The following is a 72,089-nucleotide window of genomic DNA, read 5'->3' on the forward strand; positions in this document are numbered from 1 at the left end:
TAGATCAACAATAAGACAACCATGGCTCATTTACCTCAATGACTTCAAAGAGAGCAGGCCATCTTGCCATGAAGTCCTCTACCATGGGTCTTCACTGTCTCTTTGTTGTTCCTTTTCTTCACATTGGACAGTAGATCTTTCCACATGTCCTCGAGGCTCTCTTCTGTTTCTCCTGAGGGATATAAAAGCTCTCTTTGGCTTTTTAACAATGTAGGCTGTACTTGACTTCCCTGCAGGTTTGTGCTTCAAGGAGTTTATCGTCACCTCTGGACATCCCAGTCTTCTCAGGCGAGTGAGGTAGTTTGCCAGTTTGTATTTCAAACTGGTTTTCCATCCGCCACATCCAGTGAGGAACACTTCTCAGTTAAATATGGATGCTTCTTGACTGTGTGAAACATATTCTCTCTCCATCAGTGGCATAAACGTTAAACTGGACAATTTCTTGCAATAAGCCATCGATTATGTCTGATTTCAACTTAGGCTCTGGAACAAGTAGAGTGCCACTTTCAAGGTACGCTGAATTGGCCTGCTGAAGTTTTAGCTCAGCATCACAGGAGAATTGAGGCACACAGAACAAAGAGAGAACCGTGAGCTAGTAGACTCTGGAGTGTCAACTGAGCCACTGGATAGTGTTGATGAGTCATCGATGTGGTGATGATTGAAGGCGGAGGTTTTCGGGAGTGGAGTGTTGATACTGCTGGAGGTTTCAGCACAGTGAATTGTGAGGGTCTCTGACATGCAAAGGCTCTATAATGTTCTCTGTACCAACCACACAATTCCTTGACAATGAAAAACACACTCATGGAAAATGCAAATTTGAACAATTTCACCAAAATCTGCTAATCCACCTGCTAATTTATGGGCAACTATCATTCCCTTCCTGTAGGTTATGCCCTTACTTGTCACACACGGGGAAAGATAAACCTCAGGTGTGTCAAGGTACTTCTGTCTAATGGCTTCCGCTATTTCATTTTTGAGTAAATCCACTGGGAGAGTGCAGACAGTTGAGACCTCAAGTTCAGACTTGCTAATATATGGAGAGCTCAACTGGTAAGCAATCATCTGATGTGTGGAGGCTAATGAAAGAGGCACATTTTTGAAGCACCTTGAAGCACTGCTTTTTTTAAGCAAGTTATGTTTGGCCTCAAACCGCATTGTCCAATCTGTCCTATGAAGCAAAAAGGCAGTAAATGCTCATTTGGTCAAAAATGTGTTAATGTCATTTTTGCTACATTAAATACATGCTTAATCATGTGGACAAGTATCCTGCCTATATTGTATTGTGTTTTGGAAAAAATGGGGGGTCATGTTAGCAGTAACTGCATAAAGTTACTGTTTAACCAAGGTAAATAAAAGCCATTTTTCTCAGTTCCACGCTATGAGCAGTTACTGCCTTTTTGCTTGGTAGGACACCCTAGCCTTACAAGAGGACCAAAAAAACAAATCATCTGGGGGTAGTGTTCCAGATAATGATGCTTCGGTAGAAAGGGGGATGCCTAGTCAGTTGTCCAACTGAATGTATTCAACTGAAATGTGTCTTCCGTATTTAACCCAACGCTTCTGAATGAGAGATGCGGGGGGCTGCCTTAATTAACATCCACGTATTCAGCGCCCCTGGAACAGTGGGTTAACTGCCTTTCTCAGGGAAAGAACAACAGATTTTTACCTTGTCAGCTTGGGGATTCGACCCAGCAACCTTCCGGTTACAGAAGTCTAACACCAGGGAACAACTCTTTGTATCTATGCCTGTGCTCAATTATTTTGCTTTCTAGATAAGAAATACAGTCATCACTATGCACAGGGGCAACAACAAGCTCAATTATGTCTTTCAGGTCCATTAGTACAAGCCATGCTGGCTCATCTTCAGGTACAAGGGGACGATCAAAAATGGTAACCTTAGCAAGCACCAGTTTTCATGAGCGTTTCCACCCACTGTTTTTCTACTGGACAATCTGTGTGGTAACACGTGAGGTCTGTTTGTCTTGTCTGACCTCTTCTAGGGGAAATTCAGAACAACTGTATTCAGGTAATCCAATGTAAAAAGTTGTCTTGATACAGGTAATGCTAAGCAGTGAGACAGCTCGTTTGGGACAATACCCCCAAAAATATTGTGACCAAGATGTGGAGTATAGCCAGAGATGGCGTGAAAATAAGTTAAGTTGCTTGTGAAAACACAGTCTTTCTTCACCCCAAAAATGTTTGTTTAAGTGTCTCCAGCTTGTTTTACATGAATCATTAAGTTATTTTGTTCTCAAGCTGAAAGCACCAGATGCAACTTCATGTAACTGAATATCACAACTTTTTCCTGTGCAAAACATGCAATAGTACTCCCCTGAGAAACACTCAATGAAACCAGATATGCTGTGAGCTCCCAGATTGTCAACCACTACACTCTATACTGTACCTTTGACATATACACCTAGTAAAGGGGCATAAACACCAAGGTGCTCCAGAGTTCATAGATCTCGTAGAAAAGGTTCTAAAACCTTACCATAACCATAGGTTTTAACATCATTGCTCTTGCACAGAACTGCTAAATAAATGGATGATAAAGCGGAATGAGGCAAGTTAGCCAACACCCAATAAACAGCACATAGCTTGTGTTTCTTCCTCGAAGTGTCAAGGGGATTACACATTTCGAAGTCATCCACATAAAGACCTAAGAGTATCCTTAGCTCTTCTCCAGAGAGAAAACTGTTCTCCTTAAAATGTGAACCATCTTTGTAGTACTTGTATTGATATGATGGTCCAATATTAATGTCCTGCTGTCCCCAATGACTCTCAACTACTTTATCAACAATGTCCCTTCTACTTAAAAGCTTCTGTAATTACTTCAGTATTGGAACATACTGGAAAGTGTGTCTCTTTTTAGTGTTTAGAATGTATTCAATTGGCTCCACAACACTGAAGTGCTCCTTGTAATACTGCTTACGCTGATAAGCAGTGCTTTTTCAATAGACTTTTGCACAGGATTACCAGAACAAACTGCAACAGCAATTTCTTAACTTCAATTTCTTTGTAAGCAGTAACGTAATTAGTGATTGCTCCATGTAATCATTTTGTGCTCTTTTTTTATTTTGTATTTTTTTAACACCTCTTAAGATCCGCCCCTTTTTTCAATTTTTGCCTAAAATGACATACCCAAATCTAACTGCCTGTAGCTCAGGCCATGAAGCAAGGATATGCATATTCTTGGTACCATTTGAAAGGAAACACTTTGAAGTTTGTGGAAATGTGAAAGGAATGTAGGAGAATATAACACAATAGATCAGGTAAAAGATAATACAAAGAAAAAACCAACCATTCTTTTGTATTTTTTTAACCATCATCTTTGAAATGTAAGAGAAAGGCCATAATGTATTTTTCCTGCCCATGTGCAATTTAGATTTTGGCCACTAGAAGGCAGCAGCGTATGTGCAAAGTTTTAGACTGATCCAATGAACCATTGTATTTCTGTTCAAAATGTTGTATCAAGACTGACCAAATATGCCTAATTTGTTTATTAATAAGTTGTCATGTTCAAAATGGTGCGCTCTCCTCAAACAATAGCATGATATTCTTTCACTGTAATAGCAACTGTAAATTGGACAGTGCAGTTAGATTAACAAGAATTTAAGCTTTCTGCCAATATCAGATATGTCTGTCCTGGGAAATGTTCTTGTTACTTACAACCTCATGCTAATCTCGTTAGCCTACGTTAGCTCAACCGTCCCGTGGAAGGGACACCGATCTCGAAGTAGTTTTAATGGTCGATTCATCCACTTGGAGGTTATGTTGACGAAAACTGCTAATAACAAAGTCACTAGATAAAGGGACAGGTGCGGAACAAATCAAATGATGGAGCTCCCTTTATAAACTCATCAATAGCTGAGCTTGGCACATGGACCAAATGCTCTAATTTCAGTAGAGAAGATGCACATCTTTCCTCAATAATAGTTGCTAAGCCTTTAGCTGTACAATACAAATCAGAAGACACATTGGCATCATCAACAAACTCTTCTTCCTGACTATTTGCAAGTGATTCATCCGCCGATGGTGAAGATACTCTAGTAGTTGTGAATACTCCAGGATTTAAATCCAACCATGTGTGAGAGCAATGTTTGTGAGATTTAGAAGGTACCATTAATTTTGTCTGAAAATTACAGCCTACTACATACAAGTGATAGTTTCATTACTTTTGTGTTGGCTGTTGATGTGTACAAAATAATACTTTTCTGATGCTAAATTATTACAAGCTGTCACGCTGTATAATGATAGGAGACAAGTGCAGGAATACGTAAGAGGGGGATTTATTTTCTCCACCCAAACAAAAGAGCGAGGTGTAAACCTCTAAATAATACACCGGACGAGCCCCAGAAAACAAGTGTACAGTAACACGTAGCATGGAAGCCGATACAACAGCACAGGTGCTCACAAGACCAACAGACATGGTAACAATATCCGACAAAGACAATGGGGAACAGAGGCCACATATATACACATACTAATCAGGGGGAATGGGAACCAGGTGTGCGCAATGAGACAAGACAGTCCGGGGTTGGTAGTAATGAATCCAGTTCAGTGAAGCATAGAAGGCCGGTGACGTAGACTTCTGGAGCTGGTGAATGGAATGAGCAGCAGCAGGATCCGTGACAGAACCCCCCCTGATGCACTGCACCAGCAGCGGGACAACACCAGCCTCGAGGACGACCACTGGGACGCGGTGCCGACGGTGAAAATCCCTGGTCAGCAAAGCATCCAGGATGTCCACCGCAGGAACCCAGCACTGCTCCTCTGGGCCGTACCCCTCCCAGTCGATGAGGTACTGGAGACACCCATGCCCGACGTCTCGAATCCAGGACTTCACGGACCGACTACGCCAGATCTCCCTTGATGTCCAGAGGATGGGCGTCCTCTGGACGTCCAGGGCGTCACTGGGTCCAGCCTCAGCGAGGGGACCAGGCACCACTGGCCTTAGGAGAGACTCAGTCATGACAAGTCGGGTTAATGCGTAAATCAGCAGGGAGTTGCAAATGGTACGTTACCTCATTAACCCTCCTCCTCAGGACTTTAACCTCTCTGGGCTAGGTGGGATGTTTGCGTCCCACCCTAGTCAACAGCCAGTGGAATCCCGTGGCGCGATATTCAAATACCTTAGAAATGCTATTACTTCAATTTCTCAAACATATGACTATTTTACACCATTTTAAAGACAAGACTCTCGTTAATCTAACCACACTGTCTGATTTCAAAAAGGCTTTACAACGAAAGCAAAACATTAGATTATGTCAGCAGAGTACCCAGCCAGAAATAATCAGACACCCATTTTTCAAGCTAGCATATAATGTCACAAAAACCAAAACCACAGCTAAATGCAACACTAACCTTTGATGATCTTCATCAGATGACACTCCTAGGACATTATGTTATACAATACATGCATGTTTTGTGCAATCAAGTTCATATTTATATCAAAAACCAGCTTTTTACATTAGCATGTGACTAGCATGTGACTAGCATTCCCACCGAACACTTCCGGTGAATTTACAAAATTACTCACGATAAACGTTCACGAAAAACATAACAATTATTTGAAGAATTATAGATACAGAACTCCTTTATGCAATCGCGGTGTCCGATTTAAAATAGCTTTTCGGTGAAAGCACATTTTGCAATATTCTGAGTAGATAGCCCGGCCATCACAGGCTAGCTATTTTGACACCCATCAAGTTTGGTACTCACCAAACTCAGATTTACTATAAGAAAAATTGGATTACCTTTGCTGTTCTTCGTCAGAATGCACTCCCAGGACTTCTACTTAAACAACAAATGTTGGTTTGGTTCCAAATAATCCATAGTTATATCCAAATAGCGGCGTTTTGTTCGTGCGTTCAAGACACTATCCGAAGGGTGACGCGCCGGCGCATATCGTGACAGAAAAATTCAAAATATTCCATTACCGTACTTCGAAGCATGTCAAACGCTGTTTAAAATCAATTTTTATGCGATTTTTCTCGTAAAATAGCGATAATATTCAGACCGGGAGAAGTTGTTTTCGTTCAAAGACTCAAAGAAGAAAATGGACTCATCACGTGCAAGCGCGCGACCGTCTCATTGTTCTCAGATCGTCCATTTACCAAAAGCGCTACTGTTTTTCAGCCAGTAACTGCAGAGTCCTCATTCAACGTTCTGGCGCCTTCTGAGAGCCTATGGGAGCCTTAGAAAGTGTCACGTTACAGCAGAGATCCTTTGTTTTGGATAGAGATGACAAAGAAGGCCAAGAAATGGTCAGAGAGGAGGCTTCCTGTTTGGAATCTTCTCAGGTTTTGGCCTGCCCTATGAGTTCTGTTATACTCACAGACACCATTCAAACAGTTTTAGAAACTTTAGGGTGTTTTCTATCCAAATCAAACAATTATATGCATATTCTAGTTACTGGGCAGGAGTAGTAACTAGATTAAATCGGGTACATTTTTTATCCAGCCGTGCAAATACTGCCCCCTATCCCCAACAGGTTAAACAGCCCCACAAACCGCGGGCTCAGCTTCCGACAGAGGGGCAGGTTCTGGGTGGAGAGCCAGACCCAGTTGCCTGGAGAGAAGACAGGAGCTCGGCCTGCTGGAGACAAGTGTGCCCAGCATTCCAGATCTCCTCAGCGCGCCGAAACCACAGGGGCCTCGGTCTGGCTTGGAGGCCAAGGTGCCAGAGCCGACTGATACCCCAACACGCACTGGAAAGGAGTGAGGCTAGTGGAAGAGTGGTGGAGGGAATTCTGCGCATACTCAGCCCAAGGTAGAAAATCTTCCCACTCCCCCGGCCGGTCCTGACAGTAACACCTCAGGAACCTGCCCACTTCCTGATTGACCATATCCACCTGCCCATTTGCTTGAGGACGGTACCCGGAGGTGAGACTGACCGTGACTCCCAGGCGTTCCATGAACGCTTTCCATACGCGTGAGGTGAACTGAAGGCCACAATCTGACACAATGTCCTCCGGGATCCCGTAGTGTCAGAAGACGTGAGTAAAAAGAGCCTCTGCGGTTTGCATGGCCGACAGGAGACCAGCCAGAGGAAGGAGGCGACAAGCATGGGAAAACTGGTCCACAATGATGAGAACGGTGGTGTTCCCCTGTGAGGTGGGAAGGTCAGTCACAAAGTCCACCGAGGGGTGAGACCAGGGTCATTGTGGGACTGGCAGGGGAAGGAGCTTTCCATAAGGGAGGTGTCTGGGTTTCTTTGACTGGGCACAGATGGAGCAGGAAGAGATGTAAACCCAGGCGTCCCTAGCCAAGGTGGGCCACCAGTACTTCTCAGTCAGGCAGGTGATGGTACGGATTATCCCAGAATGACCCGACACAGGCACCGTGTGCACCCAGGTAAGGAGGCGGTCCCACACACCCGTGGGCACGTAGGTGCAGTTCTCCGGGCACTGTGCAGGTGCGGGTTCTGTACGCATGGCCTGCCGTATGTCGGCGTCCATGTCCCACACCACTGGCGTGATGATACGGGACGGAGGGATGATGGGGGTCTCCTCTCCCTCTCTCCTCTGCATCATAGAGGCGAGACAAGGTGTCCACCTTCACGTTCTTCGAGTCTGTCTCGGGTTTAGCCTCTTCACTGCCCAGGTTGCGGTGATCCGTCCACACCATGAAAGGATGTTTTGACCCCTCCAGCCAGTGCCTCCATGCCTTCAGAGCCTTCTTGACCGACCAAGAGTTCCTGGTCCCCTATGCTGTAGTTCCTCCGGGTGGGGCTCAGCTGCTTGGAGTAAAAGGCGCAGGGCCGCAGCTTTGGAGGGGTTCCGGTTCACTGGGACAGCACTACCCCGACTCATACTTTGGAGGCATCCACCTCGACGATGAAGGGAAGTGAGTGGTTGGGATGTGCCAGCACGGGACCAGCGGTGAAGCGTGCCTTCAGTGTCTCAAACGCCCTCTCCACCTTTGCCATCCAACGAAGCCGCTGGGGACCTCCTCTCAGCAGGGAGGTGAGAGGTGCGACCACCGTGCTGCAGCCCCGGATGAACCTCCGGAAATAGTTGGCGAACCCCAGGAATCGCTGGTCTGCTTTCACAGAGTTGGGGATGGGCCATGACCTGACTGCGCTGACGCGTTTCTCCTCCATCTCCACTCCCTCCGTGGATATGAGGTATCCCAAAAAGGACATGGACCGCTGGAAAAACAAACACTTCTCTTGTTTAACATATAGATCATGCTCCAACAGTCTACCCAGCACAGAGCTGACTAACAAGCCATGCTGGGCACGGTCAGCAGAATAGACCAAAATGTTGTATATATAAACCACTACGCCCCGTCCCAGCATGTCCCGAAACCCTTCGTTAATAAAGGCCTGGAAGACTGAAGGAGCTTTATACAGTCCAAAAGGTATTACGAGATACTCGTAAAAGCCTGTGGTCGTGGGAAAAGGCCGCTTTTCCATTCGACGGCTGCACGAATGCGCACCAGATTGTAGGCTCTCCTCAAGTTCAGTTTGTGAAGTACTGCACACCATGCATTTGTTTGATGATGGTTGAGATGAGGGGTAAAGGATAGCTGAACTTAAGTGGCTTTTTTCAGAGTTCAAAATTCAAAGCAGGGGCGCAGTCCCCCATCTTTCTTTTTAACAAAAAAGAAGCTCGAGCAGGCTGGTGACGTAGAGGGGTGGATAAAACCCTGCTGGATGCTCTCCTGTACGTAGGTCTCCATGGCCTCGGTCTCCGCATAGGAGAGGAGATAGACGTGTCCTCCCGGGAGGGCTGCGTCAGACAGCAGATCAATAGCACAGTCGACCAGGGGCGATGAGGAGGCAGGAGTGTAGCCTGGGTCTTAGAGAAAACCCAATGCAGATCCTGGTATTCCTCTGGTAACTCCACTTGAGGTGTGTGGTCCAGACTTCCACCGTAGTGGTGTTGACAGACACCACGAGACACCTCCCCTGACACTCCTGCAACCAACCCAGCAGCCTCCCCTCGGACCAGGAAATAACAGGGTTATGCCAGCTCAACCAGGGGAGACCTAACACAACGGGGTGCGTGGGGGTGTCTATAATCAAAAAGGTGATCTGTTCTAAATAAGTGTCATGGTTCAGCAGAGAAACGGGAACAGTGATGTGATGTACGAGCCCTGTCCCTATTGGATGATTATCCAGGGCTCGAACCAGAATGGGTGACTAATCTAAAAGATTCCCGGCAGCTCCGGAAATCAGAGCTAACAATCAGAGCTAACGGGAGTGTGGGGCTAGGGTATTCAGGGAATTTAATGGGAAAACACTGGTTGAGCTGACAGAAAAGGAGGGGAGAACTTGCATACCACCTGGGTTGGAGCAGGAGAATTCCCTAACTTGTCACCTCCTCGCCTATTAGTGGATAGAGGGCAGGTTGGGGAGAAATGACCCCTTACTCCACAATAGGAGCAGAGGCCCAGATTGCTCCTGCTCCTACGCTTTGCCTTAGGCAAACGTGCAGAGCCCACCTCCATCAGCTCCGGCCACAGAGCAGGTGTAGCCGTGGGCTCCGGATTCCGTGCAGGTCTTTGGTCGGGACCGCAGGAGGTTGTCCAAATGAATCGCCATGCTGATGAGCTGGTCGAGTGACAGGTTGTCATCACGGCAACTCCACCTGTACCTCCTCCCGCAGTCCGCTGCTGAACACGGTGACCAGAGCCGACTCATTCCATCCGGTGGAGGCTGTGATATTCCAGAACTCCAGAGCGAACTTCGAGGCGGTCCTAGATCCCTGGCGTAGTCGGAGTAGGTGCTCACCTTCCTCTCGGCCCTGCACAGGATGACCAATCACCGAGTGGAAGAAGGTGAAGCGCTCGTAGGACTCAACCTCAGGTCCGCCATTTCACAGACCGCGGCACCCCAGTCAAGGGCCCGTTCGGTCAGTGCCGAGATGACAGTGGCAACCCTGTCTCTCCCAGAGACAGCCTCGTTGTAGCGAGCGAGGTACAGGTCGCATTGCAGAAGGAATCCCTTGCATCTTGCTGGCGCGCCGTCAAAGCACTCCAGAAGGGACAGGGGTATTCCGGCTCAGATGGGATGGAGGCTGGCTCAGATGGGACAGAGGCAGGGAGTGGTGTGGTGGCTGGTGCTGGAGACTGGAGGGACTGCACATTCCCCTCCAAATGCAGGATGGTTTCCAGCACCCTGTCCATGGCGCTGCCGAGTCTGGAGAGACAGTCATTGATGCTGGACTGTCTCTATGATGGTTGACAGCTAGTCTCCATTTAGTAGGTTGGTTATTCTGTCACGCTGTATAAGGATAGGAGACAAGCGCAGGAATACGTAATAGGGGGATTTATTTTATCCACCCAAAAGAGCGAGGTGTAAACCTCCAAATAATACATGGGACGAGACCCATAAAACAAGTGCACAATAACACGTAGCATGGAAGCCGATACAACAGCACAGGTGCTCACAAGACCAACGGACATGGTAACAATAACCAACAAGGACAATGGGGAACAAAGGGGGGACATACACTACCGGTCTAAAGTTCTAGAACACCAACTCATTCAAGGTTTTTTTTTTTCTTTTTACTATTTTCTATAATAATGTGTTTCTATAATAATAGTGAAGGCATCAAAACTATGAAATAACACATATGGAATCATGTAGTAACTAAAAACATCTTAACAAATCAAAATTTATATTTGAGATTCTTCAAATAGCCACCCTTTGCCTTGATGACAGCTTTGCACCCTCTTCGCATTCTCTCAACCAGCTTCACCTGGAATCCTTTTACAACAGTCTTGAAGGAGTTCCCATATATGCTGAGCACTTGTTGGCTGCTTTTCCTTCACTCTGCAGTCTGACTCATCCCAAACCATCTCAATTTGTTTGAGGTTGGGGGATTATGGAGGCCAGGTCTTCTGATGCAGCAGTCCATCACTCTCCTTCTTGGTAAAATAGTCATTACGCAGCCTGGAGGTGTGATGGGTCATTGTCCTGTTGAAAAACCAATGTATACGTCCATTGATTTGTCTGCTATTTTTTTACCCATCTACCAATAGGTGCCCTTCTTTGCGAGGCATTGGAAAACCTCCCTAGTCTTTGTGGTTGAATCTGTGCTTGCAATTCACTGCTCGACTGAGGGACATTACAGATAATTGTATGTGTGGGGTACAGAGATGAGGTAGTCATTCAGAAATCATGTTAACCTCTCTAGGGGGTGTGGGACGCTACCGTCCCACCAGGCCAACATCCAGTGAAATTGCAGAGCGCGAAATTCAAAAATACTCAATTCAAATATTTAACATTCTTGAAAATATATGTGTTATATATCAAAATAAATCTTAATTTCTTGTTAATCCGGCCGCCGTGTCAGATTTCAAAAAGGCTTTACGGCGAAAGCAAACCATGCGATTATCTGAGGACAGCACACAAAACAAGTAGATTAGTCACGAAAGTCAGAAATAGCAATAAAATTAATCACTTACCTTTGATGATCTTCGTATGGTTGCACTCACAAGACTCCATGTTACACAATAAATGTTTGTTTTGTTCGATAAAGTCCCTCTTTATATCCAAAAACCTCCATTTTGTTTGTGCGATTTGTTCAGTAATCCACTGGCTCAAATGCGATCGCAAGAGGCAGACGAAAATTCCAAATAGTATCCGTAAAGTTCGTATAAACATGTCAAACGATGTTAATAATCAATCCTCATGTTGTTTTTAGCCTAAATAATCGATATTATTTCACACGGACAAAAGCTTCGTCAATATAAAAGGAAAACAAGAAAGGCGTGCTCTCAGTCGTGCGCAGTAACTAGCTCTGAGGACATCCCAGGGTCCACTCACTCAATGTTGTCATTCTCCCTCATTTTTCAGAATAAAAGCCTGAAACAATGTCTAAAGACTGTTCACAACTAGTGTAAGCCATAGGGAACATAATCTGGGTCCTATCCCTTTAAATGGTGGATAGGCTTTCATTGGAAAAACAGCCATTTCAAGGTAATGGCACTTCCTGGATGGATTTTCCTCAGGTTTTCGCCTGCCATTTCAGTTCTGTTATACTCACAGACATTATTTTAACAGTGTTAGAAACTTTGGAGTATTTTCTATCCAAATCTACTAATATATGCATATCCTAGCTTCTGGGCCTGAGTAGCAGGCAGTTTACTTTGGGCACGCTTTTCATTCGGAGGTGAAAATAATCCCCCCTACCCTAGTGAGGTTAAACACTATTATTGCACACAGAGTCAGTCCATGCAACTTACTATATGACTTGTTAAGCAAATCTTTACTTCTGAACTTATTTAGGCTTGCCATAACTTATTGACTCAAGACATTTCAACTTTTCATATTTAATTAATTTGTAAACATTTAAAAAAAAACATAATTACACTTTGACATTATGGGGTATTGTGTGTAGTCCAGTGACAAAAATCTCAATGTAATCAATTTTAAATTCGCAGGAATGTCCACCAGAGCTGTTGCCAGATAATTTAATGTTAATTTCTCTACCATAAGCCGCCTCCAATGTTGTTTTTAGATAATTTGGCAGTACGTCCAACCGGCCTCACAACCACAAACTACGTGTATGGCATCGTGTGGGCGAGATTGTGAACGTTGTGAACAAAGTGCCCCATGGTGGCGGTGGGGTTATGATATGGGCAGGCATAAGCTATGGACAACAAACACAAACTTTTTATCGTTGGCAATTTGAATGCCCAGAGATACTGTGACGAGATCCTGAGGCCCATCCATTGTCATGCCATTCATCCGCCGCCTTCACCTCATGTTCCAGCATGATAATGCATGGCCCCATGTCGCAAGGATCTGTACACAATTCCTGGAAGCAGAAAATGTCCCAGTTCTTCCATGGCCTGCATACTTACCAGACATGTCACCCACTGAGCATGTTTGGAATGCTCCGGATCAGTGTGTATGACTGCGTGTTCTAGTTCCCGCCAATATCCAGCAACTCCGCACAGCCATTCAAAAGGAGTGGGACAACATTCCACAGTCAACAGCCTGATCAACCCTGTCACACCAGACACTGACTGATTTTCTGATCCACGCCCCTACTTTTTTTTAAAGGTATTTGTGAACAACAGATGCATATCTGTATTCCCAGTCATGTGAAATCCATAGATTAGGGCCTAATTTATTTATTTCAATTGATTGATTTCCTTATATGAACTGTAACTCAGTGAAATCTTTGTTATTGTTGCATGATTCATTTTATAGTAAGTTAATAAAGCTGTTCTCCATCATGCTCCTTCCATCTAGAGCTGATGGAATGTTCAGCAGCTGTAAATGTTGTTTGTTAGGTCAGATTTCACAATTATAAAAACTGTATTTTCTTTTCCCCCCTAGGGGTGGTTGACCTGACAGGTAAATTGCCTCGCTTGTTTTTGTGAACTACTATGAAAAACATTATTAACAAAATTATTTCAAGTTTTACCATTTGAAGAGATAACTCAACTTACATACACAAAATGTGTTAATATAGCAATTTTGATATATATTGACCTTTTAACTTATCTTTTTATTTTTTTTCAAAAAGGTCCTACATTATATATTTGTATTAATGTGTAAATTGAACTAACAAATATTATGGATAGGTAGTAACAAGTGCCTCAGAGTATTTCACTTTGTCATCTGTATACAAACATTTATTTTCTCACTTTGTAGCTTCTACTGATATTTATCTGGTTAATCTGCAGAAAATGAAATCAGATTGTTTTCCTGCAGTAACATGTACAGGTTGCCAGTGATTTAATGAAGATGTGAGTATTGTAACAGACTGCAGAAAACGTTGGACAATAATGGAGACGAAAAATTTAAAATCTCATCTGCCCCTCTAGAATTAAATTGAAATACATGTACTGAAACAAATATTCTACAATTAAAAAGGTATATGAGCAAACCTATTAATGACCAGATCCACTTGTCTTTTTCAGCGTGTTAATGTTTGAAGGGAAGGAGTTCCTCTTGGTGTAATAAAACAACTGAAGATTGGGAGACTGATTTTGAGTGATTTTTGTACACATTCATACGATGTTGGTATATTATTTGAATTGTTCGGTTGTTAGATTGTATTTTTTTTTAATCCCTATTTCAGATCATTCATTTGTTACAATTCAAAAGAATACAATAATTTTTTCCTTATAATATTCCTTGACACTCCCTCCCAAAGTAGCCTCGACCAATTAGTGAACAATGTCTGACGTCTCTACAGTGAGTGACTGACTGAAGGTGTTCTTTGTCATGATCCTTCCATCTAGAGCTGATGGAATGTTCAGCAGGTATAAATGCAGATCTTAGACAAAGCAGTAGACTAGAAGGACCTGGCAGAGAGAGAGATAAGAAGCTTTTCACACACATCTCAAGATAGCACTGTGGGTAACTACACAACTAGCTAAATAGAAAATGTGTATTCAATGCATGATACTGGTGTGGGAAATGTTATGAAGTTAAAACTCAAAATCTCTTGGTATTTGGGGACAAACATTTTTGCCCTTTTGCCTCTAAATTTAAATTCAATGATCTGACATTATTTTTAATGTGACAGTAGCTTAGCACTGCAAGAGTGATTGTAGTAAACAAGAGTAGGTTCAACTTTTTAGAGCTGTTTTATAACATTTCACATTCAAGAATGGTTTGTTGTTTGTTACGTCACAATTCAAAAGGTTATTTTCTTTTCCCTCCTAGGAAACACTGGTTGACCTGACAGGTAAAAGGACTTTGTTGTTTTGACAAACTACTATGAAAAACAATATTAACTACATTATTTCAAGTTTTACCATTTAAAGTGAAACGGAGTGAGAGTAAAATTGACTTAAATTTAAGGTCTTGTCACGCCCTGGGCATTCTATGTGGTGGGCATTCTATGCATTCTATTTCTTTGTTTTGGCCGAGTATGGTTTCCAATCAGAGGCAGCTGTCTATCGTTGTCTCTGATTGGGAATCATACTTAGGCAGACTTTTTCCCACCTGTGTTTGTGGGTAGTTGTTTTCTGTTTTGTTAGTGTACCTGACGGAACTGTTTGGCTTCTCGGTTTGTTTGAGTGTTTATGTAAATAAAATATCATGAACACGTGCTGCGCTTTGGTCCACTCCTTCCGAAAAAAGCTGTTACAGGTCTTAAGTATTGATGCCTTCCTTTTGCAGAATGTTCTCAATCCTGGTTGTCACAGTGTTCTTGGCTAGCTGCTTGGCAATGCGTGAGTAATAAAAATACAATTCTGAATTATAATTATTAAGTAATAGCTTTTGTGCTTTCACCAACTTGTCTTTTTCAGTTAGACTGAGGAGTTCTTCTTTGAGACAAAAGCTGATGGATTAAATCATTGCAGAATGTACTTTAGTTAATTCATCTGCACTTTATTCATAATGTAAAGATCTTTCAGATATGTGTTGGTAAAATATGTATTATTAATATAGTAAACATATTGCCCATGTTATTTTAGCCATCAAAGACCCGTACTCGTATTCCTCTGCGGTGGGTCAGGGAGGTGGGACCCCATTTGCTTCCTACGGTGAGGGACGCATCACAGCAGTCAGAGTGTGGGAGACCAACAACAACAACTACTACTACTACTACTACAACAGCAACAGCAACGCCTACATCAGCGGGTGAGCAGACCCTGACCCATGAACAGACACCACTGACTCAGCCCAACTGCACTACCCAACATGCATTCTTTCTGTATTTATTAATTGTGTTTATTACATATTCAGTACATGACCAAACAATAGTGTAATCTTATCTAACCCAGAGTACAATGTAAAATGTAATTCCTTGATATTCTCTGACGCTACCTGCTCTCTCGGTCTGAATGTGCCTTATCAAAACACAACCAACGTGAAAAGCTTCCTCTGTTTTAGGTTCCAGCTGAGATACGGCTCCACCTGGTCTCCTGTGTTCGGTGGTGAATGGGGTGAAAAGCAGGAGATGGAGCTGTTTAATGATGAGGCCATCGTCGAGGTGTCTGGGAAGTACAACCCAGCAGACTACATCTGCTACCTGGTGTTAACCACCAACATGGGGCGCACTCTGTCAGCCGGCCAGCCTAGCCAAGTCTCCTTCAACTTCTACTCAGCCAACATGGGCAATGAGCTGAGGCTGCTCAGCGGTCGCTTCAACGGTGCCGGGATCACCTCCATCGGAGCCCACTGGGGATTGGTGTACATGGAAGGGGCTGGAAACAGTACTCTGGAAACAGCACTGGAAACAGTAACTCCTATTATTTGAAGAAAATAAAAAAGTATGTCTTGCTCTTTGGGATGGTATCCCAGATACAGATTAAGCCTAGTCCTGGACTAGTTACTTTCAATGGAGATTCTCCATTCAACATGCTTTTTAGTCCAGGAGTAACTTAATCTGGGTCCAGGAAACTGACCCTATATGTTTTAGACGGATGTTTGACATAGACGCTGACAGAACTATTTGGTGATCCCTCACTTGAAGCAATACAATAAAATATTCAAAACATTCAAATTCATTCAGTTTAAATTCTCATGAAGCACCCATCAGATAGGAATATTAAAACTGTCTTGTCAGCGTGGGTCACAGACCACATGCGTTGTTACACATCATTTGATGTTGTATTTATCACATTAAATGAAAGAATCATATGGGACTTAAATGATTAATTTTATCTTTGATTAATTGAACAATAAAATATTATGGGGAGATAATAGCCTCTCAGGGTACTTCACCTTCACTATTTTATACATGCTGCATTGTGATAACATCATATCGTGAGGTCCCTGGCAATTCCCAGAGCTACTATCCAACACAACAATAATGTCTGGAACGTATATCTGCCATACCCATTCATATCATCAAACATTTTGTCTATGAAGTCTGCTCTCCTTCTAGCCTGACATTGCATGTCAAGCGGCATCATGTTTTAGTTAAAGCTACAGTCTGAGATTTGGGAAGCTGTTCAATATTCAGCTGTATACCAAAACAAGTGGTGGGGAGGGACACCACTTTGTTGCTAATCACAGAATGTAGCTTTAACTGTGTGGATGGTCTAGATTAGACAGTTTGATAGATGGGGTTTATACAGTATTTGCATGGTTCAACAGTCAAAGCTGCTTAACTAGTTTTGGTGAGATATAATGAAATTAGGAAATGCTTTTTATTGTCTTTGTTTTACAGAATAAGTCTGTGGTTCATTGAAACATTGTCTAAGTCCCAGTAAGTCCGAGCTAATTTGAGGAACAGACATCGATTTCAATGGGGCAAAAATTATATGGATTGTTTTCTATTTGCATTTAGTGTAATGTGGATGATACTGCAATGGGATGGTTGCAAATCTTAAAGAAATTGTGTGATTTAAAAAAAAAAAATGTATTAAACCATGAACAATTCTACATTATAGCTTAATCATTTAGCCTAAAATATTAGCTTGACTACGGCTTCACTACTGTATATTCAGACCAGAATCACTAAACAATCTGAGTATCCCCCTGTATTGCATCACAAAGCAAAACGTCGGCAGCATTTCAAATGATATACAGTAGGTGTTTTTGAAGTTTTCATTGTATATACACTGAACAACAAAAAAAACACAACATGTAAAGTGTTGGTCCCATGTTTCCCAGACATTTTCCACACACACAAAAAGCTTATTTCTCAAATGTTTTTTTTCAACGGTTAGTGAGCATTTCTCCAAGACAGGTGTGGCATATCAAGAATCTGATTAAACAGCATGATCATTACACAGGTGCACCTTGCACTGGGGACAATAAAAGGCCACTCTAAAATGTGCAGTTTTGTCACACAACACAATGCAACAGATGTCTGTTTTGAGGGAGAGTGCAATTGGCATGCTGACTGCATGAATGTCCATGAGCGCTGTTGCCAGAGAAGTTAATTTCTCTACCATAACCGCCTCCAATGCCATTTTAGAGAATTTGGCAGTACTTCCAACCGGCCTCATAACCGCAGACCACATGTAACCACGCCAGCCCAGGACCTCCACATCTGGCTTCTTCCCCTGCGCGATCGTCTGAGACCAGCCACCCGGAAAGTTGATGAATCTGTGGGTCTGCACAAGCAAAGAATTTCTGCACAAACTGTCAGAAACCTTGTCAGGAAAGCCACCTCCAAAGTTGTTTTTAGATAATTTGGCAGTACGTCCAACCAGCCTCACAACCACAGACCACGTGTATGGCGTTGTGTGGGCGAGATTGTGAACGTTGTGGACAGAGTGCCCCATAATGGCCGTGGGGTTATGGTATGGGCAGGCATAAGTTATGGAGAACGAACACAATTGCATTTTTATCGCTGGCAATTTGAATGCACAGTGATACCGTGATGAGATCCTGAGGCCCATTGTTGTGCCATTCATCCACCGCCTTCACCTCATGTTTCAGCATGATAATGCACAGCCCCATGTCGCAAGGATCTGTACACAATTCTTGGAAGCAGAAAATGTCCTAGTTCTTCCATGGCTTGCATACTCACCAGACATGTCACCCATTGAGCATGTTTGGAATGTTCTGGGCCAGGGTGTACGAAAGCGTGTTCCAGTTCCCGCCAATATCCAGAAACTTCGCACAGCCATTGAAGAGGAGTGGGACAACATTCCACTTGAGGGAAATGGTGGTCACACCAAATACTGACTGGTTTTCGGATACCCACCCCTACTTTTTTTAAGGTATCTGTGACCAACAGATGCATATCTGTATTCCCAGTCATGTGAAATCCATTGATTAGGGCCAATTTTTTTTATTGACTGATTTCCTTATATGAACTGTAACTCAGTAACATCTTAGAAATTGTTGCATTTATATTTTTGTTCCGTGTAGCAGACTCATAGCTAGCTAAACAATGAACCATAATCCCAACTCATGACGTTATCAACTTGGCTCAATGTTACCTAGCCAAGCAAATGGCTCTGAGATACGAATAACAAGATCATACACGTAATGTTAGCTAGCGAGCCTGCCAGCTAACGTCAGTTAGCTAACAGTACACTTTGGCATGAAACGAAACCACTTTCTTTCTGTCCAATCCATTTTAATATTGGAGTAAAGCTTTGATCTCCAGCTTCAGAGAAATAGAATAGGCACTTTGTTAGCTTCAGTCATTTTCATCCAAATGTATAAAAACAAATGAATGAGTTCATAAGAAGTAAAACATCACTTAGGATCAGGCTCTGTCATTGCAACAGATGAAACACACCATTACTCCAAAATAACAGAAATATAAAAGAAATAAAATAATAGAGAAATGCATTCCAAAGGGAAGGAGTGGTTGTTATATTCTTCATGTGTTCCATAACGGATATACTTTAGCTGTCCTTTATGATTGGCTATTATTCCTCATCCCTTGATCTCCACAACTGAATACTTAATATGTACTTCCTGCATAGCAGAGTGTGACCAGGAAGGCAAAGAACTGAAAAACAGACGGATGAAAATATTCAAATTCAGTACAATACTGGGTCTGAGTAGAGTAGGCTTAAATGGACCAAATAGATATCATTCTGGATGGTACACAGTGGCATCATACCTCTCTTATCTGACTTGTAGGCATATATTTAGCATTTTAATATTGTATATTTTAATATTGCTGTAATCATAAATCATATTTGTGGTATATTTTAAAAGTTGGCGTGATTTAAATGTCTGTCTGGGAGGTCTGAGGTGGTTTTCTTACTGTGGATGCGACGCAGCAGGTGTAGTTATGGCGCCCCTTAACAGCATGGCTGATTGAGTCCACTGCTGCTGCCACCACATACATCACTGTAGCACTACTGTTGAAAAACAGGCCCTGTACAACACCACATACATCACTGTAGCACTACTGTTGAAGAACAGGCCCTGTTGAACACCACATACATCACTGTATCACTCGACCCTGTTGAAGAACAGGCCCTGTACAACACCACATACATCACTGTAGCACTACTGTTGAAGAACAGGCCCTGTACAACACCACATACATCACTGTAGCACTACTGTTGAAGAACAGGCCCTGTAGAACACCACATACATCACTGTAGCACTACTGTTGAAGAACAGGCCCTGTAGAACACCACATACATCACTGTAGCACTACTGTTGAAGAACAGGCCCTGTACAACACCACATACATCACTGTAGCACTACTGTTGAAGAACAGGCCCTGTACAACACCACATACATCACTGTAGCACTACTGTTGAAGAACAGGCCCTGTACAACACCACATACATCACTGTAGCACTACTGTTGAAAAACAGGCCCTGTAGAACAACACATACATCACTGTAGCACTACTGTTGAAGAACAGGCCCTGTACAACACCACATACATCACTGTAGCACTACTGTTGAAAAACAGGCCCTGTAGAACAACACATACATCACTGTAGCACTACTGTTGAAGAACAGACCCTGTACAACACCACATACATCACTGTAGCACTACTGTTGAAGAACAGGCGCTGTACAACACCACATACATCACTGTAGCACTACTGTTGAAGAACAGACCCTGTAGAATGACAACAGGATTACTGGCTGGCTGGCTCAGATACTGTAGGGTAGTACACATTATAGAATGGCTTCATTTGATCACATTCATAAAGACTTGGTTAATCTATTTGCTCTCTCCCCCAAAACCATCAAGGCAGTTAACTCCATTGGTTTTCTGTTACATAAATAGTCCACAATTATTCAATTACTAAATATATAATAAACAACCTCAATCCCTCATGTTTCAAATAATGTGCTGTTGTATTATGTGTCGTAGTGTGTGTCGTACCACAGTTGTCCAGGGGACCTGAGGGATCCTGTTGTAAGCCATGGTCAGGTAGATGATGAGGAAGATGACCGTCAGGACCCAGTACAAGATGGCCACAAACATGACCCACCCAAAGGCAGACACACGGAAGTACTCCGTCCCTGCTATCAGCATCCATACCAGCAGACCAAACACCTGAGGGGACAGGGAAGCATATAGCCAGCATTCCAAATGGTATCCTATTCCATTTATAGTGCACTACTTTTGAACGGGGCCCATAGGGCTCAAGTTAAATGTAGTGCACTATACAGGGAATAGGATACCATTTGGGACACATCCATAGTCAGTGATGGCTGTGCTCTGGTGGTGCCTACTTTATCGTGTATTTAAATGCATTTGCTGTGCTTATCTTGATGGCATACTGTAGAAACACATTACAAAGAAAGGAATTAATGTAGCCTAAATCAAATCAAAGTTTATTGGCATATGCACAGGATCCAGTGCAGTGTAGAGTGAAAACAGTATAACAGCTATATGATTTTTCATAGTTTTTTTTCTGGAACAGAAATTGACCCCGCCGCTGACTGACACATATCTTATCTGACAGCATTCTGAAAGAATGTCGTAACACATTGATCATGATAAATCTATAGATGCAGATTGTTATACTGCGTGCTACTGTAAATAATGGGACGTTTTGTCCTCTGTTGCACTGCAAACCTCCCTTCCTGTTATTAAAAGAAAATAATGTTTCATTGGTTGCTTCGTATCACAGGAAAAAATAATGTCTGGCCTAAGTGGAAGAGGAGACTCTTATGGTCACATTCTCCTCTGATGCTGGAAGGAAAAGGGACAATAAAACTGACCTTGTTTTTAAGCAACTTCCCTTTCCAGAGAAAAATAAAACACTGTACTGAGAACCAATATCTGTCCAAACAGAAAGTATTCTATATTACAGAAAGTAGTATATATTACAGAAGGTAGTCTACATTACAGAAAGTTGTATATATTACAGAAAGTATCCTATATTTCAGAAAGTAGCCTATTTTTCAGAAAGTAGCCTATATTACAGGAAGTAACCTATATTAAAGGAAGTAGCCTATATTACAGGAAGTAGGTTGACATTATGGTCAATTTCTCCAGTTATATTTCCTTGAAAAATTTGAAATAATTGAATCTTCAGTTCAGTGCAGTGTTCAATACAATGTCACGTCACCATCTGTGAAAAAACGTAGCCTATGCAAAATGTGTATAAAATGCACATAAAATAAACAGGTCGAACAGAATTCAAATCTGTATAAAAGTAATGGAATTCAGCAAATGGCTAACTCTTCCCTTTATCAGAACTAATTGTGCCCCTATGATAAGGGTACAATTAGCCATGTGATACAAGGTATGAACAATATAAAATGTCTGATCATCATAATGTGTTTAATTTGTTTAATCAACAAAGCGGTATTGATTCCCTCCATGAATTCTGATGGCAGTTATTGTGAGAAAGATGGTAAAAGCCACTGCCATAGTGATTTCAGTAGAGAGCGTCACTAGTTTTAAGTTCCTCGGTGTCCACATCACCTAGGACATGTCATGGACCAACACCACCTCCACTGTTGTCAAGAGGGCACAGCAGCATGCCGCCCCGGGGTCCTCTCCAAATACAAGCCCTGCATCATCAAGAATGTCCTGACCGGTTGCATCACGGCCTGGTAGGGGAATTGTTCCGTATACGACCGCAAGGCCCTCCAGCGGGTGGTGAAGACGGCCCAGTACATCATGGGACCTTGCTCCCACCCATCCAGTACATCTACTCGAAACAGTGGCTGAGGAAGTCCCGCAGCATCATCCAGGACCCCACACACCCCAGTCACAAGCTGTTCTCTACCTCCCTTAACATCTGGCAGACGGTTAGAGCATGAGGTCTGATACCAACAGGCTCAGAGACAGTTTCTATCTACAAGCCATCAGACTGCTGAACAATTGAACTGGACTGACCACCTGCTCTGATTCTCCTCACCTTAGCACACATGCACTCACTCATGCACACACCCATATAGACGTACACACATTTACATTCATGCTACACACTGACATCACAACTCAGAGCATGCGCAGACCAGCTGGCTGGTGTGTTTACGGACATATTCAATCGCTCCCTATCCCAGTCTGCTGTCCCCACATGTTTCAAGATGGCCACCATTGTTCCTGTACCCAAGAATGCAAAGGTAACTGAATTAAATGACCTCTGTCATCATGAAGTGCCTTGAGAGACTAGTCAAGGATCATATCACCTCCAGCTTACCTGTCACCCTAGACCCACTTCAATTTGCTTACCGCCCCAATAGGTCCAAAGACGATGCAATCGCCATCACACTGCACACTGCACTATCCCATCTGGACAAGAGGAATACCTATGTAAGAATGCTGTTCATTGACTAAAGCTCAGCATTCAACACCATAGTACCCTCCAAGCTCATCCTTAAGCTCGAGGCCCTGGGTCTGAACCCTGCCCTGTGCAATTGGGTCCTGGACTTCCTGACGGGCCACCCCCAGGTGGTGAACGTAGGAAACAACACCTCCACTTCGCTGATCCTCAACACTGGGGCCCCTCAAGGTTGCGTACTCAGCCCCCTCCTGTACTCCCTGTTCACCCATGACTGCGTGGCCAAGCACGCCTCCAACTCAATCATCAAGTTTGCAGACGACACAACAGTACTAGATTTGATTACCAACAACGACGAGACAGCCTACAGGGAGGAGGTGAGGGCTCTGGGAGTGTGGTGCCAGGGAAATAACATCTCACTCAACGTCAACAAAACAAAGGAGATGATCATGGACTTCAGGAAACAGCAGAGGGAGCACCCCCCTATCCACATCGACGGGACAGCAGTGGAGAAGGTGGAAAGTTTTACGTTTCTCTGCGTACACATCACTGACAAACTGAAACGGTCCACCCACACAAACAGTGTGGTGAAGAAGGCGCAATAGCGCCTCTTCAACCTCAGCAGGCAGAAAAAAATTGGCTTGTCACCTAAAACCCTTACAAACTTTTACAGATGCACAATTGAGAGCATCCTGTCAGGATGTATCACCCCCTGGTATGGTAACTGCACTGCCCACAACCGCAGGGCTCTCCAGAGGATGGTGCGGTCTGCACAACGCATCACCTGGGGCAAACTACCTGCCTTCAGGACACCTACAGTACCCAATGTCACAGGAAGGCCAAAAAGACCTTCAAGGACAACAACCACTGCCTGTTCATCTCTCTATTATCCAGAATGTGAAGTCAGTACAGGTGCATCAAAGCTGGGACCGAGAGACTGAAAAACAGCTTCTATCTCAAGGCCATCAGACTGTTAAATAGCCATCACTAGCACAGAGAGGCTGCTGCCTATGTACAAAGACTTGAAATCATTGGCAACTTTAATAAATGGAACAATAGCCACTTTAATAATGTCACTTTAATAATGTTTACATATCTTGCATTACTCATCTCATATGTACAGTGCCTTGCAAAAGTATTCATCCCCTTGGCGTTTTTCCTATTTTGTTGCATTACAACCTGCAATTTAAATACTTTTTTATTTGGATTTCATGTAATGAACATACACAAAATAGTCCAAATTGGTGAAGTGAAATGAAAACAATTATTTATAAAAAAAATAAAAAACGGAAAAGTGGTGCATGCATATGTATTCACTCCCTTTACTATAAAACCCCTAAATTAGATCTGGTACAACCAATTACAGTTGAAGTTGGAAATGTACATACACTTAGGTTGGAGTCATTAAAACTCGTTTTTCAACCACTCCACAAATTTCTTGTTAAGAAACTATAGTTTTGGCAAGTCGGTTAGGACATCTACTTTGTGCATGACACAAGTAATTTTTCCCCAAAAAATTACAGACAGATTATTTCACTTATAATTCACTGTATCACAATTCCAGTGGGTCAGAAGTTTACATACACTAAATTGACTGTTCCTTTAAACAGCTTGGAAAATTCCAGAAAATTATGTCATGGCTTTAGAAGCTTCTGATATGCTAATTGACAGGATATGTGTCAATTGGAGGTGTACCAACCTTCAAACTCAGTGCCTCTTTGATTGACATCATCGGAAAATGAAAAGAAATCAGCCAAGAGTTCAGAAAAAAAATTGGAGACCTCCACAAGTCTGGTTCATACTTGGGAGTAATTTCCAAATGCCTGAAGGTACCACATTCATCTGTACAAACAATGGTACGCAAGTATAAACACCATGGGACCACGCAGCCGTCATACCGCTCAGGAAGGAGATGTGTTCTGTCTCCTAGAGATGAACGTACTTTGGTGCGAAAAGTGCAAATCAAGCCCAGAACAACAGAAAAGGACCTTGTGAAGATGCTGGAGGAAACAGGTACAAAAGTATCTATATCCACAGTAAAACGAGTCCTATATCGACATAACCTGAAAGGCCGCTCAGCAAGGAAGAAGCCACTGCTCCAAAACCTCCATAAAAAAGCCAGACTACAGTTTGCAACTGCACAGGGGGACAAAGACCGTACTTTTTGGAGAAATGTCCTCTGGTCCGATGAAACAAAAATAGAACTGTTTGGCCATAATGACCATCGTTATGTTTGGAGGAAAAAGGGGGAGGCTTGCAAGCCAAAGAACACCATCCCAACCATGAAGCACGGGAGTGGCAGCATCATGTTGTGGGGGTGCTTTGCTGCAGGAGGGACTGGTGCACTTCACAAAATAGATGGCATCATGAGGAAAATAAATCATGTGGATATATTGAAGCAACATCTCAAGACATCAGTCAGGAAGTTAAAGCTTGGTCAAATATGGGTTTTCCAAATGGACAATGACCCCAAGCATACTTCCAAAGTTGTGGCAAAATTGCTTGAAAGCCCTGACCTCAATCCTATGGAAAATTTGTGGGCAGAACTGAACAAGCGTGTGTGAGCAAGGAGGCCTACAAACCTGACTCAGTTACATCATCTCTGTTAGGAGGAATGGGCTAAAGTTCACCCAACTTATTGTGGGAAGCTTGTGGAAGGCTACCTGAAACGTTTGACCCAAGTTAAACAATTTAAAGGCAATGCTACCAAATACTAATTGAGTGTATGTAAACGTCTGACCCACTGGGAATGTGATGAAAGAAATAAAAGCTGAAATAAATCATTCTCTCTGCTATTATTTTGACATTTCACATTCTTAAAATAAAGTGGTGATCCTAACTGACCTAAGACAGGGAATGTTTACTAGGATTAAATGTCAGGAATTGTGAAAAACTGAGTTTAAATGTATTTTGGCTGAGGTGTATGTAAACTTCCGACTTCAACTGTACCTTCAGAAGTCACATAATTTGTTAAATAAGTGTCACATGATCTGTCACATAATCTCAGTATATATACACCTGTTCTGAAAGGCCCCAGAGTCTGCAACACCACTAAGCAAGGAACACCACCAAGCAAGCAGCATCATGAAGACCAAGGAGCTCTCCAAACAGGTCAGAGACAAAGTTGTGGAGAAGTACAGATCAGTGTTGGGTTATAAAAATATATCCAAAACTTTGAACATCCCACGGAGCACCATTAAATCCATGATTAAAAAATGGAAAGAATAGGGCACCACAACAAACCTGCCAAGAGAGGGCCGCCCACCAAAACTCACGGACCAGGCAAGGAGGGCATTAATCAGAGGCAACAAAGAGACCAAAGATAACCCTGAAAGAGCTGCAAACCTCCACAGCGGAGATTGGAGTATCTGTCCATAGGACCACTTTAAGGCGTACACTCCACAGAGCTGGGCTTTAAGGAATATTGGCCAGAAAAAAAGCCATTGCTTAAAGAAAAAAATAAGCAAACACTTTTGGTGTTCACCAAAAGGCATGTGGGAGACTCTCCAAAAATATGGAATAAGGTACTCTGCTCAGATAAGACTAAAATTGAGCTTTTTGGCCATCAAGGAAAATGCTATGTCTGACGTAAACCCTACACCTCTCATCACCCCGAGAACCTCATCCCCACTGTGAAGCATTGTGGTGGCAGCATCATACTGTGGGGATGTTTTTCATCGGCAAGGACTGGGAAACTGGTCAGAATTGATGGAATGATGGATAGTGCTAAATACAGGGAAATTCTTGAGGGAAACCTGTTTCAGTCTTCCAGAGATTTGAGACTGGGACGGAGGTTCACCTTCCAGCAGGACAATGACCCTAAGCATATTGCTAAAGCAACACTCGAGTGGTTTATTAAGGGGAAACATTTAAATGTCTTGGAATGGCCTAGTCAAAGCCCAGACCTCAATCCAATTGAGAATCTGTGGTATGACTTAAAGATTGCTGTACACCAGCATAACCCATCCAACTTAAAGGAGCTGGAGCAGTTTCGCCTTGAAGAATGGGCAAAAATCAGCCGTATGTGATACAGCCTGGATTCAAATCAGGGACTGTAGTAATGCCTCTTGTACTGAGATGCAGTGCCTTAGACCGCGTCGCCACTCGGGAGCCCAATTTCCTACACCCGCAATAACATCAGCTAAACACATGTATGTGACCAAACAATTTGATTTGATTTTGATTTGCTACCAGACTCTTGCATACTGCCCAGTTTAAACACTGCCCCCATCCCAACCTTCTCCAGTACAAGTGTAAATATTGGACTATAAAATGTGCTTTCTTGAATTATACTTATGCTACTAGAAAATGTTTATTCTGTCCTATTGAGCCATTTAATTTATGTTCGTATTCTTATCTTTATTATGTCTTATTGTTATTGCATTGTCGATAAGGAACCTGCAAGTAAGCATGTCTTTGGACGATGTACCATGCGTATCCCTTAGCCTACAGCTTGAACCTTGAAACTTGACTACTTACTATTTCTGCGAAAACGAGGAGCCCCGAAGCAGTGCGAAAAAAGTGCCTATCACAAGCCAGAGTAGAGGTGGAAAAGTTATCCGTGCTGCTGCTGGTAGACGTTATCACAGTGCGCGTCGCTGCTCCTTCCATCTTCAATATCAATCTACCGCGTTTGGATCCTGCCCCCCTGAATTAAGAAAAGAAAATCGTGCTACTCTAATAAAAGGAAGGTGGGAAAGATGGCCATGACGAGTCTTTCCTGAGTCGACGACAAGACTTCCGTGGAACTCTACATTTGTTGTGAATCAACTCGTTTTTGTTTATTTTAGATAATAATATCTATGACCTGTCTGAATGTCATTCTGTCGTCGTATAACAAAGCCTACTGTATGTTCAACATAATTTGGTCAGTTAGGTCTACACCATTCCCTAAATGTCACTGAGTTGAGAGTGGTTGCATAAAGAGGAACTTTTTTTGATGATAGGTAAATCAGGCTGCCAGAAAGTATTGCCTTTGGCTGGTAATGTTTTGCATAGTGTGCTGTATTTCAGAGGACCCGAGCAGGAACAATCTACAGCCAAAGACAGAAGAGAGACCTAGCCAGTAGAATGCTGATTGTAGTTTTGAAACTGAGGTACAAGTGCAGTAACTGCAGCCGGCTGTGTTATTTTGGACGCAATAATTGCTGCATATTGCAGTTATACTGCACTCTGACTGCAATCTTTTTCTGTAAGGGCTATCACAGCAGGCAGAGTCTCACTTCTAAAGGAGTGCATAATGCAGGTTAGCTGTGGATTATTAATTTACTAAACTGTAGTTGCACCCTTGCTCAAACAGATACAGTATAGTGTGCCTTTTGGTCAAACAGAACAGTGTGTGTTCAGTTAACCACTTTCTGGACCTGCTGGGGCATGTCCTATAAGGACCATAGTCCTGGCCTAATGTACCTTCGCTAAATCAGACAGTTGTTGATGTAGTTTTCAATCATTGATTAGTTACTACTCTCTCCAGTTAGAAACGCGATATCCATCACCATGTCCTCAGTGTGACAGCAATAAATGTGTTCTGTGGTGGTGTCTAAACTGTACCAGCAGATGGCAGCATATAGACAGACAAAGATCATGGGGAAAGGCAAAGGAAAATGTGAAAACAGCTTGAGGCTTAAAACTACAACTTGTGTATAGTTTTAACAACCAACGTAACAGGCGATGTAATTACATCAAAACTAAATATTATACACGGGTTAATACTGCTAAGAAATGTAGGTATGGACACTTAAGTTCACCCTGTAACAAACTGAACGGGATTGCACGGACAGGGACAGGTTGAGAGAGCAGTGGGGAGAGGCATTGTGTGTTAATACTAGGCTCCTATCTGGGAACCCTCCTCATCACGAATAAATAAATGCAACACAGGACTTAATCAATTAATTCATAAGTGACTTGTGTTTAACTCTGCTACATCTTGTGATGTCATTTTAGAATGTTCATAATTATATATTTTTTGTTTTAAGTCCACTATACACCCACATGGTATGGAGGCCAAAAGATCACTGGGACACTCCATTCATCAAACACACATCCACTTTGTTGTTTGCATTGTTTATTTATGATTATAAACTGGGTGGTTTGAGCCCTGAATGCTGATTGGCAGACAGCCGTGGTATATCAGACCCTATACCACGGTATGACAAAACATGTATTTTTACTGCTCAAATTACGTTGGTTACTAGTTTATAGAGGCAATAAGGCCCCTCGGGGGTTTGTGGTGTATGGCCAATATACCACGGCTAAGGACTGTGTCCAGGCACCCCGCGATGCGTTGTGAATAATTTTAAATGTATATTTTTTGTACCTTTATTTAACTAGGCAAGTCAGTTAAGAACAAATTCTTATTTAGAATGACGGCCTACCGGGGAACAGCCCTTAGCCGTGGTATATTGGCCATATACCAAACCCCCTCGTGCCTTATTACTTAATTATACAACAGGTGGGTCTAATCCTGAATGCTGATTGGTTAAAACCGCATTCCAGCCGGTGTCTATTCCACAAGTTACCACTGGCTAAATCTATAACGTTAAAATGCCTATTTACTCTGTTCCGTCTGTGTAGACAATCAATGTAAATAAGAATTCGTTTTTAACTGACCTTGCCTAGTTAAATAAAGGTTAAATAAAAAATGTTTAAAAGAAAGCTTGTGTGTCTAGTTCTGACAGTGCAGCAATATCTAACAATTTCACAACATATACCCAATACACACAAATCTAAGTAAGGAATGGAATTAAGAATATATAAATATATGGACGAGCGGCATAGACTAAGATACAGTAGAATAGTATGGAAAGGTTAAATAAAAACATTTTCAATCTGGCTGTCTCATCAGCCCAACCAGGCAATTTATAAACTTGATCTCCACTATAAAAAGCATCTAGACATTACCACACATTTCTTTTAGACTAACATTTAGTTTTCAACAGCGAGATTTGTATAAACCTTGTGGTCTGTCTCTCCAACATTTGCAACATTGTTTCAATATTCAAATTCGATCTCCAACTGTTCCATAGTAATGAACGTGTCGGGAGGAGACAGACAGGCAGGCAGCGTTTCTCATCCAGTCAAAATCATGAATCAGCTGGCATCATTTTTATGGATATATACAAAGAAATGTCAATAGAAAGCAGGTCAAACGAAACTAAGTGCAGCTAGTTTGCAGTCTTTCCAACTTCAGATTGAAGTGATTGTGTTAGCTGTGTTGTTGGCTAGCTCCTCTGAACAACAGTGTCCTGACATTTCCTATGGCAGGTGAAATCGAAGCTTATTAACGCATTGTTATGGATGTATCCAAATAAATGTCACGAGAAAAACAGCTTAAAACTGTTTGACGTGACTGTAAGTTAGCCGTAGTTGGCTAGCTAGCAAGCAAGGCATACGAATGGGACTATATCTATATCTTGTGGAAGGAGAAAATAGTATGAATAAATTCATCAAAGAAAAGGAAAATATGTCAATCATTATTTGAATATGTTGGTAACCTGTTGTATAAAAGTGATAATGCCAGAGAAGCCGGTGTTTCGAGGATATATTACCATGGTTTGCCATCAACACCCATGCCAATATATCCTCCAAACACCGGCTTCTCAGGCATTATCACTTAACTAAATAAAGGTGAAAACGTTAATAATGCATTTTATTGTTGGACAGCATTCCGTTGCCATTAGTAGACCTATCTTTTCCAGACAGGTGGGATAGGAACATACAGGCCATCTATCTGTCTCAGAAACACAGCAACATGAGATTCCCTGATTCATTTGAGGAGCAAACATTTTCTCTTTAAACATTTTTAATGGTGATTTCTAGACAATTAGCAGGAAGAGTAACGTTATCAGTCAGTGTGGTAGTGAATAAAAATAATGGACCATCAATTATTTATGTGTCTGCAATCCAATGCTTCATCAAGGCGTATTACCCCCTTTCCCTTAAATTACTGATATTACCCCCTTTCCCTTAAATTACTGATATTACCCCCTTTCCCTTAAATTACTGATATTACCCCCTTTCCCTTAAATTACTGATATTACCCCATTTCCCTTAAATTACTGATATTACCCCATTTCCCTTAAATTACTTACACATTTGAGGTATATATTTAAGTTAAAACAAGCAGTTACAATATTGCAAGTAATTCACCTTTTAAGAGGTATTATGATTTATAGATGTAGAGTAAAGAGATACTTCAGGGATACAGCCTGATAAATAAACTCATAGTATGGAGATTCATTCTGTGAATTCAACAGAGACACATTGATCTCAGTGAGATTATAATAGAATGATAGAAATTACCTGCAGTAAACAGGCTTTGTATTAGTCAATACTTAATCCTGCCTGAGAATCCATTTTAGATTTAACACAATAATTAATACGTATAACCTCCATTGTCTGGCTGTAGTTATAAGTCTCTATATTTCAGATTAATACTATAAAGCCTTGGTAGAATAACACAGGTCCAGAGGAACGTGAAGGTTTAAAAACATTTTTTTAAGCATTTTCCTGATTTCCTATGTGCCCAGCAAGAGACATCTTGATGATGCCAGGATTACGTGCTAAACCTGTATTATAATGGTGCATTGTAGAACAGGTTGTAGTTATAAGATGTAATGTACAAGGCCCAGGATAAATAACAGTGTTTTATGTAATCATACTGAAACTATAGCAATAGCAACGCTATAGTACAGACATTTTCCCCTGTTTCCCTAGATCTTCAGTTTCAATCATTATTGGTTATTAATTATTCACAATATAATTGTTTAGCTATTCAGTACATCCATCACTCACTATATAACTATATATCAAATATGTATTATCCTTCTCCACAATGAAACAATGATATGTTTCATGATGCGTGCATTGTTGACATTAGATCTTACTTTACATGTGTTGGTATAAGGCTATACTTGTATGTAAGGCAATTAACTTGTATTTTAGTAACGTGTGATTTGCATCAACGGAAGGAAAGGGCGTCGTAGAGTACATGTACGTGCTCCTCTTGCACTTCTCAACCATGGAAATTATAATCATGGAACAGTAATGTATTTGAAGTGGAACAATTATGTTTTTGGAGCATAATTAGAAAAGAAAATGAAACTAGCAGAATTATATTTTTTATCACGAGAAGAAGGTCTTTTATGGTCTCCGGAGCGGCTGATTTAGAAGAGAGGAGGATGGAGAGAAAGGATGGGTCTGGAATAGCTTTTATTTCCTCTTCCTTCCTCCGCGTCCGGTTCTCGAACAGAACAAGTCAGCCATTAGGAAGAAGCATTGAAGGGCTGAAAAAGCAGCCAACACCAAGGGAATTAATTAACTCAATGTCTTTAGACCAAACTGGATGTTCAAAACCATTCTCAGAGACCTGGCAAATCCTCTCACCCCTGTCTAAAACAAAACTATATGCACACATTTTACAGTCATTTCAGTCAATTTCAAGTGTATGGAACAGACGAATATAGAATGAAGGACTATAGAAGAATATACAGTTGAAGTCGGAAGTTTACATACACTTAGGTTGGAGTCATTAATTAAAACTCGTTTTTCAACCATTCCACAAATGTCTTGATAACAAACTATAGTTTTGGCAAGTCGGTTAGGACAACTACTTTGTGCATGACACAAGTCATTTTTCCATCAATTGTTTACAGACAGATTATTTCACGTATAATTCACTGTATCACAATTCCAGTGGGTCCAGTACATACACTAAGTTAGTGTATGTACTAATTCCACTACGTACACTAAGTTGACTGTGCCTTTAAACAGCTTGGAAAAATCCAGAACATTATGTCATGGCTTTAGAAGCTTCTGATAGGCTATTTGACCTCATTTGAGTCAATTGGAGGTGTACTTGTGGATGTATTTCAAGACCTACCTTCAAACTTAGTGCCTCTTTGCTTGACATCATGGGAAAATCAATAGAAATCAGCCAAACAATTGTAGACCTCCACAAGTCTGGTTCATCATTGGGAGCAATTTCCAAACGCTTGAAGGTACCACATTCATCTGTACAAACAATAGTACGCAAGTATAAACACCATGAGACCACGCAGGCATCATACCGCTCAGGAAGTAGACGCGTTCTGTCTCCTAGAGATGAACGTACTTTGGTGCAAAAGTGCAAATCAATCCCAGAACAACAGTGAAGGACCTTGTGATGATGCTGGAGGAAACAGGTACAAAAGTATCTATACCCACAGTAAAACAAGTCCTATATCGACAACCTGAAAGGCCGCTCAGCAAGGAAGAAGTCACTGCTCGAAAACTGCCATAAAAAAGACAGACTATGGTTTGCAACTGCACATGGGGACAAAGATCATACTTTTTGGAGAAATGTCCTCTGGTCTGTTGAAACAAAAATAGAACTGTTTGGCCATAATGACCATCGTTATGTTTTGAGGAAAAAGGGGAAGGCTTGCAAGCCAAAGAACACCATCCCAACCATGAAGCATAGGGGTGGCAGCATCATGTTGTGGGGGTGCTTTGCTGCAGGAGGGACTGGTGCACTTCACAAAATAGATGGCATCATGAGGTAAGAAAATGATGTGGCTATATTGAAGCAACATCTCAAGACATCAGTCAGGAAGTTAAAGCTTGGTCGAAAATGGGTCTTCCAAATGGACGATGACCCCAAGCATACATCCAAAGTTGTGGCAAAATGGCTTAAGGACCACAAAGTCAAGGTATTGGAGTGGCCATCACAAAGCCCTGACCTCAATCCTATAGAATATTTGTGGGCAGAACTGAAAAAGCATGTGCAAGCAAGGAGGCCTACAAACCTGACTCAGTTACACCAGCTCTGTCAGGAGGAATGGGACAAATTTCACCCAACTTATTGTGGGAAGCTTGTGGAAGACTACCCAAAACTTTTGACCCAAGTTGAACCATTTCAAGGCAATGCTACCAAATACTAATTGAGTGTATGTAAACTTCTGACCCACTGGGAATGTGATGAAAGAAATAAAAGCTAAAATCAATCATTCTCTCTACTATTATTCTGACATTTCACATTCTTAAAATGAAGTGGTGATCCTAACTGACCTAAGACAGGGAATTTTTTTACTAGGATTACATGTCAGGAATTGTGAAAAATTTAGTTTAAATGTATTTGGCTAAGGTGTATGGAAACTTCCAACTTCAACTGTAGTTTCCTTGACCTGATCTCAAGAAACTCTATTTCAACACAAGAAAAGAAACATCTACATGGTTTCATAGTTTTAAAAATGCTGCGTCGGAAACAATATAAGGAAACAATATAACATGAATATCTTATACGTGGGTTTGTATTTTTACCTTAATGTGATAATTCAACTTACCTGAATTAGTCAGCTGGCAGGCACATAGCCACCTACACAACCTTGTCCCTCAGTGTTATCATTCACTACTCCAAGAGTAAACAAGTCTATGAAGAGCTTGCCAGCAAATTGAGGGTCTGCAGCAAATTATTATTTGGCCCCAAACACAGGGGGGGGAACTGTGTGTGTGGGTGTGTGTGTGTGTGTGTGTGTGTGTGTGTGTGTGTGTGTGTGTGTGTGTGTGTGTGTGTGTGTGTGTGTGTGTGTGTGTGTGTGTGTGTGTGTGTGTGTGTGTGTGTGTGTGTCTGTGTGTGTGTACCCAAATAACAGTCTTCCAATTGACGTCAAACAGCGTTTTAAAAAGCAGTCATAAATCATTAGCTTTTATAAACAGATTGCAGTGTTTAATGTAGAGTTTGGTTTACTGGCCCCTAAGATTAGATACATATCATCAATCAATCAAATATATTTATAAATCCCTTTTTACATCAGCAAATGTCACAAGTGCTTATACAGAAACCCAGCCTAAAACCCCAAACAGCAAGCAATGCAGATGTTGAAGGCATTGAAGATAAATGTCTTCAAGCTACTCCATACCTTGGTGTGAGAGAAAGATAGAGAAGAGTCCCGTTGAAGCTCTGCTTTATGGACTCCTTGTATTCTAGCCTTATGGATTGTTTGTGGAGACTTTTATTGAGCGGTATGATTGTGTTAGACCCAGTTATAAACTGGGTGGTTCGAGCCCTGAATGCTGATTGGCTGACAGCCGTGGTATATCAGACCGTATAGCACGGGTATGACAAAAAATGTATTTTTACTGCTCTAATTACTTTGGTAATCAGTTCATAATAGCAATAAGGCACCTCGGGGTGCCACACCTCCTCAGGCCTTATTGTTTAATATGTCTTCATCTCCTCTGTGGAAAAGGAGAAGGAATTCAAAACCAGAGCATAATAGTATTCTACTGAGTACTGAGAAGTGGAGAAACACTACAATGATGTTTGAAAGTGTCCAGCTGAGGTGATTTTGAAACACTGTCCCTTTTCAGCCCTGGGGGGCTCATTTTGTCTCAAACAGAAAATGTGGAACTAGTGAAGCTGCTTGTGCAGTTGGTTTGTTAGTTCCTGGTGTGCTGTTTCTGTTTCTATCAACCCACCACGTCATACAGCTACGCTGACCACACCCCTCATTGGACTGTTTTAGCCTTACAATTATGGCTGTTTGTGTACAGTAACATATTAGAATGTGTGTCTGTTGTGTATGGATGTGTACAGTAACATATTAGAATGTGTGTCTGTTGTGTATGGATGTGTACAGTACCATATTATAATGTGTCTGTTGTGTATGGATGTGTACAGTACCATATTAGAATGTGTGTCTGTTGTGTATGGATGTGTACAGTAACATATTAGAATCTGTCTGTTGTGTATGGATGTGTACAGTACCATATTAGAATGTGTCTGTTGTGTATGGATGTGTACAGTACCATATTAGAATGTGTCTGTTGTGTATGGATGTGTACAGTATCATATTAGAATGTGTCTGTTGTGTATGGATGTGTACAGCACCATATTATAATGTGTGTCTGTTGTGTATGGATGTGTACAGCACCATATTAGAACGTGTGTCTGTTGTGTATGGATGTGTACAGTACCATATTAGAATGTGTCTGTTGTGTATGGATGTGTACAGTATCATATTAGAATGTGTCTGTTGTGTATGGGTGTGTACAGTAACATATTAGAATGTGTCTGTTGTGTATGGATGTGTACAGTACCATATTAGAATGTGTCCTGTTGTGTATGGATGTGTACAGTGCCATACTAGAATGTGTGTCTGTTGTGTATGGATGTGTACAGTACCATATTAGAATGTGTCTGTTGTGTATGGATGTGTACAGTAACATATTAGAATGTGTCTGTTGTGTATGGTTGTGTACAGTAACATATTAGAATGTGTCTGTTGTGTATGGATCTGTACAGTACCATATTAGAATGTGTCTTTTGTGTATGGATCTGTACAGTACCATATTAGAATGTGTCTGTTGTGTATGGATGTGTACAGTAACATATTGTAATGTGTGTCTGTTGTGTATGGATGTGTACAGCACCATATTAGAACGTGTGTCTGTTGTGTATGGATGTGTACAGTACCATATTAGAATGTGTCTGTTGTGTATGGATGTGTACAGTAACATATTAGAATGTGTCTGTTGTGTATGGATCTGTACAGTACCATATTAGAATGTGTCTGTTGTGTATGGATCTGTACAGTACCATATTAGAATGTGTCTGTTGTGTATGGATGTGTACAGTAACATATTAGAATGTGTCTGTTGTGTATGGATGTGTACAGTACCATATTAGAATGTGTGCTGTTGTGTATGGATGTGTACAGTACCATATTAGAATGTGTCTGTTGTGTATGGATGTGTACAGTAACATATTAGAATGTGTCTGTTGTGTATGGATGTGTACAGTACCATATTAGAATGTGTCTGTTGTGTATGGATGTGTACAGTACCATATTAGAATGGTGTCTGTTGTGTATGGATGTGTACAGTACCATATTAGAATGTGTCTGTTGTGTATGGATGTGTACAGTAACATATTAGAATGTGTCTGTTGTGTATGGATGTGTACAGTAACATATTAGAATGTGTCTGTTGTGTATGGATGTGTACAGTAACATATTAGAATGTGTCTGTTGTGTATGGATGTGTACAGTAACATATTAGAATGTGTCTGTTGTGTATGGATGTGTACAGTAACATATTAGAATGTGTCTGTTGTGTATGGATGTGTACAGTAACATATTAGAATGTGTCTGTTGTGTATGGATGTGTACAGTACCATATTAGAATGTGTCTGTTGTGTATGGATGTGTACAGTACCATATTAGAATGTGTCTGTTGTGTATGGATGTGTACAGTACCATATTAGAATGTGTCTGTTGTGTATGGATGTGTACAGTAACATATTAGAATGTGTCTGTTGTGTATGGATGTGTACAGTACCATATTAGAATGTGTCTGTTGTGTATGGATGTGTACAGTACCATATTAGAATGTGTGTCTGTTGTGTATGGATGTGTACAGTATCATATTAGAATGTGTCTGTTGTGTATGGATGTGTACAGTAACATATTAGAATGTGTCTGTTGTGTATGGATGTGTACAGTACCATATTAGAATGTGTCTGTTGTGTATGTGTGTAGTGACACCGCCTGCATCACCTCTCGCCCCCTTCACCTCTCGTTGCCCAAACCTGCAGTGCATTCAGAATCCATATCTGTTCCCCTAAATGCCGCCCCGCTGCCACGGAACAAAGCACAGATCCTCCGCCTGCGACGACGGTCACTTGTCGGCCAGCCCAGATGCTGTGCTGTAATTGGCCGTTGGGGCGTCCTGCTGTGGAGAAGACATTATTACGAGCAGAGCTCCCCTAACTCACCCCAACCCATCCTCCACAACCCCCCTATACACACACACACACACATACGCACACACACTCCAGTGCATGCATGTGCACACGTACACAGGCACATATGCCCACGCACACATACACACACAAACACACATATGCCATACTCCACCCCTACCAGCCACAAACCACGAACCCTCCACAACCTCCAACCACCCTACACACACACACACACACACACACACACACACACACACACACACACACACACACACACACACACAGAGAGAAACACCCCAGCCAAACTCCACCCCTCCCACCACTAACCTAACACACTGACATCACTTCTAAAAAAACTGATCTGGATTCTCCATCGAATGGACCCAGTTTTATATCACAACACTATAATAATAACAATATAGAATATACGTCGCTGCTCATTTTGGCCGTTGGAATTGAAGAGTTGAATCAACCTTTTCCTTTGGTGAGGGACTGAGCTCTAAACATAGGATAATATCTCATCAGCATTCTTGAAATAGCGACTGAGTGAAAAAATAGATCTGTAGTCTTACTGCGGCGCAGGGCCCCCTACTGTGCTACCTGTCAAAGCCTATATTTCCTCCTCTAGCACTCTAACACAAGCCATCTTTCCTCTCCTTACTTTTAATTCATGAATGATTGGCGTATTGGACTCAGGCTCTGTGGTCTCACATTGGTAGATGATCATTTTGATTTTGATCGATTTTTTACCAAAATACTTACTTCAGTTATTAAGATATGTATTGTTTTAGTTTTTGATTGGGAATTCATTTAGTTTCTGTTACAATGTTGGAATAATCTATTTTTACAGATTTTGTTGACCTTGAGATATTCCATTTCAACAATTTATTGAAACATAAATCTAGCACCTTTATCTTAAAAATAGATTGTCGGAACAACGTCCAAACTTTAAATAAAAAACATTGTTCTAGAATCTGAACCCCCCAGATTGGAATCTATTTTGGCTATATTATTAATTGTTTGGCCAGAGATTTGATCATTTTTACGGGATATATTCTCTCCATGTTATGTAGGAAAAATCATTTGCATTTTTTCTCTGAGTGTGAAGTATCAAAGCCAAGCCCCTGCTGAGCTGAGAATGGAGTGAGCTGGCATAGGCATGAATTTTTCAGCAGCCCGCTCCCTCTCTCTCTCTATTTCCTTTCTCTTCCCCTCTCTCTCTCTCTTTTCCTGTCGGTTCAGTCGATACGCTGCTCAGACGAGGAGCTCAGGCTGAATAAGAACTAGACCGAGTGCATCCCATGAATTCGTGGAGCTGCCGGAGAAATGGCCCCTGAATTTAAATCATAAAAACAACAACAAATATATTTCAGTATATAGCCTTTTTATTCACACCTCCTTCTGTTTGATGGTACAGTCCATGTTCCATGTTGGACAATGAATACAGGCAGACTGGATCCAAATATAGCCAATGTGGGCTGTCCATGAAGAGTTCATTATAAGCTCAGGGTTGAACCATCATATCATTGTTTTCTAATAATTGCAAGACATAATTTTTTTTTTAAATACATCTTGAACACCATTAACACATTAATAAATAAAACTGAAATTGAAACAATTCCCTTTTTGACTCTTTTAACACCTAACACAGGCCTTGTATTACTAAGAATAAGTGATCAATTAAAAAAGGTTGTGAATGTGTGGTTTTATGATACATATCCTCTCTGGATAATGGTAACGTAGTAGCTAGTTCTTCTTGCTTGGTATACAGACACAGCAATTCAAGTAAAAATAATAAGAAAACAGTTTGTATGTGTCAGCAGCAGGCCACAGTGAAAATGTGGTCACGTGTTTAGCAGGGCGAGGTCATCTCTACCTCATACTGTAGGCCAGGGATCATCAACTCCATTAATTTGTAGACTGCAAATTGACTGCAAGAAGCCCAAACAGATATAATATTTGTATAAAACATAATCATTTCAAACCTTGCTTACATTTGTATACGATCACGTATCTCTCTATTATGCGTGGGAGTACTTGGGAACAGATTTACAAAATTAAAATAGCTTGGAGCTGATTTCCTGGTGTTTTTACAGTCTTTTATGTCCAATAATGAAAATTATATATATATATATATATAATATATATATATATATATATATATATATATATATATGGTTTTTTTTAAGACTTGAGGGGGGGGCAAATAAAACCAAATTTGTCCCTTGGGCTGCCAGTTGGGGAAGGCCTTCTGTCAGCAGGACTGATGGCTACAAATGACCACCTGAGACTGACAGACTCACAGAAAACTCACCGTCTCTTGCTAGTCAGGCGTCCATTTTATGGAAAGGTGTCAGAAGGAGAGAATAGAATGTACCACTATAGCTTACACAGCAAATACATTTACCTTGTACGTACATTGGAATTGTATTTTGTGTTGATTGATGTTTCACTAGAAGCAAACGTGTGGGGTGTGATTCCATCCCATTTCATTTACAACGACTGTAACTGTTATTGCAGATAAACAATCATCCCTAGCTGGAAATCAAGTGATTAGTGCAGAATGTCAACATCTGCTTTTTAATATGTCCTTGTCCTTTCCAGCTCAGCCCAATCACATAAACCCTTATGGTGGTTCTATTCAGTGGGATATATTGCATATAACTTTAGTGGACCAAATTCATCAGGAGAGGCTGGGTTGTTAATGTGTGTGTTTGTTTCAGAGAGAGGCAGGCAGTGACTCCCCTGGGCATCGTGGAGTAGACATCCATTTAGGTGAGAGACAGTTTTATGATTATTATAATGAAGTTGACCCATAGAGCATTTTTATTGCTGTTTGTTTGGAGGAAAAACATTGAACAACTCGTGTGTTATTACAAGGCTAGAATGTAGACATCTCTTGTGTTATTACAAGGCTAGAATGTAGACATCTCTTGTGTTATTACAAGGCTAGGTTTTAGAAACATCTATTGTGTTATTACAAGGCTAGATTTTAGAAACATCTCTTGTGTTATTACAAGGCTAGATTTTAGAAACATCTCTTGTGTTATTACAAGGCTAGATTTTAGAAACATCTCTTGTGTTATTACAAGGCTAGATTTTAGAAACATCTCTTGTGTTATTACAAGGCTAGATTTTAGAAACATCTCTTGTGTTATTACAAGGCTAGATTTCACAAACATCTCTTGTGTTATTACAAGGCTAGATTTTACAAACGTCTCTTGTGTTATTACAAGGCTAGATTTTACAAACATCTCTTGTGTTATTACAAGGCTAGATTGTAGAGACATCTCTTGTGTTATTACAAGGCTAGATTGTAGAGACAAGATGCTGGGTCTCTGTGCACAGTGCAATGGTTAAATTTATAATATGACATTGTGGTTTATATCATTTTTTTCTTTTTATTTAACTAGGCAAGTCAGTTACGAACAAATTCTTATTTTCAATGACAGCCTTGATCAGGGGCAGAACGACAGATTTTTACCTTATCAGCTCGGGGATTCGATCTTGCAACCTTTCAGTTACTAGTCCAACGCTCTAACCACTAGGCTACCCTGCAACCCCATTATTAGTGAGATTATGTCAAAAGTAATTTATCTGATAGTTATAACTGTGTAAGGTGGAAAGTAATCTTGACTTTTCTATTGATGAGAAATGAGTCTCAGCAAGATTAAGATGCCTTAAGATGTGTCACTTTCAACTACAAACAGCTGACAAGGTCAATATATGTGGCATGTGTACTTGCAAGCTTGTGTGAGTAGGTGAGTGTGTGCATGCGGTTGTCGTGTGTGTGTGTGTGTGTGTGTGTGTGTGTGTGTGTGTGTGTGTGTGTGTGTGTGTGTGTGTGTGTGTGTGTGTGTGTGTGTGTGTGTGTGTGTGTGTGTGTGTGTGTGTGTGTGTGTGACCATAACATGAGAGTATGGGATAAAGATGAGTCCTCTAGATGCAGTAACCAACTGGATCTCTCATTATCAATGTCTAATGGGCCAATACATACAATCTCCTCCTTGTCCTCCGAGACAAATTCTTGCCCAAATCTGCCTCCATCAATGCAGTCAGTTATAGTGACGTGACGGGGGAACCGTGGAAGTGGTGGACGTACCAGAGCATGGTAGAGTCCATCCAGAAACCTAGTCTGTGTCCCAAATGGCACCCTATTCCCAAATAGCCCACTACCTTTGTGCACTATGTAGGGAATAGGGTGTCATTTGGGACACAGGCTTGCTCTGTGCTCTGGCTGTCGTCTCTCCTCCTTTCCTCTGGCCAGGTGTCTGTCTGACAGGCCAGTGTGTATTTACAGGCAGTGTGCTGTGGATCAAAGTGTGGATAATGGGCTGCCTCAGTGTTTTATGACTAATGGCTTGTCCTGCTCCATCACACAGCCTGGTGGAGCTGCAGGATCTGCCCAGGACAGATAACACACATCAGATACACAGGACTGAGGCGGAGCGAAGCGGGTCGAATGATGGATCTCCACAGACGAACACACACTAACACACACAAACACACGGATGTGCATGCACACACACACACAAACACACGGATGTGCATACACAAACACATGTTGAGGCCGCAGGCACTCTTCTCTTCCTGACCCAGCCATGAGTCTGAAAGAGAGACTCATTTAATGGACAGGCTCTTCTTTCTTGACCATTTTGAATAGGTCAGTGCTTCTCATTTTTTATCTATGCACAGTCAATGTTGTTCTGAAAAATACCCACTTGAAAAGGTTGAAAAGCTTTCATTTCAGAGCAGATGTGTATAGTGAACACATGTTGATGATGTGACCTGTTCTCTTACATAGGACTTTTCATATAAATTCAGAGTGGGACCCAAACTGGCTGTAAACTAGCCTGTCTGGAGTGGCTCTTGATGATAATAGACATAATTGTGACCTTTATGGTAGATAAAAGGTCATGAAGTTGTGAAATATTGTAACAGTTGGCAGAGCATGGTGGGTTTCTTAGCCTGGTCTTTTTGATGTGGATGATTTGGTTGCCTGGGACACAGGAATCATAGAATCTGGTAAGGAATTGGCCATCATTATATGAATCAAATGTAAGTGTCATTTGAGAACAATTTTTTTCTGCACATTGTAATTCAACGTATTGGTCCAAATCATTCCCATAGATTGAGTGAATCTGCCAGGAGCCTGACTGCAATTTCCAGTTTCTAACAGACATAAATGTCAAGTGAAAAGGTTGGAAAGGATTTTCTCTCTCTCTCTCTCTCTCTCTCTCTCTCTGTCTCTCTCTCTGAGATCTCATAACAATGTTATTGACCGGTTGGCCTTCAAAATATTTACATAGCATATTTGAGATGAAATTCTTTATTGACCTCTCGCCCTCGCTTTGTAAAGTGAACGCTGATTAGAATCAATCGAGTTCCCAGACTAGTTTTTGATGGGCTCAATTTCTATATTTGAGTTCTTTGAAGAAAGATATAGATTTTTTCCATCCAAATGATTATGAATAAAAAAAGGCTACAGGCTGGAGCTTCAGCTTTGACATTGCATTTCATCCAAATTTTTACTGGAACAAATACAGTGTGTCATTTGTTGTTTTGATTTGCCCATTTTTCCATTCTTATTTTCCCTGTAAACATTCAAGGAAAGCACTGGACGCCAGAATAAAGAGCCTAAATCCAATCCTTTGTTTCTTAAAGTTTTGATCTGGCATTATACTATGCTGGTTATTTGATACTGACCGTAACACCACAAAGAAAACCTGTTTGCCGTTTGACAAAGGCCACAATAGTGGGAGCCAGCTCAGCTGCCCCTCAATAGGATTTATCATCCATTCAGAACCTGAGCCATGAAGAACGAACCTCTACTACGGGGGAAGGACTTCTGGTGTTAACATAAATCTGGGGCCTGGTGATGTCATTGTGCCCGCAGACATCAATGACATTCCTCTTTTGATTTCACTGACAATGTTTCTGTCGTTTTATTTTACGTGAGAAACGTTTTCTTTTTAGGCTAGTCCTCTGTGATCTGTTTTTGGTAAGAATGAAAAGACTTAAGTTGGAGAAAGATTTTTGATTTAACATCATTGTTTCTCTGCAAAGTCCATGTGGATCACAATTGTTAAAGGGCCAATGCAGCCATTTATATATCAATATCAAATTCATTCTGGATAACAATTAAGTACCTTATTGTAATAGATTTCCATTAAAATGAGCAAAAAGTTCTTTGTAGCAAATAACTATTTCTCAAGCTAGAATTTTGCTAGAACTGTTGTGAGTGGTCTGAGTGAAAACTAGTTTAAAACTTCCTTTGTTATTGGTCTATTAACCAATTTACTGCATTGTGATGTCACCATGGAAAGTCAAAACTCCCGCCCATGCGAGCCTGCTGATTAGAAGGTCCTGTGTAGATTGTATTTTCAACCAGCAACTACCAGGAAATAACACTGATCACATTTTATCACTCTTTTACGGTGTTAGTAGTTTCATCATCTGTTGTACAATATGATATAAAACACAGGAAAAACTGACTGCACTTGGCCTTTAAGAAAGGTATTTGTCTTATTTTTTCCCCTCAGACGGTCCACTAGTAGACTATGGCACTGGGAACTGAGGAAAAAACAACTATTTAAGTCAACTGCATGCCTTCCCATTCCTTCACCACTGATGTGAAGCTTTTGTCAACTGAAATGAATTTGTCATGGCCAGTGTTCAGTAAGGTAAAGCAATAATGCTTTCCCCTTTCAATAAGCTGCCTGCACTAAAATCAAACGCATTCAAATATGCATCAACCTCAATTGTTTAAAAGAAAAATAAGTCTGTAGTCCAGACTACTTTATTTTCAGACTAGTTCTTCCCTTCTCCTTGACAAGAACACCTAGACACATCAGCCACATTCATGAGGTAGTTTATTACTGCTCCTCTGCCACTGCTGCGTTTTAATAGCATCCAGACAGGCTCCATAATAACATGTAGCATTTAAGAAAGAAAAGCGGGCACATTAACCTGTCCTGATATACACAGCCACTTTTTAAATGCCAAGTATTCCCAGAGGTCTGTGTGAAGACGGATTGCATTGTGTTTACAGGTGAGACCCTCACGCTTGACTTCAGGTGTGGTGCATGCGCGCCTCTTTGTGTGAACTGTCACCACCAATGACTGCTACGGCACAGAGAGTTGTCATCAGTGCCAGAATTCACTTTTGAAAGGCTGTTAGCAATTGCTTGTTGTTGTGGTGCTGACAGCTTAATCCCCTTCCCTCGCGGTGAGAAAGAAACCCAATCTGATCCTGAAACTAGAAAGCTGTGGAGAGGCATTTGAATATCCTCTGTGAACATTTAGCTGGAAGGCCCCCTTGGTTTAGATACCTAAGTTACTGCTCTCCTTCTCCTTCTCCTTCTCCTTCTCCTTCTCCTTCTCCTTCTCCTTCTCCTTCTCCTTCTCCTTCTCCTTCTCCTCTCATGCTGAGTGCTGTCATGTTAGCTGTTCTACTTCACTGTGATGTTGAGTTGGATTGATTTACCAGTCTATAAATATATCTGTTTTTAATTCAGGGGACTATACTGCTGTCCAGTTTGTTTAGGATCTGGAGTCCAGCTGCATGTTGCCATACAATGACTTTTCTCAAGTACAACTTGTGTCAATCAAGGAACTTCAATGTCTGCGTCCCAAATGGCAACCTATTCCCTATGTATTGCATTCATTTCAACCAGGGCCTACAGGTCTCTAGTCAAAAGTGGTGAACTATAGTGAAATATACAGGGAATAGGATACCATTTGGGACGCAGGACTCTATCATGTGCTATCCCAGAGGAGTAGATTACAACACAAAATATACTAAGTTCATTGTTCTACTGTATGGATAACTAGTCTTGCCTTGTCTGACCTTACAATATCATGCAGTTTTCAGTCATGATGAGCTAACATTAGTTATTGTGTGTTCAAACGCCTTGGTAATGGAGTAGCCACAGCAGGGTTGTTGATGTCTTAACACACCAGGCAGACATGCAGAATCAATGTCTCCCTCATTCACCTGCTGTAGCAATTAGGGAGGAGTCGGGAGAATCACAACACCATTCCCATCGATCTGAGGAGCGACTCAGGTGGAGGAATCATTCTGCCGGGCAGATCGTTCCCTCTCCGTCTCACGACAGGGGGCCGGATTGAGTCCGAGTGACAATCGGCGTCACCTTCAATAGACATCTCCTCTGGCGTCTCTGGGTTAAAGAGGACTATCACCTGGGCTTGATTGAACCCAGGCAGCTATCGATTTCCAATACAGACTGCAGAGCAATGTAATTGTTCTGACTGAGCTGGGAGGCAGGTAATTCTTAATAGATTGCAATCAAAAGGAGAGACTGGTAAATAAGTTAAGCTCAGAAGAGCTCCATGGAGGAGTGGGAGGAAAGTCACTGTGTAATTCTAGATAGTATCTATGTAATGAACTGGAGCCAGCTGATCATAGGGATAGTACGAGCTTACTGTACTTCAATGATATGTTTGCAGTTCTATTATGAAGGGGAACCTTTTTCAAAACTGAGAGGTCCACTCACAGCAAATCCAATAACCGCTAGGGTAATAACTTCTCTGTCTCTACACTGGTGTTAAATGTAATTTCTCCATCCCTATTACTCTGAAGTAAGCCTTTTACCTTCCATTGTGAATCCTTCTCTCTCCCATTGTAATTTACTTCCTGACTGCGACAGACAAAATAACAAGTTCAAAGCTGAGTGTATTTCAAATAGAACACTGTGGCAACAACAGAATCTGCAAGGTCAATCCTCTTCTTCACCAAAACAAGTTTACATAACAACTAACCTGAGGAGTTAAAATATTGTCTTGTTTTGATCTATTAAAATCCCAATGTGAGAGTCCAAATTAAGGCTGTAATAGTCTATTGGAGCAGGGAAGGATCTCCTCTCTCTCCACAGCTGATCCTCCTCTTGTCTCATCTCTCTTCACAGCTGAACCTTCTCTTGTCTCATCTCTCTCTCCACAGCTGATCCTCCTCTTGTCTCCTCTCTCTCTCCACAGCTGATCCTCCTCTTGTCTCCTCTCTCTCTCCACAGCTGATCCTCCTCTTGTCTCCTCTCTCTCTCCACAGCTGATCCTCCTCTTGTCTCCTCTCTCTCCAAAGCTGATCCTCCGCTTGTCTCCTCTCTCTCCACAGCTGATCCTCCTCTTGTCTCCTCTCTCTCCACAGCTGAACCTTCTCTTGTCTCATCTCTCTCCACAGCTGATCCTCCGCTTGTCTCCTCTCTCTCCACAGCTGATCCTCCTCTTGTCTCATCTCTCTCCACAGCTGATCCTCCTCTTGTCTCATCTCTCTCCACAGCTGATCCTCCTCTTGTCTCCTCTCTCTCCACAGCTGATCCTCCTCTTGTCTCCTCTCTCTCCACAGCTGATCCTCTGCTTGTCTCCTCTCTCTCCACAGCTGATCCTCCTCTTGTCTCCTCTCTCTCTCCACAGCTGATCCTCCTCTTGTCTCCTCTCTCTCCACAGCTGAACCTCCTCTTGTCTACTCTCTCTCTACAGCTTTTCCTCCTTGTCTCCTCTCTCTTTCCACAGCTGATCCTCCTATTGTCAATCAATCAATCAAATGTATTTATAAATCCCTTCTTACATCAGCTGATGTCACAAAGTGCTGTACAGAAACCCAGCCTAAAACCCCAAACAGCAAGCAATGCAGGTGTAGAAGCACAGTGGCTAGGAAAAACACCCTAGAAAGGCCAGAACCTAGGAAGAAACCTCGAGAGGAACCAGGCTATGGGGTGGCCAGTCCTCTTCTGGCTGTGCCGGGTGGAGATTATAACAGAACATGGCCAAGATGTTCAAATGTTCATGGATGACCAGCAGGGTCAAATAATAATAATCACAGTGGTTGTAGAGGGTGCAACAGGTCAGCACCTCAGGAGTAAATGTCAGTTGGCATTTTATAGCCAGTCGTTCAGAGTATCTCTACCGCTCCTGCTGTCTCTAGAGAGTTGAAAACAGCAGGTCTGGGACAGATAACACGTCCGGTGAACAGGTCAGGGTTCCATAGCCGCAGGCAGAACAGTTGAAACTGGAGCAGCAGCACGGCCAGGTGGACTGGGGACAGCAAGGAATCATCAGGCCAGGTAGTCCTGAGGCATGGTCCTAGGGCTCAGGTCCTCTGAGAGAAAGAAGAAGAAAGAAAGAAAGAAAGAAAGAAAGAAAGAAAGAAAGAAAGAAAGAAAGAAAGAAAGAAAGAAAGAAAGAAAGAAAGAAAGAAAGAGAATTAGAGAGAGCGTACTTAAAGTCACACAGGACACCGGATAAGACGGGAGAAATACTCCAAATATAACAGACTGACCCTAACCCCCCGACACATAAAATATTGCAGCGTAAATACTGGAGGCTGAGACAGGAGGGGTCGGGAGACACTGTGGCCCTGTCCAACGATACCCCCGGACAGGGCCAAACAGGCAAGATATAACCCCACCCACTTTGACAAAGCACAGCCCCCACACCACTAGAGGGATATCTCCAACCACCAACTTACCATCCTGAGACAAGGTCGAGCATAGCCCACAAAGATCTCCCCCACGGCACAACCCAAGGGGGTTTTCTCCTCTCTCTCTCTCCACAGCTGAACCTCCTCTTGTCTCCTCTCCCTCTCCACAGCTGAACCTCCTCTTGTCTCCTCTCTCTCTCTCCACAGCTGATCCGCCTCTTGTCTCATCTCTCTCTCCACAGCTGATCCTCCTCTTGTCTCCTCTCTCTCTCCACAGCTGATCCTCCTCTTGTCTCCTCTCTCTCTCCACAGCTGATCCTCCTCTTGTCTCCTCTCTCTCTCCACAGCTGATCCTCCTCTTGTCTCCTCTCTCTCTCCACAGCTGATCCTCCTCTTGTCTCCTCTCTCCCTCTCCACAGCTGATCCTCCTCTTGTCTCTGAGCAGTAGAATGTTCCAGAAGCGTTCCACACAGGTGGTACTCCTAGCCATTCCTTGCCAAGTTTTTCTGGCCCTGGGTCCATTCCCCTGTGTGAGCCTGGCTCCGTATCCATGCCAGAGCTGGCAGCGCTTCGCTCCTCTCTCGCTGGAGGGAGGGCCGGGTTGTGCTCGTGTAACGATGTGCGGCAAACTCAGGAGTCTGTGTGTGAGTGTGTGTTTTAGTTTTGGAATTTCATTAAGCCACTTGGGGCTTGAGTGTCGTGTAGAGGGCAGAGGCTCAGGATAGGAGGGGGCGGCTAGGGTAAACCAGCGGGGGGTGGGTTGTCATCATTCATTAAGCAAATAATCTTGTGTGATTACTACATTTTCCCAGTTTTATGGGCTATGTGAAAGAAATTGTTGAAATTACTGGTATGAATATTTCTAAACGGTTGTCACATATTTGGCAGATACTTCTCTGGCTGTGAGGCGTCATTATCCTCCAGGTTCTGGTCATTTCCCATCCAGGCGGTTCGGTGTAGCAAACTACCTGCTGGGTGGCACCCTATTCCCTACATAGTGCTCTACTTTTGACCAGTGCCCATAGTAGTGCACGATGCATGGAAAGGGTGCCATTTGGGATTCCAGTTCAGTGTTCTGAGGCTACTGCACAGCCATTGGTTCCCGCCCTCTCCCCTTCACACCAACAGGAAGCTGTCATCACTAGCTATGCTCTATTCTCTCTCTCTCTCTGTTGTGATTTTACTGAGGTTGTTTCAATCAAAACATGCCTTTTGGAGGCAGCTGTTGGAAAGTCTCTCATAAGCCTGTATTTTGTGTTTTATTTGTCTTACTCAATATATATACTGTATTGTAAACTGGCTAGTTCCAGCCCTGAATGCTGATTGGCTGACAGCCATGGTATATCAGACCGTATAAATCGGGTATGACAAAACATTTATTTTACTGCTCTATTTACTTAGTAACCTGTTTGTAATAGCAATAAGGCACCTCTGGGGTTTGTGGTATATGGCCAATATACCACGGCTAATGGCTGTATCCTGGCACTCAGCGATGCGTCGTATCTAAGAACAGCCCTTAGCCGTGGCATATTGGCCATATACCACACCCCCCCCATGCCTTATTGCTTAATAACGACATATGTTATAATAACGGAGCTGAAGGTAGTTAACCTGTTGGGGGTAGGGGGCAGTATTTACACGGCCGGATAAAAAACGTACCCGATTTAATCTGGTTATTACTACTGCCCAGAAACTAGAATATGCATATAAGTATTGGCTTTGGATAGAAAACACCCTAAAGTTTCTAAAACTGTTTGAATGGTGTCTGTGAGTATAACAGAACTCATATGGCAGGCAAAAACCTGAGAAGATTCTGTACAGGAAGTGCCCTCTCTGACCATTCCTTGAGCTTCTTGACTCTGTTTATTGAAGACTGAGGATCTTTGCTGTAACGTGACACTTCCTACTGCTCCCATAGGCTCTCAGAAGGCGGGAAAAAGCTGAGTGATGTAATTCCAGCCACTGGCTGAAAAACATTAGCGCTTTTGGCAAGTGCTCTATCAGAGGACAATGGGCTGAGGCGCGTGCACGAGTCGACCCCATGTTTTATTTTCTTTCGTCTTTGAACCTAAATACACTTTCCCGGTCGGAATATTACAGAGGATATTTGGATATAACTATGGATTATTTTGAACCAAACCAACATTTGTTATTGAAGTAGAAGTCCTGGGAGTGCATTCTGACGAAGACAGCAAAGGTAATAACATTTTTCTTATAGTAAATCTGATTTTGGTGAGTGCTAAACTTGGTGGGTGTCTAAATAGCTAGCCCTGTGATGCCGGGCTATCTACTGAGAATATTGCAAAATGTGCTTTCACCGAAAAGCTATTTTAAAATCGGACATAGCGAGTGCATAGAGGAGTGCTGTATCTATAATTCTTAAAATAATTGTTATGTTTTTTGTGAACGTTTATCGTGAGTAATTTAGTAAATTCACCGGAAGTTTGCGGGGGGTATGCTAGTTCTGAACGTCACATGCTAATGTAAAAAGCTGGTTTTTGATATGAATATGAACTTGATTGAACAAAACATGCATGTATTGTATCACATAATGTCCTAGGGTTGTCATCTGATGAAGATCATCAAAGGTTAGTGCTGCATTTAGCTGTGGTTTGGGTTTATGTGACATTATATGCTAGCTTGAAAAATGGGTGTCTGATTATTTCTGGCTGCGTACTCTGCTGACATAATCTAATGTTTTGCTTTCGTTGTAAAGCCTTTTTGAAATCGGACAGTGTGGTTAGATTAACGAGAGTCTTGTCTTTAAAATGGTGTAAAATAGTCATATGTTTGAGAAATTGAAGTAATAGCATTTCTTAGGTATTTGAATAACGCGCCACGGGATTCAACTGGCTGTTGAGTAGGTGAGACGATTTCGTCCCGCCGACCCTAGAGAGGTTAAGTGTGAAGAGGTGGAAACAGTGTGGCTGTCGCTGATATTGGTTGACCTTTTGCACTGTGTGTTGTATTGACATTTCCCTCTGGACAGAGAGAGAGTTTTCTCCTTCCTCACAACCCTTCCAGTCAACAAGGACATATAAATGCCTTCTCGTGAGCACTCCAAATTAAAAACACTGACATCAATTCTCAGCAATGATGATGAATAGGTCTTTCCTCAGCAAATATGATTCAGCAGGCCCTGATGACATTCTCAAGGCATTGCAAAATGAACCAGTCATCATCATGGAGGAAGACATCTCATTCTACAGTACGTAGTCTCAGTCAAACTGTGCTGATGCAACCAGAAGACGTTTTCCTTGTTCCATTTTAAAACAAAGATGATTCACATTTTACCACTTCATTGTAAGATGTGCGACCGTATAGGCAGGCACATTGTTTCTCTCTCTGCCTGCCGCCATTTGTAATCTTATCTCTTGTCGTCGATGTGTATCTTTCAGTCAGAGTGAGGGGGAACAGTTGAGCCTGATGGGAGATTACATTTAGTGAAAGTCCTGACTCTTCCATTCCTTTCAGGGCCTCTAACTACGCCATAGTCTCTCTCTAATGAGACTTCGATGACTGGGACACATGCTCGTTGGAAAAGACGTCCGGAAGCCATTTTCCAGGGATTCCTATTCCAAACAAGAACACCACGTCCTTTGTGTTGTCGTTGAAGTGTGATCTGATTCATCAACATGGAGAAAGGAACAGTGATTAGAACTGTCTCCCTGTCATTGACCTTGTAGAGGCGTTAAAGTGATTAGAACTGTCTTCCTGTCATTGACCTTGTAGAGGAGTTAAAGTGATTAGAACTGTCTCCCTCTCATTGACCTTGTAGAGGAGTTAAAGTGATTAGAACTGTCTTCCTGTCATTGACCTTGTAGAGGAGTTAAAGTGATTAGAACTGTCTCCCTCTCATTGACCTTGTAGAGGAGTTAAAGTGATTAGAACTGTCTTCCTGTCATTGACCTTGTAGAGGAGTTAAAGTGATTAGAACTGTCTCCCTGTCAATGACCTTGTAGAGGAGTTAAAGTGATTAGAACTGTCTCCCTCTCATTGACCTTGTAGAGGAGTTAAAGTGATTACAACTGTCTCCCTCTCATTGACCTTGTAGTTTGTCTTATGGCATTAGGAACATCAATGGACAATATCCACAAGGCTAATGTTTAGCAAGAGAAAAAAACTATACTAAACTAAAGTTGTTGGACTATAAATCTGAGATTAAATGAGTGTAGCTTTATCGTGCTTGTTTTTGTGGTGTTTACTTCAACTAACCGGAAGGATAAACAGTTAAAGGTTAATTAGGAAATCACATGATGCATCCTTTTGTATCGTACGTGAATTGTAATCTTTTGATACACCTCATGCCTTTGTAGTTAAAGCCAAACCAGCCTGTTTGCAAGGAACCAGTCAGCTGGTCGTCAGCTAGAGGCACAGTGTTTCAAGCCATAGACATTATTTATAACTAACAAGACAGCACTGATGTGTTGATTAGACAGACATTTGAAATGCTAAACATGCCAATCTCCTTTAGAGGGATCTGTCATAATGAATGTGTCTCACTCTTATCTGGACAATAGGTTTCCTCAGAGAAGAGCTGTCAGTGGATGTGTCTCACCTGGACAACTAGGTTTCCTCAGAGAGGAGCTGTCAGTGGATGTGTCTCACCTGGACAACTAGGTTTCCTCAGAGAGGAGCTGTCAGTGGATGTGTCTCACCTGGACAACTAGGTTTCCTCAGAGAAGAGCTGTCAGTGGATGTGTCTCACCTGGACAACTAGGTTTCCTCAGAGAAGAGCTGTCAGTGGATGTGTCTCACCTGGACAACTAGGTTTCCTCAGAGAGGAGCTGTCAGTGGATGTGTCTCACCTGGACAACTAGGTTTCCTCAGAGAAGAGCTGTCAGTGGCTGTGTCCCAAATTGCACCCTATCTCCTATGGTGTTCTACTTTTGACTAGATCTGGTAAAAAAGTAGTGCACTAGATAGGGAATAGGGTACCATTTGGGACTTGGGCGGTGTCTACCACAGCCTCATCACAAGCTCATTGAGATACGATGGAAAGAAAAAGCGTGGAACTGGAAAAATACAACACCAGTGTGGATTCTGACAACCCCACCCACCCACTCCAAACCAAACCCCTCAACGCCAGTCATACAGCAATGCATCTCCAGTTTCTTTATTGGCTTGCATTTATTACACTCTCCCTCGTTGAATAAACATTTATTACACTCTCCCTCATTGAATAAACATGTATTACACTCTCCCTCATTGAATAAACATATATTACACTCTCCCTCATTGAATAAATGTCTCCTGACCCCTCCTGTCTCAGCCTCCAGTATTTATGCTGCAGTAGTTTATGTGTCGGGGGGCTAGGGTCAGTCTGTTATATCCGGAGTATTTCTCCTGTCTTATCCGGTGTCCTGTGTGAATTTAAGTATGCTCTCTAATTCTCTCTTTCTCTCTTTCTTTCTTTCTTTCTCTCTCTCAGAGGACCTGAGCCCTAGGACCATGCCTCAGGACTACCTGACATGATGACTCCTTGCTGTCCCCAGTCCACCTGGCCGTGCTGCTGCTCCAGTTTCAACTGTTCTGCCTGCGGCTATGGAACCCTGACCTGTTCACCGGACGTGCTACCTGTCCCAGACCTGCTGTTTTCAACTCTCTAGAGACAGCAGGAGCGGTAGAGATACTCTCAATGATCGGCTATGAAAAGCCAACTGACATTTACTCTTGAGGTGCTGACCTGTTGCACCCTCGACAACTGTGATTATTATTATTTGACCATGCTGGTCATTTATGAACATTTGAACATCTTGGCCATGTTCTGTTATAATCTCCACCCGGCACAGCCAGAAGAGGACTGGCCACCCCTCATAGCCTGGTTCCTCTCTAGGTTTCTTCCTAGGTTTTGGCCTTTCTAGGGAGTTTTTCCTAGCCATCGTGCATCTACACCTGCATTGCTTGCTGTTTGGGGTTTTAGGCTGGGTTTCTGTACAGCACTTTGAGCTATCAGCTGATGTAAGAAGGGCTATATAAATAAATATGATTTGATTTGATTTGATAAACATGTGTTATACTCTCTCTCATTGAATAAACATTTATTAGACTCTCCCTCATTGAATAAACATTTATTACACTCTCCCTCATTGAATAAACATGCATTACTCTCTCCCTCATTGAATAAACATGTATTACACTCTCCCTCATTGAATAAACATGTATTACACTCTCCCTCTTTGAATAAACATGTATTATACTCTCCCTCATTGAATAAACATTTATTACACTCTCCCTCATTGAATACACATTTATTACACTCTCCCTCAGTGAATAAATATGTATTATACTCTCCCTCATTGACTAAACATTTTGGGGGGTTTGAACTATTTAAACCTCAGCAGCCATGTTGTAAAAATAGATAGAAACACTTACAGCAGATGGACTTGCGTGAGTACTGAGCGGCTTGGCTTTGAAGGGCTGATGCACAATGAGAGGATTGCTAAGTTCACTAAGGAGGAATTTTTTAACACGTTTCCAGATAAACAACTTGGCCAAATCCGTCTTTTGTATCCAAACAGAACAGAGGCAGTGTAGCTACGTCTCCCCCTCGGCAGTGCTCTGTCAGGCAAGAGTAGAGAGTGTTGTAGAAGGAGGCACGGGGGAGCAGAGCTCCCATCATCGACGGGCGAGGCGAGGCGGAGGTCATCCACTGCCCTGCAGCTAGCTCATTTCCATGCATTTTGGGGTGGAACCTGAACACAGCCCTGTTCCACTTCTCTAACAGCAGGATATCATTTACATAACTGATGAAATATGATATTAACACAAGCTGGCGCTCACTCTACTTTCTGGGTTGAAATACACAGTCATCTAGAGACTTGGGTCCATGTTGTATAAGCCCAGTTAAGGAACCTTGGTCTTCTGGAATAACATTACTTTTTGACTTTTTTAATATAATTGAGGTCTCAAAGGATCTTTGAATTAATTTGTTTTGGAACTCTCAGCAGATAAGACAGTTATTCAAACGTATAACACTATCTTAATCAGATTGAGATCCAAATATATCCAATTATTTGGTCATTCAATTTGGTCACACACACATACTGTATATGGAATACCCTGCCAAGCAAAATCAACAACAATACTAAAACAACTAGCAGCATATGCTCCCTTCCAAAGGACCTGTGTTTGTGTGGCTATTTTTACAAACCTCTCTCTCTCTCTCTCCATCCCTAGTTTGTTTGTGCCTGGCACAGAGTGCCGGTGCGGTGTCTCTCTCCTCCTAGGCCCTGGCCTGGCATATGCTCTGTGAACGGTTGGCCCGTTGCCACATGCAACAGCGCTGCCCTACGCTCCGGCACAGCTCCCAGCCACCTGTGCTCTCTCCCCAGAGCGGAGCGACAGACCGGGGTCGCCGGCGGCATCCACACTGGACCCACCGCACCTGTGACTGCTGGGAACCAAGTCCCTATAGTCAAGATAGCCTACTCACAGTACTAGTCTCACACCACAACAACCCTGATTAAGATTCCTGAACCATTCCTGGAGTAAATCAACATTGAGTTCCTTACCACGTATGAGAGAGAATTCAGATGTGTCAGACGTGTGTGTGTGTGTGTGTGTGTGTGGTGTGTGTGTGTGTGTGTGTGTGTGTGTGTGTGTGTGTGTGTGTGTGTGTGTGTGTGTGTGTGTGTGTGTGTGTGTGTGTGTGTGTGTGTGTGTGGTGTGTGTGTGTGTGTGTGTGTGTGTGTCTCGACAGTAGAAGGTCAGAGAGCAGCAGGCAGAACATGGAAACAGGCAGTGAATACATGTACAGTTTATGGGCTGTGAAATGTGAACAGCGTTTCAATGATTATAGCCAGGCTACACCAGACATACCATCGTGAAAAACTACTCCCCAGAATAGCAATGATGCTTTAAAGTCTACCCACAGTAAATGTTAGATCCCCTTTACTGAAAGTGGTGTTTATGTACCAGGAAACCTTGTTTTATCTCCATAGCAACCTTTAAAGGATAAGATTATACAATTCAAATGAAAACGTCTGTTGCGTTGACCCACGTAAATGTAATTGTTTTTTATTTCTTTATTTTAGCCTCTCCGGATGTGCTCGCTCTCAGTATTGTCATTCAGCGGACAGCGCCACTAAGTGTCAATACAATCAGATTAAAGGGCTTAGTGGACAACATGGACAACATATGGTGGTGAATAGGCCTAAACAGTGTCGAGTAAGACTTTCTTCCTATTAGTCCAATTTGTTCACTGTATATCGACCTCCTGAATCGTCAAGGAACGTACCCTGATTTTATTTATTTATTTAATTTATCCAGAGAAGTCAGGCAGAGAATAAAATCTTATTTATGACGCATTGGCATCTGATGGTGGAGCTCATATCTGCCCTATGGTTTATCCACATTATTACCTCAGTGCGGTGCAGAGCAGGGCAGATCTGATAGGCCCACTGTGTCGGTGCCTTATCAGGCCTGCCCATCTTGAACAGGGAGGCGTGAGCTTCAGGTTTGCGTGCAAACGGAGGAGTCAAACAAAAGTGAAGGGGAAGAGGAGCACTGATTGTTATCCTGGCTGTAGTAGCCATAAGGGCTGCCTCGCTGCCTCCCTGCCTCACTGCTTCCCTGCCTTCCCGCCTCACTGTGTCCCTGAATCACAATATGAGTCTGTCTCAAACGTCACCCTACTTCCTACAGTTGAAGTCGGAAGTTTACATACACCTTAGCCAAATTCATTTCAACTCAGTTTTTCACAATTCCTGACATTTAATCCTAGTAAAAACTCCATGTCTTAGGTCAGTTAGGATCACCACTTCATTTTAAGAATGTGAAATGTCAGAATAATAGTAGAGCGAATGATTTATTTCAGCTTTTATTTCTTTCATCACATTTCCAGTGGGTCTGAAGTTTACATACACTTTATCTTGGGTCAAACGTTTCAGGTAGCCTTCCACAAGCTTCCCACAATAAGTTGGGTGAATTTTGGCCCATTCCTCCTGACAGAGCTGGTGTAACTGAGTCAGGTTTGTAGGCCTCCTTGCTCGCACACGCTTTTTCAGTTCTGCCCACAAATTTTCTATAGAGTTGAGGTCAGGGCTTTGTGATGGCCACTCCAATACCTTGACTTTGTGGTCCTTAAGCCATTTTGCCACAACTTTGGACGTATGCTTGGGATCATTGTCCATTTGGAAGACCCATTTGAGACCAAGCTTTAACTTCCTGACTGATGCCTTGAGATGTTGCTTCAATATATCCACATAATTTTCCGTCCTCATGATTCCATCTATTTTGTGAAGTGCACCAGTCCCTCTTGCAGAAGAGCACCCCCACAACATGATGCTGGCACCCCCGTGCTTCATGGTTGGGATGGTGTTCTTCGGCTTGCAAGCATCCCCCTTTTTCCTCCAAACATAATGATGTTCATTATGGCCAAACAGTTCTGATATTTGTTTCATCAGACCAAAGGACATTTCTCCAAAAAGTACGATCTTTGTCCCCATGTGCAGTTGCAAACCATAGTCTTTCTTTTTTATGGAGGTTTTGGAGCAGTGGCTTCTTCCTTGCTGAGCGACCTTTCAGGTTATGTCGATATAGGACTCGTTTTACTGTGGATATAGATACTTTTGTACCTGTTTCCTCCAGCATCTTCACACGGTCCTTTTCTGTTGTTCTGGGATTGATTTGAACTTATTGCACCAAAGTACCTTCATCTCTAGGAGACAGAACACGTCTCCTTCCTAAGCGGTATGACGGCTGCGTGGTCCCTTGGTGTTTATACTTGCGTACTATTGTTTGTACAGATGAATGTGGTACCTTCAGGCGTTTGGAAATTGCTCCCAAGGATGAACCAGCCTTGTGGTCTACATTTCTTTTTCTGAGGTCTTGGCTGATTTCTTTTGATTTTCCCATTTTCCCACTGAGTTTGAAGGTAGGCCAAAATAAAATAAAAAACAGAAATACTTTATTTACATAAGTATTCAGACCCTTTGCTATAAGACTCAAAATTGAGCTCAGATGCATCCTGTTTCCATTGATCATCCTTGAGATGATCAAGCGTCACGTCTGGAGGAAACCTGCCACCATCCCTACGGTGAAGGGTGCTGTGGGGATATTTTTCAGCGGCAGGGACTGGGAGACCAGTCATGATTGAGGGGAAGATGAACGGAGCAAAGTACAGAGAGATCCTTGATGAAAGCCTTCTCCAGAACGCTCAGGACCTCAGATTGGTGCGAAGGTTCACCTCCCAACAGGACAACGACCCTAAGCACACAGCCAAGACAATGCAGGAGTGGCTTCAGAACAAGTCTCTCAATGTCTTTGAATGGCCCAGCCAGATCCCGGACTTGAACCCAATCGAACATCTCTGGAGAGACCGAAAAATAGCTGTGCAGTGACGCTCCCCACCCAACCTGACAGCGCTTGAGTGGATCTACCGTGAAGAATTTGAGAAACTCCCCAAATACAGGTGTGCCAAGCTTGTAGCGTCATACCCAAGAAGACTCGCTGCCAAAGGTGCTTCAACAAAGCACTGAGTAAAGGGTCTGAATACTTATGTAAATGTGATATTTCAGTTGTTGTTTTTTTATACATTAGCAAACATTTCTAAAACCATATTTTTGCTTTGTCATTATTGGGTATTGAGTCTAGATTGATGAGGGGGGAAAAACTATTTCATGCATTTTAGAATAAGGCTGTAATGTAACTAAATGTGGAAAAAGTCAAGGGTTCTGAAAACTTTCAGAATGCACTGTATAGGGAATAGGGTGCCTTTGGGCCAAAACCTGGTCTGTTGAGGATGAGAGGTGAATATCAGAGATATTCTCCCAGTTCTGGACAAAATGGTGATTTGTGATCCCCATTGCTGTCATAGTGTATGATTGACTAGGATATAGATTTAAACTATATTTCTCCAAACTTGAGTGGAAAATGTGTTTATTTTGTAACTCTAAAAGTGATCATGATAATCCCTTCAGAGATCATGTCTCCCTGAGCATTCAAGATGCGTTCATCATATTTGAGTTTTGCTCAAGGTAAAGCAACATCAAAACAAAATGAACAGACACTCCTCAGGGGTTCCATTTTCTATCCAAGAGGTCCTTCATCTGAGGGCCATGGTTTAGGCTGGCATGGCATGGCACACACCTGACCCTGCGCCGCCCCTGTCCCCTGACCACGCCACCCAGGCTGACAATATGCCACGCTCCAGTGCCTCCGTCTCTACCCAGGTGCCTCTGCAACATGCCCACCTCCCCCCAACCTGACCTGACCTATCCAAACATTGCCAAACCTGGGATATAGGGGGCCCCACGATCAGATGGTTGATGGTTCCCCAGGTTCTGTTTTGGAGATGGATGGAAACCTTCCAGGTGACGTGCTGGGGAGTGGGGAAAGGCAGCAGGCTGAGGTACTGTAGGTTAGGTTGACGTCAGAGGGAAGCTATTAGCTAGACGTATGGGGCTCATCGTGACCCATCTGTTAGGATTAGAGGTCTGCTGTTCCCTGGGTATCTATACTGTACTGTAGGTCACTGTCTGTCTGCTGCTACCTGGGTGTCTATACTGTACTGAAGGTCACTGTCTGTCTGCTGTTCCCTGGGTGTCTATACTGTACTGTAGGTCACTGTCTGTCTGCTGCTACCTGGGTATCTATACTGTACTGTAGGTCTCTGTCTCTCTGCTGCTACCTGGGTGTCTATACTGTACTGAAGGTCACTGTCTGTCTGCCGCTACCTAAGTTTCCAGTGTCTCTCTCTTTTAGCTTGTGCATGATATAAATTGAGCTTCAATGGATGGTGCAAAGGAACAAATGGAATTATCCCAGAACTGTGAACCCCGCCCACCTGGCTGGCACATCAGGCAGCCTCAATCAAACGCTCAAAGTATTTGAAAGAAAATACATGCTATTTGAACCCAGGTCTGGTGTGGAGGACTCCATCAGAGCACAAGACAGGTTTGTTTATATATGAGCTGAGTAGCTAGGCTCAGGTCAACAGATGGCCTCTTTAGGTTAGTTCTGTCTGCTGTTACTGAGGCCTTGTCGGACATAGTCTACGCTGGGAAGTCCCTTGACTGTATCATACACAGTACTAGCATTTCATTTGGTTTTGAGACCAAATGATGGGTGAATGAATTTGGTCTCAAATGGGATGTTTCATTTAAAACTGTATGAAATGAAAAGTTTAATCTTCTTAAAATGTTAGATAGCCGTATACATAAATCCTTGATACAGATGAACTGCCTATTATACAGTATTCTAGATTATAATGTGACTAAATGTTTTTATAATAAACTGGAATTACATAAATCCTTGTTTACAGATTTCTTGTTTACTTGAGTGATGGTTTCCCATGATTTTTTAAGCATGGCCTTAATTTCCACTCCCGGTTTATATGCTGGCAGGCTGAAGTGTTATGTTTTGAATTTGGGATCCAGGAGGATAAATCAAGCGATTCTGGCACAGAATCCAGTCCACGAGCAGACGTCAGTGTGCACACTGTCAAATCTCTCCCTGTTGCTAATACAATCTACCTCTCCTACACGACAGCATTGCCATCTGTGAAAGACAGAAACAGAGGGAAACTAATTATTAGTAATTAAATCTACTGCAAATATGTATTGGAAACAGTCGTTCACTTTCCTTTGTCTGACAATGATGTCTGAATCCAGTATCTTGCAGGGGCGTGGCTCATGTTGTTTTTTTCCATGGGATCAGGAGGCGGAAGAGGAGGAGGTGCTATCCTAGCGTTCTAGCAGGCCAGGCAGTGTGTCAATAGGCTCTCCTACAGGTCATATTAAGCCCACGGTTGGAGGTTGGAGCCTTGCCTTGCCGTCACCAGGGGTCTGGCCTACCAAAGAAGCCTGGGCTGGGGCTTGGTGCTGGGCCGGGACTGCATGGGGCTGGGGCAGAAGCTGTGGGGCTATAGCTGGGGATAAGGCTGGGGAGCTGTAGCTGGGGCTGGGGCTAAGGCTGGGGAGCTGTAGCTGGGGCTGGGGCCGGGGAGCTGTAGCTGGGGCTGGGGAGCTGTAGCTGGGGCTGGGGAGCTGTAGCTGGGGACCTATAGCTGGGGCTGGGGACCTGTAGCTGGGGCTGGGGAGCTGTAGCTGGGGCTGGGGAGCTGTACAGTAGCTGGGGCTGGGGAGCTGTATCTGTAGCTGGGGCTGGGGAGCTGGGGCTGGGGAGCTGTAGCTGGGGAGCTGTAGCTGGGGAGCTGTAGCTGGGGCTGGGGAGCTGTAGCTGGGGCTGGGGCTAAGGCTGGGGAGCTGTAGCTGTAGCTGGGGCTGGGGAGCTGGAGCTGGGCTGGGGCTAAGGCTGGGGAGCTGTAGCTGTAGCTGGGGCTGGGGAGCTGGGGCTGGGGAGCTGTAGCTGGGGCTGGGGAGCTGTAGCTGGGCGGGCTGGCGGGAGCTGTAGCTGGAGCTGGAGCTGGGGAGCTGGAGCTGGGGCTGGGGAGCTGTAGCTGGGCTGGGGCTAAGGCTGGGGAGCTGTAGCTGTAGCTGGGGCTAAGGTTGGGACTGGGGCTGGGGCAGAAGCTGTGGTGCTGGGGCTGGGGCTGGGGTTGCTTGAGGCTTGGGGCTGGATTTCCAGTAAATGGTGGTCCTGCGAGGAGCTGTGGTAGACGGTGGCTAACCAGTTTGTAGTAATTACAGGGCTTCTTTTAGACTGCCGGGCCCGGCCTGGCTTTGGCCTGGATTCGGGTAAATCACATCCCAGATGGTACTCTCTTAAAACTAAAATCAAGAAATCCACCATAAAAGTTGGATGGGTCAACTACTGCTGCTGAAAGGACAGAATCTTCTCCTCTACTTTCCTTTAATTCAAGTAATTTACACTAACACTGTGATATGGTGTTGACATTGTGATGTCAATGGAGACACCTTTGCTATTCCTACAGTATGAACCTCACTAACTAATTACAGAAGAAAATATACAATACATTTGACAGTTTTGTTTTGCTTGTCTTCAGGGTCTGGTTGCTATGCATGTCGCTATCAAATGACCGGTCACATCCTTATCATATTAGCCACTACTTTCATTAGAGATATTCAGTATACACTGTAGATAAAGAAGCTATTGCCTTAGGTTGTGCGTACCATGTCACAAACATCAGAGTGTTGTACAGGTGTATGATCTTAATTTGATCACTCTTTTGTTGCTGAGAATGTTCCTGCACCACAGGAAATGCAGATGAGCTTTATGATTTACATAAATTCACTGAAAACCCACACTAACTCACGGTTATATTAACAGTATTGCACTTTCTATATTAACAGTATTGCACCTACTTATGTCCAGCTAATAGCCTTAGCACCGATCAAGCAACATTATGGACTAATCGTTAAAATGTTCTGTTGCTGCAGGATTATTTTGGTAAAAAAATATAGGACATAGGTCAAATTATGATCCTACATCTGTACATAAAAGAACATCATCTGTGTTAGATTAATGAGTATTTTATGTATGCACTTCCAAAGTAGTCCAAGAGTAATTTTGGAAAGGAAGATGAAACACTAACAAGGAAGGAGAAGAGCACAAATATTTAAGGAGGAAACTGTTTTTTTAAACTCTGTTTAATGTTTCCACATGAGAGTTCTGCCTACAGTCACCTAACCACTGGAGTTTCCCCGAGGTTGGAACAAAGCGGTTAAAAAACTGGCAGCAGGCAGGCTGTGAGCTAGCTAGCTTGCTTTCCACACAGCAGCACAGCCCTAGCTGAATATGCACTAGGGCGCTAGCTAGCTGCATTCTGCTGAGTACTTCTAAGGAGATTAGAGCGTGGAACTGTCTGCAGCCCTGCAGATTGTCAGCACACAGGGAGAGAGAGGATACACGATGCACCAAATGAATTCTCAACAACTGCAGTACAAACAAAGCTGTGGCCAATTAGGCTCTGTGAACAGACAGTGCACCGCTAGACCAGACCATTGTCTTAACAGCACTCAAGGAGAAAATAAACACAGGCCAGTAAGGTTAAAGATTGAAAGGCCGGGATTCAGTCCAAAGCATGCTATAGGGCAGAGCACTATATAGCTAGCTGACGATGCGTCTTTAAAAACATTTTCCCCAAAGTTCTCAAATCGCATTCATAGTTAATGCTGCGCATTCCGACTCAAGCGTGAATTACCTTTAAAACTCTATTATAGTGTTCTGTTAATGTGTGCTGTGATAAGCAGTGGAGGAAAGTACTTAAGTAAAAATACTTTAAAGTACTAATTAAGTAGTTTTTTGGGGTATCTGTACTTTACTTTACTATTTATATTTTTGACTACTTTTAGTTTTACTCCACTACATTCCTAAAGAAAATCATGTACTTTTTACTCTATACATTTTTCCTGACACCCAAAAGTACTCCTTACATTTTGAATGCTTAGCAGGACAGGAAAACGGTCCAATTCACACACTTATCAAGAGAACATCCCTGGTCATCCCTTGTTCCTCTGATTTGACGGACTCACTAAACACACATGCTTTGTTTGTAAAAGGAGTGTCCAGCACTGGTGATAAGTGTGAGTGAGCACTGAAGTCCAAATGTGATCATCCAATCATCTGGTAAAAGGAGATTGTCTTAGCGCACTATTGTGATATCATCAATCTGTAGTTGATGGTTAATGACTTATTGCACATGAAATAATAACTAATATCCTTTGGATTCCTGTCATGATATTTGTTATACCCATTGCACTTCATATCATTCTAACCTCAATATCATTCCATTCTAGCTTCTTCACTCAATCCTGATTCAATGATCACTGATAGCCCTAGTAGTTCCACCATGGACGTGTCCTAAATGGCAGCCTATTACCTCTTCCCTATAAAATGCACTGTATTAGTTTTGACGAGGGCCCTTCTGTAGTAGTACAAAATATAGGGATTAGGGTGTCATTTGGGACACAAACATGTGACAAGTACTGGTATTGATAGGGTACCGCCTGTCTCTCACACACTAAATCATCCCTTAGCCTATGACAAACTAGGCCTGAGCTAACCACCACTACCACTACTACCACCACCATCACTACCACTACTACTACTACCACCACCACCACTACTACTACCACCACCACAACCACCCCTAGTACCACCACCACTAACACTACTAACACCACCACTACCATCACCACCACTACCACCAATACTACCACCACCACTACCACCACTACTACCACCACCACTACCACCACCACCACTACTACCACCACCATCCCACCACCACCACCACCACCTCCACTACTACCACCACCACTACTACCACCACTACCACCACCACCACTACTACCACCACCACTACCACCATCCCACCATCACCACTACCACCACCACCACTACTACCACCACCACCACTACTACCACCACTACTACCACCACCACTACCACCATCCCACCATCACCACTACCACCACCACCACCACCACTACTACCACCACCCCCACCACCACCACTACTACCACCACCTCTACTACCACCACTACTACCACCCTCACTACCACCATCCCCACCATCACCACTACTACCACCACCAGCACCACCTCCTCTACTACCACCATCACTACCTCCCCTACTACCACCATCACTACCACCACCACTACTACCTCCACTACCACCACCACTACCACCACCACCAGTACCACTACTACTTCCACCACCACCACTACTGCTACCACCACCACTACCACAACCAGTCTACTACCACCACTACCACCCCCACTACTACTACCACCACTACCACCACTACCACTACCACTACCACCACTACCACTACAACCACTACCACTACAACCACAACCACCACCCCCACCATCACCACTACTACCACCACCACTATCACCACCACTACCACCACCATCACTACCACCACTATTTCTAATACTTCCTCCACTACCGCCACCATCACCACCTCCACTACCACCACCATCACTACCACCACCACTACAACCTCCACTACCACCACCATCACTACCACCACCATCACTACCACCACCACTACTACCACCACCACCACCACCACCACTACCACCACCACTACTACCTCCACTACCACCACCACCACCACCACTACCACCACCACTACTACCTCCACTCAGTGTTGCCAACTCCTCAGTAAGGAAAGTAGCTATTGGCTGCCCAAAAAGTCGCTAGAAGTCACTAAATGACGTCATCTCCTAATTTGCATAATTGGACATGTGCTTGTAGTTGTGATGGACGCTGTAGGAGAGAGGAATAACGTCGTGGGAGAGACAAAAACTGAGTAAAGTACAACAAATGAACTTTCTTCTGTCGATTCTTGTTTTTTTTCTGTCACAATTCCAACCCTCCTCCTTTATCCGGGCTTGGGACCGGCAAACGTGACCCAAAAGAGACACTCTGGCGGAGTTACTTCGTTTTTAATTTAATTTTTAATTTAATTCAATTTTTTGTTTTTTTGTTTTTTAGTTTAGTTTTCTTAATTTTGGTTTGGTTTTTAACCTTATGGTCCACTTAGGAGACTACAGCAAGTCACAGTAAAACATGAACATTTTTAACCATAACATTTTTTACATTTTTTTTGTATACAATCTACATTAACAATCTAAATGGACCAAAAAAACACAATATAAAAAACTTTCAATGGCAATGTGAGAAAATTATGGTAACTAGTCTGGCCCTAATTCAGGTTAATTGTTGTTTTTTTCAGACCCCCCTCCACACACACACAGGCTGTGCTGGCTCACAGAATGAGTGGGTCATCATCATTTTGGTCAAGGCTCTCTATGGCAGGTTCAGCAACTGAGGGAGCTGACTTAAATGAGTAAGCAGCTGATGTGCCAAAAAGCAGCAAAACATTATCAGGGAGCTGGTGCTCATAGCAAGCCTCACCAGACAGCTTCAGTCCATATCGAATGTACAGGATGGAGTTAAGGGTCTGCAAGGCACAGGTCGCGGATTTCCAAGTTTGCTTTTTACCACACTCATCTGGCTGAATACTCTCTCGACTTCAGCATTCGAGTGTGGCAAGGACAACACAGACACAGCAGTCATGGCAAGTTCTTGAAACGGGTTGATATCAGCTGCATCCCTGACTTTCCAAATCTCACTCCAGCAGCCCAGTGTGTTTTTTGTCTCGTTCCATTTACTAAGATGGATGGCACGCCATTGCTGGACAATCTTGTCTATCTCTGCAGGGGAGTAGCCAAGAAGCTTGGCTATTTTTTCTATTTCTCCAGGGCTCTTATTGTGCTTTAGAGTTTCCTCCACATTGAAAACTGATATGTACTGCAATGCTTCGATGTTGTCCGGCAGTCTCACCCTCAACTCATTAGTGAGGGAGATGGTGAAGGAGGTGAAGGCTACACACCGCTTTCGGACATTGTTTTCATCCTCAGGCGCAAGGTGGAGCTCAGCTGCCTTTGACTCAAAAAGGTAACCAAGGTACGGTTTGGGACTGATGTATCCATCTATTGGCCCTTTGAGTACATCAACATTTGCCAGTGGATTCAGCACCCTGCTGCTCACAGACTTGATCAGGCTAACCAAGCTGTCAAGTAGCTTAAGAGGATCTACTTGCTCTCCCTCAAAAGCCTTGATGGCCAACTGTACCTCACCCAGCACTGACTTCAAAAAAGTCAGATACAATATGTTTTGAGGATCACTGTACATGGAGAATAAAACCTCAGCCATGTAGCAGTGTTCACTGGACTTGGTGACTGCGAAATGCAGCCTAAGCTCCTCCCACTGGTCCAAAATGCGTGAAACCGCGGGTTCAATGGAGAGCCAACGTGTGGCACACACCTTGGTTATCTGTAAAGGTTTCTCCCCACAGTTGATGGTCTCATATATGGCCTTGTAGGCCTCCCTGCACTTTGGAGACACTGAAAACCAGTTATAAGTCTCTCGTACCAAGTACTCCACACTACGGGGGATGGTGTCATTGGAAGCATGACTTACAGCAAGCTGCAGAGAGTGGCACACACAGCGAATAAGAACGAGATATTTGAGGCCATACTCCTCCTTCAGCACTTTATGGACCCCATTGTTAATCCCCGTCATAACAGAGGCATTGTCAGTCCCTATCTCCAGGAGTTTCTCTTTTTTAAGACAACACTTCTCGAGGAAAGCCACAACAGCACGGGCTATAGATTTGGCATCTCCTCCCTCCAACTCAACAAGCCCCAGAAATGTTGATTCAATTGTCTGCTTGGTGTCACTAAAGTACCTTATCACAACCCCCAGGTACTTAGAAACACTTACATCCGTGGACTCATCGAGGAGGAGGCTGAAACGCTGGTCACCCATAACTGCGGCTAACTCTTTCAGAAAGTATGGTGCTAGAACACCATTAATCATTTCTGTGCACTTTGTCCTGTGCATTTTGAAGTGGGTAGCAGCAGTGGAGTCTGAGAAAGCAGCTCTACATGCTTCTCCAATGTAATCACATGCCAGCATGGAACAGTGTTCAGCGATAGCTAATGTCATGGTGGCCTCAGCCTTTTTTGCAGAGTCAATTTTTTTAACCATAAATGGCAGCTTGTTTTGGGTGGAACTGTAATAAGGCTTTGCCATTTGAGTATGTTTTTGAGTTGTCATGTGTTATTTTACATCACTAAGTTTGGCGTATAAATCAGCCTTACAACATAGGCAGTATGCCCGTGTATCGTCTCCAATAAATGGCTTCAACCAGCCTTTGAATTCAGGGTGTGATTCCCACTCCTTTCTGTATTTTTGAGTGTACAGTTTAGACTGAGACATGATGAGCTAGCCAGCTAGATGTTTAGCTTATGTCACAGAGAGGCATACACACAGTGGACAAGGTGAGTAAGTGACTGAGGCTGTGTGTGTCAAATGCAGTGATTTCTTTTTGTGCAGTGATTTATTTTAGACAAAGAACATTTTACATTTACATCCCACTCTGAATGTAAGCCAGGGCGGGATCAGCCAGCGGCGGCTTCCCGCATGCGTGATTCATTTGCAGTCTGGACGCGGAGGGGTGAACATTTCCTGCTCTGACTGCAGCTGGGAGGGACTGCTGCGCGAAGACTGGGCCGCCTGTGAGTGCTTTGGGACGGGGGTGGGGCCCAAGGCAGCACCCGCTGCTCATTGAGAAGAGTAAGAACGATATGTGCTTTCACGTCAGAGTCTCCAAAAGTCTCCAATAACACCAGAAAAAGTCGCTAGATTTGTCGTTAGTCGATTTCTTTGAATATGTGTCGCTAGAGGGGTCTGAATACTCGCTGAATATAGCGACAAAGTTGCTAAGTTGGCAACACTGCCTCCACTACCACCACTACTAACACCACCACTACCAAAACCTCCACTAATGACAACACCACTACCACCACCACTACCATCACCACCTCCACTACTACCATCACCACCTCCACTACTACCTCCAACACTACCACCACCTTCACTACCACCACCACCACCACCACTATCACTACCACCACCACTACTACCACCACTACTACCACTACCATCATTACCATCATCACCACCACTTCCACCTCTCACTGCCACTACCACCACTACCACCATCACTACCACCAACACTACCACCACTACTACTACCACCACCACCACTACTACCACCCCCACTACCACCACTACTACCACCACCTCCACCACCACTACCATCACCTGCACACTCGGGGGGAGGGAGGGTTAGATTGTGGAGCGGCAGGTAGCCTAGTGGTTAGAGCGTTGGACTAGGAACCAAGAGGTTGCAAGATCAAATCCCTGAGCTGACAAGGTAAAAATCTGTCTTTCTGCCCCTGAACAAGGCAGTTAACCCACTGTTCCTAAGCTGTCATTGAAAATAAGAATTTGTTCTTAACTGACTTGCCTAGTTAAAAAAAGAAAAAATTGTCCACTCTGTTCTCTCACTTTCTCCCAGCATCAATATTTTCCCTGGAAAACTTTTCAGAATGCTCCAGAGTAAGCGTTCCATGTCTCTGGGCAGCTTGTCAATTAAAAGGGGCCTATCTCCAGCGCCCTGATTTATCAGCCTGAAAGAAACAGTGTTCTGCCTGCGGCTATGGAACCCTGACCTGTTCACCGGACGTGCTTGTTGCACCCTCGACAACTACTATGATTATTATTATTTGACCATGCTGGTCATTTATGAACATTTTAACATTTTAACATTTTGACCATGTTCTGTTTTAATATCCACCCTGCACAGCCAGAAGAGGACTGGCCACCCCTCATAGCCTGGTTCCTCTCTAGGTTTCTTCCTAGGTTTTTGGCCTTTCTAGGGAGTTTTTCCTAGGGAGTTTTTCCTAGCCACCGTGCTTCTTTCACATGCTTTGCTTGCTGTTTGGGGTTTTAGGCTGGGTTTCTGTACAGCACTTTGAGAATATCAGCTGATGTACGAAGGGCTATATAAAAATAAATTTAATTTTGATTTGATTTGATTTGATTTGATTTGATTTGTGTAATTTAAAATCTACACCAAACTAATGAGTCTCTTCCTCTGTTCATAAGAGCTGCAGAGGAGGGACAGGAGGGCTGGAGGAGTCAACAGTAACCATACTCCAATTCTGTTTGTTTCAACCTAACGGTGCATTGCAAATCTGTTTTATGCATATTTATATTGACCTCCTCTCCACATTCCAATGGTCACTTATGCGCATGCATGCACACACATACTCACACACACACACACAGACACACACACACACACACACACACACACACACACACACACACACACACACACACACACACACACACACACACACACACACACACACACACACACACACACACACACACACACACACACACACACACACACACACACACACACACAACCAAAAAATACATATTGGCAGAGATACTTTCAGATTCCTACTTGTAAACTCTGAGGTACAAACGACAGAATATAGTTCATTCAGTCCATATTTGTGAATAAATCCCAATGTGTTTCCCATTGGTAGTGCAGTGTGAAAACCCTGTAGCTCTTGGGGTGGAGTAAAACTCTCTGGTCTACAGGCGTATATGGTTGAAAGCTTGGCACAGACCTGCAGGATAAAGACTGCACAGTCAAGTGAGGTCTAAAAACATTCTGATTATTTGCATAAAATCATAAAGGGAAACAATTCTGACAAAAAAAAAGAACAAGGTCTCCCAATGCATGCTAACATCTTTCCATTCTGGGTATTGACAAGCTGAACACAAATACTGTGTGATATATTTACACCTTGTTAATTTTATCGAATCAAGTTCTGACATTACTGTGTCTGCATCTTCCCGGACTATGGTACATACAGTATAATGAACAGAGATGTTGACTATGGTACATACAGTATAATGAACAGAGATGTTGACTATGGTACATACAGTAAAATGAACAGAGATGTTGACTATGGTACATACAATATAATGAACAGAGATGTTGACTATGGTACATACAGTATAATGAACAGAGATGTTGACTATGGTACATACAGCATAATGAACAGAGATGTTGACTATGGTACATACAGTATAATGAACAGATATGTTGACTATGGTACATACAGTATAATGAACAGAGATGTTGACTATGGTACATACAGTATAATGAACAGAGATGTTGACTATGGTACATACAGTATAATGAACAGAGATGTTGACTATGGTACATACAGTATAATGAACAGAGATGTTGACTATGGTACATATAGTATAATGAACAGAGATGTTGACTATGGTACATACAGCATAATGAACAGAGATGGTGACTATGGTACATACAGTATAATGAACAGAGATGTTGACTATGGTACATACAGTATAATGAACAGAGATGTTGACTATGGTACATACAGTAAAATGAACAGAGATGTTGACTATGGTACATACAGTATAATGAACAGAGATGTAGACTATGGTATATACAGTATAATGAACAGAGATGTTGACTATGGTACATACAGTATAATGAACAGAGATATTGACTATGGTACATACAGTATAATGAACAGAGATTTAGACTATGGTACATACAATATAATGAACAGAGATGTTGACTATCATCCAATATATCCACATCACTTACCTTGTTTATTAATTGACTCATTGGATAAAGGATGAAAGATAACAAAATGGAGTCTGAATTATTTCCCTCTCATTATTATGTGTTGTAAATAATTGGCTCTGTGGTTCAGTACAGTAGGTTTCCAAAGGAAACATAGTATAATTTAGTATAGTATATTCTGGTGCAGTGTAGTGCAGTATAATATAGTAATAGTATCGTGCAGTATAGTGCCATAGTATACCGCGGTATAGTGTGGTGTAGTATAGTGTAGTATAGCATAGTGTGGAATAATATAGTATAGTGTAGTATAGGATGGTATAGTATAGAATAATACAGTGTAGCATAGCATAGTGTAGTATAATGTAGCATAGTGTGGTATGGTATAGTGTAGTATTGGGCAGTATAGTATAGCATAGTGTAGTTCACTGTAGTATAGTGCAGTATAATGTGGTGTAGTATAGTACAGTGTAGCATAGTATAGCATAGGTTAGTATAGTGTAGTATAGCATAGTGTAGTATATTGTAGTATAATGTGGCATGGTGTAGTATAGTGCAGGGCAGTGTAGTATAGTGGAGTGTAGTATAGTGTAGTACAGTGTAGTATACTGTAGTATGGTGTAGTATAGTGTGGTATAGTATAGTGTAATGCGGTACAGCGTAGTATAGTATAGTGTAGTATAGTGTGGTATAATGTTGCATAGTGTAGTATGGTGTAGTATAGTGTAGCACATTATAGCACAGCTTAGTACAGTGTAGTATAGAAAGTGTAGTAGTATAGTGCAGTGTAGCATAGTATAGTATAGTGTAGTATAGTGTAGCGTAGTAAAGTGCAGTGCAGTGCGGTATAGTGTTGTATAGTATAGTGTAGTATATTATAGTATAGTGTAGTATAGTGTGGTATAGTATAGTGTAGTATGGTATAGTGTAGTATTGTGTCATATGG

The 72,089-nt window shown here is 42.6% G+C and overlaps 1 protein-coding gene, 1 non-coding gene and 1 pseudogene across 3 annotated transcripts; 1 reads left to right on the forward strand and 2 right to left on the reverse strand.

Moving 5' to 3' along the window:
* The first annotated feature begins 14,192 nt into the window (after positions 1–14,192).
* On the forward strand, positions 14,193–16,426 carry LOC106595828 (zymogen granule membrane protein 16). Of its 2 annotated transcripts, none has more exons than XM_045697829.2 (5): positions 14,193–14,324; positions 14,638–14,659; positions 15,097–15,149; positions 15,396–15,561; positions 15,814–16,426. In XM_045697829.2, the coding sequence occupies exons 3-5, from the start codon at positions 15,098–15,100 to the stop codon at positions 16,178–16,180; spliced, it is 585 nt and encodes a 194-aa protein (XP_045553785.2). In that variant the 5' UTR covers positions 14,193–14,324; positions 14,638–14,659; position 15,097; the 3' UTR covers positions 16,181–16,426. The 2 variants fall into 2 exon arrangements, with proteins under 2 accessions (XP_045553785.2, XP_045553789.2); XM_045697833.2 differs by having other exon boundaries at positions 14,199–14,328.
* A 2,833-nt stretch (positions 16,427–19,259) lies between these two features.
* On the reverse strand, positions 19,260–19,941 carry LOC145863963 (MARVEL domain-containing protein 1-like; annotated as a pseudogene).
* Positions 19,942–20,182: 241 nt separating this feature from the next.
* Positions 20,183–27,948, reverse strand: LOC106605917 (uncharacterized). Its single transcript, XR_014380023.1, has 3 exons — positions 27,530–27,948; positions 20,692–20,865; positions 20,183–20,221 (listed from the first exon to the last, which is right to left on the reverse strand). It is a non-coding gene; the product is annotated as an uncharacterized LOC106605917 (transcript).
* Between the last annotated feature and the right edge of the window lie 44,141 nt (positions 27,949–72,089).

This window comes from Salmo salar, chromosome 02 (genome assembly GCF_965601325.2).
Source record: "Salmo salar chromosome 02, fSalSal1, whole genome shotgun sequence".
Taxonomy (NCBI): domain Eukaryota; kingdom Metazoa; phylum Chordata; class Actinopteri; order Salmoniformes; family Salmonidae; genus Salmo; species Salmo salar.

Coding starts and splice junctions, on each gene's coding strand:
- LOC106595828 (XM_045697829.2), top strand. CDS start 15,098: ATGTTCTCAATCCTGGTTGTCACAGTGTTCTTGGCTAGCTGCTTGGCA. Junction 15,150..15,395: donor GGCTAGCTGCTTGGCAATGC/GTGAGTAATAAA, acceptor ATGTTATTTTAG/CCATCAAAGACCCGTACTCG. Junction 15,562..15,813: donor AGCAACGCCTACATCAGCGG/GTGAGCAGACCC, acceptor CCTCTGTTTTAG/GTTCCAGCTGAGATACGGCT.